Below are 67,885 nucleotides of genomic sequence, written 5' to 3' on the forward strand. Positions count from 1 at the left end.
AAGACCCCTATCCTATAGCTTTTGACCTTCTGAATCTAATGATAGGATCAATAATTCTTTCATTAAGGATTCCAATTTTGCAAAAATCATTTTCGGATCTTACCCAATATTTGGGGTTTTCTCTCAATTTCAAAGAAATTTTTCACACAAATCACATTTTCAAAGGGAATCCATGTTGGGAAAATGATTTTTGGCATCAATTTCATAAAAAAAATGTTGATTGCTACCTCAATTCGGCCTTTCTTTGGGCGAACCGGGTCGGGCGGGTTTGACCCGGCGACCTGGCACTGTTCATTGTCTCCCCCAAAGCTCCACGGGCGCAAGTTAGAGGGCGGAAGGCAGTTTTTTCGAACGGCTATCTTCAACGAACAGGAACCTTCGCGAAGCTTCTGGAGAGGAGACGGTTAGAGGGAAATGAAGATTTAACAAAAAAAGACTGGTGCTCGCAAAAAAAGGGGGGAGGGGGTGCGAGAGAGAACGAACGGGAGAAAGAGAGAGAGAGACGCCATTAGAGAGGGGAGCACCGAGAGCTTAAGGCTTGGTCGCCGGCCAAATCAAGTGATGCCTTTCCTCGCCGATAGCATCATTCGAGTCCTCTCGGTCTCGTGAAGATTTTGAAGCTTCTTGCCGTCGCCATCAAGCTCGAAACAGGTGAGCGAGTTCACCATTTCCAGATTCAACCCCTCGCAACTTAGACTTAATCTATCATTGTTCTCATAAGTACTTGAGTTAGAAATGCTCGTAAGCTCCTCCCGATCTCCGCTTGCTGTTTTATTTGTGATTTTTGTGCATGAAATCCCTTTGTGTCGACCTCATAACCCCGCCGCCTATCCGAGCTTGCGAACTCGCTTGCTTCGAAATTGAAGCCGCTCGACCTTCGGGTAAGTATCCTACACTTCATTGGATGATGCTAGATGGTTTAGTTTGAAGTTTCAACACAATAAATCGTGCTTATTTGATTTGTTTGAAGTTCGCGGGACATGGACGTCCGGTCGCCTTTGGTTCGCATGGTTTTAGAATGAATATAGACGCCGGACCGACATATGTTGTTTCGGAGGTCGTAAGGAGTCGATTGAGAGGAAAATCGCGAAGTTCGGGGAAGGTTGGCACGTTGGAATGGAGTTCCGGCGAGGCGCCGGCGCCGATCATCTTCTCAGACGAAGACGTTGACCGGTCAACGCAAGTTGACTCGGTCAACGTCTATGTGGCGCCGACGTGGCGCACACGTGGCAGCCATGTCGGCAGATTTTGTTATAAAAAAAAAAAAATCCGACGGCTCAAGGGATGCCACGTGTCGAGATCCTGTTTTTTTTGGGAAAATAAAATCATTTTCCGAAATTATTCTCTTTTCGAAAAATAAAAATCCGAATTTTGTGATCGCGCGGCCCAGGTTTAGCCGCATGTCACCATCCCGATCGTTGGATCAAATTTTCGAATTTTCGAATAATAAATAAAATCATTTTCAGAAAAATAAAAAAAATGATTAGATCAAACGGCTAAGGTTCAATCGATTCCTTTGATCTGAGCCGTCGATCGTGGTCTCGCATCGAACGGTCACGATTGGTCGTATCATTCGATCTAAGCCGTCAATCTTAGTAATCGAGGTAAACGGCTGAGATTAACTCCACTTCAATCCGAATCGTTGATTTCGGCCGCGCGATCCGACTATCGTCCTCGCGCCACGTGGCACAATCTTGACCGTCAATAGCTATTAGGCGGGAATTTTGAAATCTTGGGCGCCAATATGCGGGACGACGCCGTTTCGGTGTGTGCCGGTCCGGGCGTGGGTCCGGACCGGGTTGACCCGGTCCAATTAATAATAATATAATAAAAAAATCGAAAAAAAATTAGGAAAAATTGTAGAAAATTCCCAAAAATTCCAAAAATTCTCAAAAATTGAGGAATGGTCACAATCAACTGGTCAATCCTATTTTTGAGATCCCTTCTCCCGATCTTTCCAAAAAATGACAATTTTTCCCTTTAGGGGTAATTTGTCTCCTAAAAATTCCTGTGAATCTCCAAAAAATGTCAAAAATTAGGAAATGGGTCATTTTGAATGGCCAATCCTATTTTTTGACATTTCTCGAACAAGAGTCCCCGATTTTGCCCTTTTTGGCAAATTGTCCCCAAATTTTCTCAAAATTACGATTTTTTCCCCTCATGGGCGAATCGCTTCCAAATCACTCCCGATCTTCCCCAATGCTCCGAATACCCTTTTTCTAAGCCAATAGGGCTATATTAGGAATTCCATGCCGATTTGGTGTGCTTTATATGCATGTTATGGATTTTTTGATTTGCGCATTACTTTAATTGATTGTGATTGTTAGGATAGTCACTCCCATCTGCATGAACTCCTAGATTAGGATCCGTATCCCACTCTTCCGCATGAAATCCCGAAGTTAGAAAAATCTATTCAACTTAGGTACCGAAAGGGCGTCAATTAAGATAATTGACGTAACTAAGTCCCCGAACCCACTTCTCCGGTTCTCTGAGAATCGAATAGAAACTCCCAACTATTCGATAAGGTTTCCAATCGTACCTTCCACGAAACGATTGGTGGCGACTCCAAGGCATGCACACGTAGCACATGCCACTAGACCGCACCGAAAGGTCGATCACGTTATCCTCCGTTGCGATTTGGGTAATGGGCCTTGGGAGGGGCCCGCGTTCGAAGGTCCACACGCAACCGGGCCGGAAGGGCGACCCATTAGCCCTCTGCTCCGAGAGAGAGTCGCGACAGACCGGCGACTCCACTGGGGACTGGTTACGAAGCCATTAGAGGACTTAAGCCGATTAAGAAGTTGATTGATTTTTCTAACATATTTTATGCGGATGCTCGGGAAGGTGAGGTACGTACGCTAACCCATGTGTTAGATGTTTTTGCGGATGGGAGAAATAAGGGGTGGAGTGATTGTTAACATTTTTTCTTGCGGGTTGGAGTAATGAATGTATGTTTGTGGATGTGATTATAGAAGCGGTGTTTTGATATAAACTGTTGTGCATGAAATTGCATTTTGGCGATCACGACACATTGCACACATTGGCGGTCAAACCCCGATCGCAACCACCCATAGGTTACCTTAGATAGGGAAAGGGTGTGAAAGGATCTTGTGTTCGATGGCACTTGAGACTTTCGTATTCGTTCCCGCTCATGATCTTGATTGGCAAGTTCCAACCCTCTCGGGTAGGTACCCTCGAGGGCGAATCTGCCATATTTGGATCGTGGGAGCCTTTAGCCATAGGTTCCATACCTGATTTTCTGATTTTTAGAGTATACCCTTCACTTGTCTCATGCGCATGTCCGTGAATGGTTGGTATACCTAAAACCAAAAAAAAAAAATCGGCGAGTTCGGTTGGTAAGATCTTTCTATCCCTCAAACTTGCTACGGTTTATATCATGTTTTTTGAAATATTCAACTCATTGCACATTTTAAATGTGATCATTACATCCATTGCATTTGAATAGTTACGGTGATTGGATTAAATGCCATTTGGAGGGTAGATATAGATGTTTTCTCTCAGTATGCTGGATGCGAAGGCAAAGATAGCACTGTTCCTTCACGAGTATAAGGTGGTAAAAAATAGGAGTCCCCCATGGAGGTCATTGAAGTTTCGTCCGATGAAGATGGCGATTTGGAATGGCCGATCCCAAAGTTAACTCTTGAAGACCAGAACTGGGGGCATCTCTAAGTGTTTATGGTCACATTCCTTTGATTTGCTTTACGTTCCTAGTTTGCTTGTATAAGATTTATTTTTTTTTAGATCCCTTCTATCTCATCCCTTAGGCTGATTGTATTAGGAATCTGTTTTGGTTGTACACATTTGGTTGAAACTTTGATGTATTTCTTTTGATTTATCATTGGAATGTGATAATGGCATTTCTTTCAATCATTCGAACATTTCCAATCAATTATATAATTCCCTTTGGAGGAAATTGGAATTAGAACCCTTGTTTGACCTTTTGGCTATATAGGGAAGTCTAATCCCAATTTCGCTAGAAGGAACTATAAAATTGAATTGGTTCATGCATGTTGCATATCATTTTCATTATTTGTAATTCACGATAATTGAACAAGATTTTTCATGTTTTCCAAATTTAATGAAAGATATATATTTAAATCACTCTCGTTCTTAGCAAACGGCTTTAATTTGGATATCATATCTTCAATTGAATTTAAACACATTAAAATTGTGTTTTACACTTTTTGAACATTCCATTGATTTTTCTTGGAACCGATCAAAAGCAATTATCGTGGATTACATTCCTTTCAATGGTATGCTTTTCTTCTGAAAAATATTGATAAGAGCTTGTCACACAAGGCTAAAAGCTTGTGTAAAGATTCATATCTTTATTAATTACAAGCAAAGTATAAAATTGAAGGGATTTATGCTTTCTTTTCTATTTCACTTTTCTAATGCCGTTCTCTCATTTAATCGGGTAACAAGAAATTGGAACGAGATCTCTTGTGAAAGTACACTTTCAAGTGAGATGGATAACCAAAATGTCCCCGCTCGACTCGCCTACGTCGAATTTCAACTCTTTCAAGTACATTCCGCGCTAGGAGAGTTGTCTCAACAGACAAGGACCCCCGCTATTCCACAAGCCGTGGATAATGTGCCGCCTCCCGATCTTCAAATAGATGTTGAAAAGCAAAACAATTGGCTTATTGACTTAGAAAGACGATTTGAAGAGATGATCACTACATTTGCAGACTTCAAAGCCTCCATAACTCCATTGCTTCCAAATAAAGTCGCACCTACTCCCGAAGATCTTCAGAACCGGATTAATGAGTTGCGTGGGATATTGATACGCCTTATGGACCGCGTCAATCAAATTGCTATGGAATCATCATCCCGTTCTGTGTTTGAAACTGCTATAGGTGATCTTGGAAGCAAAGGAAAACGACCATACGAAGAGCCCATATACGAAGTCGAGCAATCTCCCCGCTCGAAAAAACAAACCCAAGGATACGTTGAGGGAACCAATTCTATTGTTACCCAACCACTTCGGGGTCCCCAAAAGAGGCATTGCAAGCCGGATCTGCCTCATCAGAGTTGCGAATACCAGAAACCTTACATTGAATCGGTTCCAAAGCCAACTAAAGCTGCTCGGATTGCACCGAAGTCTGTTGGGCCAAAGAAAAAATCCAAACAGTTTACTCCACTTCCACAACTTCTGTCGAAGCTTCTCCCGATGCTTTTAGAAAAGCGATTGATCGTTAAAGAAGTGCCAAGATATAATGCTCCGAAGCTCAAAGGTTATGATGAGAATAAATCATGCGCCTATCACATGGGGGAAAAGGGACATAGCACGGACGATTGTGCCATACTCAAGATCAAAGTTCAGAAACTTATTGACAATGGCCTTCTGGATTTTAAGGAAACAGAATCGAACATACAGCAGAATACTTCATCTAAATATCAAGGAGTAGACCTCGTATATGTTGAAGAAGAGGAAGATAGACTTGATTTCTCGGTTGGCATCCCCAAAATTGCAAGGTATTCTAACCGAAACGTCATCATATCCCGAAAGAGTTGGCGGGAGAAGTGATTCATTGATATGGGAAAGATACCGCATCGGTACGCGAAGAAGCTAGGCCATCCGAAGCTGCCATGGACTTTTCAGAATAAAGCGGTTTATGCCGGTTGTTTGCTTTGTGATTGTTTTCATTTTGTCATTTAAATTCATTCCGTAAGAAAGACTCTTTGACACCTTGGATCTTGAGCCGTTGGTCCGAGGTGATCTGTCTTGTAAATCGGCCTTATCATTTGAATTTCAATAAATGCATGTGCACGTTTTATTAAGGACATGCGGGAATATTCCAAACCAGCCTGATGATGATAATTGTCTTCGATTTTCGAAGACTTGAGGCCTGGGTTCATTGTCCTTGACGAAGAGGCTGAAATGAATTTCGAAGTAGCAAAAGCATCAGTACACGTGAACTTACGATTACTTCTATGAAGAGATAGAGATTATAATTGTATATGGAAGACATTAACCATTAATCAAGTAAGTTGCAAAAGTACAGAAACGCTAATCAGCTTGCTCTTTCCAAATGAAAAGACGTTGCATATATGTAAACCTTTCTGCATTTCACTACCTCTGTCGTACCTGATGCAATCCTTCCGGAAGGTCTCACTTCAATTATCCTATTCCTGTTCAAAAGATCACATAGAACAGCAAAAAGAAGGTTATGTGGACAGAAGTTATGCTTTGTATCGCAATTGGATAGTCATGAAAAGCATTTTTACACAAAATAAAGTTACATTCTACGGTAACCAAACACTTCCGTAGGAGATGAAGTAGAGCCACATGGACACTGCATCTCCGCTACGAACATAAGGAAAAGGGCATTTACTCTTTAAATACTCTAAGCATCCAAAGAAAAGCAATTTCTAATGTTCCTGATTTAAATGCGGGCAAACATGTAAAACCATAAACAGAAAAAACTTGCAGTGGTATGCCGATGAATTAGTCCTGTAAGGTTAGTCAAAATTAATAAGGAAAGAATCGTATGAACTTGGTTTCAATGTTCTAAAAGCAAACACTAGGAACGAAGCAATGAAGATCATTCACATTGGCAAACAAAACCTCGAGACAAGCAAACCAAATAGAGAAAAACGACAGTGAACTTAGAGAAATGAAAACAGCTTACATACACGATCACGATAGGCTTGACGGCACCAACAATTGACTCGACAAGTCCAGCAGATCCTCCGCGAACCTACAACGAGGAGGTCAAAGAACGATGAGCAACACGATCACCGATTGCTACGAGCCTTCACTGAATCGACCTTGAATTTGATTCTCACAGCAATCGGGCAGAGAGAGAAAGAGAGAGTAGAACGTTCTGAGGTACCTGCATGTTGACGGAGCCATTGACGGCGAGGCGAACGCCGCGGTGAGAAATGGAGGAAGCGGACTTCACGACGATCTTGCCGTCGAGAGGTTCCTGGTGATTCCATCAATGTCCGATCGTGATTCCGATGGAGAATCAAAGTGCGCGCAGAGAGAGAGAGAGAGAGAGAGAGAGAGAGAGAGAGAGGTGTACGGAAGGGCAATAGATGCGGCTCGGTCGAGAAAGCTTGATCTCGAGCGTTGCAGATGACATTGCGAGCTCCGGCGTTGCAGCAAGAAATGGCAGTCCCGCGTCAATGGTGGCAGACTCGGGGACCGGCGTTGATGAGAAGCAAAACGACGGCGTTTCCACGCAATCAAAATTAAGGAACCGGCCTTGACCGGTTCTTCCCGGTTTTGCATTGTGAACCAGTGAGAACCGGCTCGGACTAGTTTTTAGCCCTTCTTATTGTACTTTGATTAAATGTAGATAGATACGTTGCAAATGAGTTTCGAACTTGAGAAGCTTGGGATATTCATCAATGCGTTAATCATTATGGGAGTGTTTTTCAAAAATAATATAGATATTACTTGAAATAACCCTCTAGTTTAGAGTCAACTCTAAAATTAAAATGGTTCGATTTCGGATTGATCACTAATTTCCAAATCGGGAACCGACTCTAATAAGATATGTTCCAAATTCTTCATTGGAAATCTTCCCATTTTAGAACCAACCACCCTCACTTTTGGCATTGTTATAAAACTCTCACACCTTCTATAAAATGATCGATTTTAACTTTAATTTATACCATTCATAACTGAAAGATCTAACCCAATCCCACTAAGATGCTAGCAGCTCGAAAGTCTCCCTAGATAAAATATGTCACAATTAGATAACTCAGCATAAACTGTTCGGAAGTTTACTCACAATACGAATAAAACTCGGACATCATGAAAAATATTAGATTAATCACTTTAGCGGTAAATTATGGACCTGTTAGAGCACTGAACATCAAGTACAGATCATATGATCAAAATATGTTATAACGTGCGTATGCTGAACAAAATCTGTTATTTCAATTGACGAAATTATTTCGACCAAAAAAATTGGCGAAATTATGCTATTTCGGTCGGCATTCTTATTCGTCTCGATCTGGTTGGGCCGTCAATGCCATAGCCGGATCCGGTCCGTCAAATTTCACGACGAAACCCGGTTTCCGACGCGGCAAAACCTCATTGGCCAGAACCCAGGAACTGACGTGGCCTCACTGGAACACATACGCACAAACGCGCTCCCCCAAATTCCCATTTAACCCCTGTCTTCACCGTCGACCACCAACCCCCTCCCAAAAATTTCGCCACCGCACCACCTCCTCCGCCACCCTCCTGCTCACTGATCCGGACCACCATGCGCGATCCGGGTCGCAACCTCCTCGTCTTTCTCCTCCTCCTCTCTCTCTACCCGCTAGCCCTCACCGCCCGCCCCTTCTTCCTCATACTCTCCCAGGATGACCTAAAGGACGTCTCCGCCGCCTCCCCAGACGAGCTCCTCGACTCCGCCGACTGGGACGAGTTCGGCGACTCCGAGTCCCGCTCCGAGGAGGAGTTGGATCCCGGCTCCTGGCGCCCGATCTTCGAGTCCGACGAGCCCCTCACCGTCGGATCCGACCCGGAGGAGCTCTATTACTCTGGCGTGTCGAAGATGATGGCCGCCGCCAGCTCCGGCGAGGGGCGGCTGATGGAGGAGGCCGTGTCGGAGTTCGAGGCCAGCGCCGCCGCGGGCTATGCGCACGCGCAGTCGGCGCTAGGGTTTCTGTACGGCACGGGGCAGATGAGGGATAGGAGCAAGGGCAAGGCGTTTCTGTGCCACCATTTCGCTGCTGTTGGAGGGAATATGCAGTCTAAGATGGCGCTTGCTTACACTTATATGCGTCAAGATGTGAGTATTAAGCTCCATTGTTTGAATTATATGTCATCGTAGTTTTTCAAAAATTTTCCGTGTCGGACACGTGTTGGACTCGGACACGTGTCCGACACGCTGGGACACCGCCGGACTCTTCTCAGACACGCGGTCAACGCGTGTCCGAGTCCGGACTCGCAGTCAAACACACGGACACGCGAGGGACTCGCGTGTCCGACGTTAAAATAGTCAAAATACTACCCAATTTTGACCTAATTTCTAATTGCCCCCTCTCAGTCGCCCGACTCACCCCTCTCTCTCTCTCTCCCTCTCACGATTGTGGCGTGTACACTGGCCTCTGCCTCTCGCGACTCGCCACCGTCGCCGGCTTGCATCGCCGGCTTTTGCTTGCGCCGGCCTCTCCCTCTCCCTCTTGCGACTGTCGACTAGCTTTTGCTCACATCTCAGCTCGCTGCCTTGATCGCCGGCCTCTGTTCGCGCGTCTGCTCTCGCCGTGCCGCGTCAAGGCATCACTCCTCTGCTCGCGCCTCTGCTCGAGACGGGTTTTGGATCTCCTCTGTTCTCCCTCCTCTGCTCGCACCATTGCCCGAGACGGGGTTTTGGATTTCCTCTGCTCGCACCATCATCTTGGCCTGCGAATCGCGTACACTCATGTCTCTCCCCCACTTAATTTTACTGTTCTATGTTTTTTTTATTCCACCGTTTCTTGAATTGCTGTCAAAGACCCAAGCTGGTTGCTGGTCATAATCTACGTTAATTAGATACTTCAGTCATAACCTACGTTAATTTTACTGGAGGACATTTTGTATTTGCTGGTTATGTTTGATATCTATTTTGGGGGCCTCTTTGTATGTTGATAGAAAACTGTCTCCGAGGTTTGATAGTAAACAGCTTCATCCTTTTGAAGACCCAAGCCTGTGCTGGATCCATTAAATCGGTCTGTTAAATTGTTGTTCGAGCCATTTATAAGAACCTTCAATGGTCTGGGTGGGCAACAACTCTTAGAGATCTCAAAACCATATTGAGTTTGTTCAAAATGAAAGAAAAACTAAAAAGCTTAGGTTTTTCAATGGTGATGTATCGACATGAGTGTATTGAAACACTTTTGATATGCAACACTTTTTTGTATGTTCAACTGGTGTCTTTGTCTTCTACTCTTCTGTGCATATCTCTAGTTTCGGCATCATGATATATTATTGTTGAAATTATAAAAATAATAATTTATCATATATATATATAAATATACATATAATATACAACGTGTTCTAACGTGTCGGAATTTTCTATTTTTTGGGAATTCACGTGTCGGCGTGTCGTGTCGTGTCCCGTGTCCGTGTAACATAGGTTAGAACTGGTCTGGTTCCCGGTTTCACGTAGTTGGACCCAGCAATATCCGGTTCGACTCCCGGTTCCGCATTGAAGCCGGCAATAACCGGTCCGACTCCCGGTTCCTTGCGCGGAACCGGCCCTTCGTCACTCATCAGTCACCTTCTTTCGTTTGTCTCCGAGCATCGGTCTCAACCCTCCATCAATCGCTCCCTCTCGCGCTCTCACAATCTCACTGTCTCTCACCCTCCGGTTCGCTCTCGCGCTCTCACAGTGCCACTTCCTGCAGGTGAAATCGAAGCCCATACAACTGGAGAACTCAACTCGACAAAGAGAAGATGAAGGCTTGTTGAAGATTTCGAAGGGGGGAGAAATTGAAATTGGGGTTCGCCTTTTGGGGGGGGATTGGAGTTTCGGTTTCGATTTTCTGTTATTCTCCGACGGGACGTTGAGCGAAGTTTTGAGGGGGGTCAAGTGATTTGTCCGAGAATTTGGACTTGCACTGAACTGTAATTGCTCAACTGATTTGTGTGCGCTCGCCGTCGTCTTCCACCGCCTCAACGGGCAGCTTTGACGCTCCGTTGCCTTCGATAGTTCGTTTGATGCGATTCAGGTTCGCTTTCGGTTGAATCTCGGATATTCTTCTCTCTTTTTATTTGTTTGTTTATTATTATCTGGGGGAAGAAGCATGATAATGAGTTATTTTCTTCTACTGTCCTTAAATTTTTTTTTTTTTTAACCTTTGTTGCTGTGTGATGTAATTGATCTTTGTACATGTTTTTGATACTTTTGATTTACTTTAGTTTGGTTTGACGATGATTCGGTCACATTTTCGAAAAACTCCCAACCAATCCAAACAGCCATGCATGAACACTTAGTGAAAAGAACCTTAAGTGTCTGAACTTCTTGATTAGTGTCTGAACTTGGAATCTCTGGTTTGTAGGCCACGTTCTACTTGCCTCCTAGCGAGCCCCTTTACTTACTTCTAGAATAAAATCTTATGTCATTATGAATGATTTTCCTAATGTTGCACGTGGGATAAGGATTTGGGAGAACCCGCGCCGAGCAAGATTGAGAAAACCTTCGACGAGGGATGACACACGTTCCCACTCGACAATCTGCTAAACCAGTTTTTCTGACCTCGCTTCTAGACGGTCCCTTAGTTTTGAAAAGCTCTTCCCAACTCTGATTCTAATGACAAACATGCAGTGTACACATGAAATAGATGTCTTGCAGAGTGTGTTCAACAATTGGGAATAATGTAGTTCTTTGTTTGCATTGTTGCAGGCTGCCCAAGACAGCATTATGAGTGGAGAAGCAGCACAGAAATCTGGAGTTCCTCAAATTATCAAATCAGACATGGCTTTGAAGCTGGTAATGGGCTTTTGATATATCACGGTTGATGAAACTCGAGTGTTGTTAATTATATATTAGATCATGGCGAGTCTTGATTTACTGTATAGTTGAATTCCTAATTTCCTACGGTGATTAGTTCATGAAATATTTGGTGATTGCTAGAGGGGTTCTTCAGTACTAAAGCTATTATGGAGTCATCAAAACGTGGTCACTTCATTTTGTACAACTTAGACCGGAGAAGATAATGTGTTATACCTCTTTCATTGCAATGGGCCATTACGATTTTGTGAGCAATCATTGATGCATCAATGGGAAGGTCTCGTGATTATTATTGAATAACTCTGGTTTTGTTTTGATTGTTGGTCGTCTCTTTTTACTTTTGAGTCATTCTAAAGCTCATGTTTGTTTTTTCGGCCTCTGATGGAAACACGCTTATGTTTAGGCTGAACAATGGGTCAATAATATGACTAAAATTGCCGAGGAAGAGCACACAGAGGCAGAATCCGAGGGTCGGCCATCTAGGTCGGTATAGGCTATCTTCTTAATATTTCCATGTAATATTTCCCTTCATGTAGTATTGTTAACTCAAATTCTAATCTCTCTATAGACTCGGTCTTGGTGCAAAGTTTTCACGTCAAGTGAGACCTGGACCTTCAAATGACCCTGTGGAAAGGAAAATGTATGCCAACTTGCAGTCTGCAAAAAGAAAAGCTGCCAAAGATGCTGAGGAGTCCGGCCTAACTGCAAGAGATCCAGGTGGTGATAGTGATGTCGATGACGAGTTAGAAAGCAGAGCAAGCGCTTTTGCAAAGAAGAGAGTAATTACTCCACCCGTCTATTTAACAGTGAAGAAGAAACGGAGATAACCACTTGAAAGGTTTATTTTTCTGGTCGTCGAAAGGAAAACCTAGACTGTTGAATAGGGTTAGTTCTTCCAGAAGATTATTCTCCTTGTTTGCTGAGCTGGCAATACAGTAGGCATTCTTCATTCCCCTACTCGATAAGAGAGGTCCACTTATTCAGTGACTTTTTCAATGTGCTAGCCAAGTGAGGCTTGATACGGTGGCTAATCTCTTATGTTGCTAGTTGATTTTCTTATTGCGTATCTCGTGTCATGTTGAATAATTTGTTGCTTTTTTTCTAAGCAAAAAGAAGATAGTATTATCCAGAATAAGATTGAAACAAGTGTTCAAAGCTAGGAACAAGCTATTAGCAGCATGCCTGGGGAAACAAGAAGGCCGAATGAGGCGCTTTGGAGCCTGAAGTACCTGGGCCAACTCCAGCCAAAATACCTGATTCTACAGCAGGTGGTTCCTATCCAGACTCTCCCTCTTCTCCAAGGTCGTGGAATATTGCAAGGCAAATTTGGCTCATCAGTACAACATGACTATGCCTCTTTAGGGAAGCTCTTGGTGAGCTTCAGAGCTGAGTGTTTGAGATAGCTCTTGCGCAGAAGCGCCTTTTAGCTTCTACTCTTGCTGGAGCTTTCAATCTTGGCAAGTCATCACGAAGACATTAGTTGTATCCGGAAGCTTATTATTTCGATACGATTGCACGTGTGTTCAAGGTGTTTGCATCATGTGGGTTCAATTAGTGCGGCAACTAAAGTTGTCCAAACAGAAGTTACACATGGTCGATCGGCCTCTCTGCTCCAGTTTATTGGCAAATACTTTGCAGTTTCCCCTACCTTGATCCCAGCCTACACATGCAGGAGGTTTCTCAAAATATTTGTGTGATATACAACAAATGTCAGCTGCAGACACTAAAGATAGAATGAGGAACGACATGGAACAAAAATGGAAGATGAAAGCTCAAAAGTTTGTTCTAGTTTCCAATGGTTATTCAAGTGATACTGGATTTAGCACTATCCGGCTAGGAAGCCATGCAAATGATCATTTCAGTAAATTTTCATCAGATTGAACCCAAATAATTTGTGGGTATGAATATGTTTCAGGTGAGGTCGCCTTGCTCTGTGATATCAAGTTTACATGGGAGCATGGTTGCTCCTCAAATGATTTTTTTTCCTCAGCTCTTAGCTTCCCCAATGATTTTAGTCACTCTTGTGTATGGTTGCTCCTCCATGCAGGAAACTGACTAAATTAGCTCCTTTTATCCCAAGGGACTCCGATAGCTATAGCTAAGTCATTTTCAAAAAATTGGAAACTTTACCACAAGTTGACTCAAATACAAGAGAAGGGTCTATAACAGGACTACTACTATTCTTCACATCTCCAGCTGAAATTGGTTTCCACTCTCATCAACGAGCTTGATCCTCACCAGGGTATCGTTGTCTGACAGCTAGACTAATGCCAAATGCTCTATTATAACCTAGAAATTAGGGGTGAGCAAGATAGTTTGGCTTTTGGGGGCGCTAATCCAGTTCAATAAAGTTGGATCCGGTGATTTCGATCCGGTTCCCTCTTTTATTTCTTAAATATAAAATTAATTTTAATCAATCTATTGAAATTAAAGTCCGTGTTGCTCATCTCTACTTATAATCCATTGGTTCCATTCGACTGGTCCGATTCCGATGGGAACTGATTACTCCTACTCAAAATGACCTCATTCTACATTTATGTTCCATCAGCAAGGTCTCGGTGCAATCAAAATCCCAAATTGAATGTGAATCCTCATACGTAAAAATCCATGTTTTGAAGCATCTTTCGAAAGAACAATGGACCTGATTGAAGTTCTATAAGAACAATAACCGCGATGATAGAGAATTATCACAAGCATGAAGCAGTTGACATATGCTTAAACCACAGCTATTATAGCACTTTACCACGTCAATTTAGTTGGATCAACGAAATCAAAAAGGAGAAATAAGACATGCGCTGCCGAGATTAAAGCTCAAGAGTCAAGAACACACTTCCGGAGTTTGTAGTGCTTCTACAACCGCATACATCTTTAAAGCCTGAAAGAAGACTTTGCACTTGGGTTTTGATTTTACAATACAGCACCTCAAGATATGAAACGACTGATAAATAGGTGCCGCTCGACGAATCAGGTTCGCAAGGTGATTAGTATTAGATTAGTGTCTCGACTTTGAGTCGTTCCATGCATTATAAACGCATCAAAAGAACTACATATCAATGTTTGCGAGGCGGTAGTATGTTCATAATCTTCTGATAATGAATTAAGTGATCAAAAAAAGAAATAGAGTCATAATTTAGATACAAACTTTGGTATTTATTTTATCAGCGACCTTCTTCATCATATTCTCCAGGGAAGCTACATAATGCTCTAACTCTTCCACTCCCATGCCATCATCAACATCCCCGTCCCACCACATGCCGCCGAAAAGATTCCCGGCAGCTCTTCTCCCTCCGGCTTCGACCGCGTCTCCCTTCACCTCTTTGAGCTTCGACGCCGCGTCTTGGTACTGCTTCTTGCGCTTGTCAATGGCTTGGGTCGCAGCTGAAGTCGCCGCCTCGCTTGCTCGGGCACCACCTCCACCGGAGATGTAACGGTCGATGACGGCATCGGCGGAGGGGTGGCCAAAGACAAAGGGATTGCCGTGGGGCGAGTAGGCGATGATCGCAACCTCAGCACCGCACAGGACGGCAAGCTCGCTCGCCTTCCAGAACATGCCCCGGTGACGCTTGGAGAACGTCACCTCGCGCGCGGCTTTGTCCTCGATGATCTTGCATTCAGTTCGACGGCGACCGAGGGTTTGCCTCTTCGTCTCCGCCATGGCCTCCAGTCTCTGACTACTCTCTCACGAGGACGACAGCTCGGTTTTGCTTCTGAGATTTTTGGAGGTGAGAAGTGTTATTGAGATTGCAGCAGCTGACAAAAGATAGGAGAAAGCTCGGGGAGTATTTATAGCAAGGTTTTATCCTAACAAGTGTCCGAAATATTTCCTGAAAAGTTTCAATTTCCCGAATTATACTCGCACCTATACCTAAGATTCTAACGTTTCCTTATTTGTCCGAACGCTTATGATTTATTGCTTCTTTGGAATATATTCTTATTCTAGAACATCTATTTAGATGTGTTTCGAGATACTTGTTAAGTAGTTAAAGCAAATAAAGCTTTTTAGTTTCAATATGTTATTTTAAGAAAATTGAATTATTCGTTTATTAACTATGTTCAATTAAGTGTTTGAAAATAATGATTAACAACATATTTATCGGATAATTAAGTAGTCATGAAGACAATATTCAATGATTGGAAGAGATTTTCTGTGAATTTCAAGTAAATATTAAAATCTCCGAGGATACAGTGGATAAAATGATAATATAAAACTCCTGACGTAACAGTTATTAAAATTTCTGCATGCGCCTATGTAAGTAACTTTTTTTTATCTGGGTCGAGTCTTTCGGTCCTTGACTTGTAATTTCATATTCAATTCCATCCTCCAAACCCCTTTCCGTTTTTGTTCTTTTCTGGAGTAGTTGGATGCTCTTGGTCCAAAAAATAAAATAAAAATAAATAAAGATGCACGTGAATGATTTTTTCCGAAGTAACGGCACTTGAGTAATCAATTAAAAATTTAGAGATAAGTGTACTCAAAATTTTAGAATTTGTCGTGAAAGTACAGTTGAATCATAAAACTTGTAAATAATGTAATCGGATTCTAAAACTTATCAAATTGCTACGTTCGAGTCCTTTCGTTAACTTCGTTCAACTTAACTAAAATAAAATAGTGACGTGGCTTGTTTTTCTATTGTTTTCTTCGTCTTGCATGGGTAAAACGATGTCGTTTTGGCCTAAATAAAAAATTTTAATACGTTTTATTTAAATTAAACTAAATATAAGCTAAAATTTCAAAATTAAAATAGAAAAAAACAGAAAGAGGGGATGAGAAATTAGAGCCCTTGCCACTGCCGCTGCCCCACCATTGCTGGGAAGGGCCGGCGAGGGTGGGGATGGCCAGCAAGGGTCGTTGGGCCTTGGCCGGTGGCCGATGACCCTCGCCGACGGCAATCAAGGCCCTCCCTCTCTTTTGGTGCGCTTTGTGTAATATGCAGATGACATTTGGCCTTGCAATGCCATGTGGTCTGTTGACCATTTGATTGGTCAAACATTTAACAAAAAAAAAGGAAAATAGTCACCGCCTCAAATAATAGTGCTCGGTCGAGATTATAAAAAGGAGAAAGTGCTTCATTCACTCATGAAAACAGGAAGAGGAAGACGCAAAGAGAAGAAGAAGAAAGATAGAAATAAATTCGTTTTGGTCAAAAATCAAGCCAAATCAATTGCGTTTTTCAGCATCTAATAAGTATTCGACTCCTTGTTCGTACAATCAGAATAGTTTTCCTAGCTACGGTAGCAGTTTTACTTGATTGTGAAACCAATTTTCACTAAATTGATAGGATTCGAGTTTGTGGGCCTCAATTAGCTTTCGAGATTTGAATTAGGCTATATCGGGTGAGTGATGCTTATCTCTTCTATGAATTTATAAAGTCATCTCTTGAAGGCGGTACGGATTTGATATATATTATGAATGCTAAAGGCATATTAGTTGCATAAAAAAAAAAATATGGATCGGGCATTTACTGCGTTTTGATACTTACGAACCACTTGAGAAATGTATTACGAAATGAATTATGAAATACATGTTTCGATTTGTGAACCTAGTTTATCCAAAATGGTTGTGAAATACATTTTGGTTTATGAAATGGATTCTAGATTGGTTTGTGGATTATTAGTAAATGTCGGTTTGATGCTCATTATGGCCATGAACCCAGTTAAGGGTTTTTGGGTATGCATTCCAGTTTCAGGATATTTTTCGGGGCCGAACCACCGGCTGATAATAAGTGGAGACCTTACCAAGAGGGCGAATCTTGGTTGCCTTGTCACTAGGCGTTCGTGGTTTCATATGAGCAAGAGATTGGTAAATGAAATGGATCATTGACATTTGATTTGATGGAGATTGATCAATTAAATTTTTTTTTTGTGATATTTGGTGACTAATGAAATGTTTCTAGTATATATATTTATATATCGTTAAGCTAAAGTGATATTATTCATTTTTATGTGAATTAGAGTTTTCATATTATTATATGTGCATAGTGAGTGCTCGAACTTCTTAGAAGAGATATGTACTACTCACCGAGCTGTGGTTGCTCATTCCATTCATTTTACATGTTTTCAAGCTCTTCGGTTAACGGCAAGTAGAACGAGAGCGCAAACGTCAGGGGCTTTTGGGAGTCAGATTTTGGGTATGATCTAAGGGAAATTGTAAACATTTATGTTGTTAGTTGTCGAGTTTAGCTGAGTAGTGAGATGTAAATATCTTTGAGAATTGTAGAAATTCTGATGGAGGAGCCAACTTTATATTTAGTCATATATAGTTTATGTTGGTTTCTATCTGAAGCTGCATCCTTTAGGTATGAGGACGGCCTCATGGGCGCACACCGTAAGTCTCATGCACCAACAACTATCTTGGCTCATTTCCTTAGCCTATTAGGCTCTGAAATCTTTGGTCACGGGGCTCCGTGTGGGTAGACTTAGCTAATACAATTCGTATCGTGTTGAGCTAATTAGTCGCGATAGTTGAATCCTTATTGATATCGTGGGTGTTTTACCTGCAACTTTGTAGCCGTACCAGTAATTCTTAAAACCTTCCTATTTGGTACCAAGCATTTTTTTGTACGGTCACCTGATTAAATTTTATGGTCAACATGGTAGCGGCTTGACTCCTTCTGATTTCCGACGTCATCACACGACATTATTTGTTCATGCAAAACACATTCTTCAATTTATAACGTGACCACTAATTTTTCGTTTACTTGTTATTCATAGGTGGCTAGTGATTCTTGTATACATCAATTTATTTTAGCAACCTTTTCCATAAAAAATGATGTGTTCGGTAATTTTCCATTTTTAGTGGCATTTATACCAATTTCGTATATATTGAGGTAATTTTTTTTTTTATCTATTCTATTTTTGTAACTTTTTTTGGTAAAATAAGAAATTGGTTATAGCTAATTTTTTACGTGAATGAGATTTTGTGAGCATGGTCCGAGACATGGAAAGGTTTGATCTCAAACGTCACTATCAATATTTTTAAAAGGTTATCTTATTAAATAACGCCGTGATTTAATATTTAATTCTCTATAACGACGATTTATGACGTCATCTTTTGCAGTTGATCGAATCTGGTTCCTCCTCTTTCGAGCACCTTGAAAATCCCATTTGTGTCTCCCACTCGGACCCTCCACTGCCATACCAGCTCTCTCTCTCTCTCGTCCCAGAAGAAGAAAAGGAAGAATCTTTATGGCGGATCAGGCCAAGCAAGCAGAGCTGTTCGAGCTCGACAATGGGACCATGCAGGTGAAGATCACAAATCTCGGTTGCACCATCACCTCGCTTTGTGTTCCGGGCAAAGATGGTTCGTCGCCGGTGATCGTTTCTGTTCGCGATCGAAGTCGATTTTTCTCCTAGTCTGAAATCGTTGCTGACGACTCGATTGTGTCTGTTTTTTTGGTTATTTGTAGGGAAATTGGCTGATGTGGTTCTGGGTTTTGACTCCGTCGAACCGTATCTGGTGAGAAAGTTCGCGACTTTTTGCTCGCATAATCATAATTTTCACTCTTGTGCTTACGGAGATGCTTCGGTGATTATGCATTTTTCGTCTTCTTCTCTTCCATGACTCTTAATCTGCTGTAAATTTCCGAACCAGTATAGCAAGTGAGTTGTTATCAGTAATTTTGGTGGTAATTGAACTTCGAAAGATTTGGTTGACAGACCCTTTCGTGGATTGATTTGTGTTTTTGTGTGTGCGCGCAGAAAGGCGCTGCGCCGTACTTCGGCTGCATTGTGGGGCGGGTTGCGAACAGGATAAAGGAGGGCAAGTTCACTCTCGATGGCGTTGAATACTCTTTGCCTATCAACAAGCCCCCAAACAGTCTTCATGGTATGAATTGTTAGTAATCGGTAGTTTCAATGTCAATGTTGCTCGAGCTAACGAGATCATACTAAATGACACGTCGTGTGAATTAGTTGTCTTTGCTATCGTCAGTCTTGTGTATGTGTTTGACTGTCCGTCTGCTGCGGAAGTGCCTTCTATATGTTCTCCCTTTGGCATCTGCCGACTATCTGTTTCATCTAGATAGGTGGTGTCCGGAATTGAATTGTGTGAGAGGGTTGCCGAACGTGATTTTATCGCACTTTGACCTTGCTGCACATCCCGCCTCTGTGGAAGCTTGAGGATTTGTAGCACTGCAGTTTAAATTTTATGCTTGGCTTATCAAGTATTGAGGGAATTTCAAGTCCTTTTCCCCTGAATTGGAAATTACACTGAGCAAAGTGTTCTTGTATTATGGTTTAATCACCTCAGCTGTGGTTGTATTGGAACTCACGTGAACTGCTTCTGACAAAAGGAGGGAAGCAAGTTTTTACTTTTTTCCAACCATCAGACACAGAGTGCGCACACAAGCACATTAAGCAGAAGAAACATTTCGAGGAAAATAAATACTGCTCAACAATCATGAGATCCACGAAGAATTTTGCCATTTCCAGTTAGTGTTGGTGATAAGAGGTTCACTCTCTTAGAACAAAAAGTATGCATATGTCGAGCAACCTAATTCTTCAATATGTCAATCTGATAATGGCCTTCTGAATTTTTTGTGTTAGGTGGGCACAAGGGTTTTGATAAGGTGATATGGGAGGTAGCTGATCATAAGAAGGGCAAAAATCCTTCCCTTACCTTCAAATATCACAGTCGTGATGGGGAAGAAGGTCTCTCTCTCTCTCTCTCTCTCACGCGCACACGCGGCACGCATGCTGATCAACACACCCATGCGTTTGCACCAACACTGCTTTTGATGCCATGGGTTGCATGGTCATATGATTATAGGTTATCCGGGAGATGTTGCTGTGACTGCTACTTACACCCTCACATCTAATACAACCATGAGGCTCGACATGGAAGCTGTGCCTAATAAGGCCACTCCAATCAGCTTGGCTCAGCATACCTACTGGAATTTAGCTGGTCACAATTCCGGAAACATACTCAACCACTCCATCCAGATTTGGGCTAATCACATCACTCCCGTGGATCATAACACAGTCCCAACAGGTGAAATCATGCCCATCAAAGGAACGGCTTTTGATTTCACGACGGAGAAGAAGATCGGCGTTTCGATCCATGAGGTGCCTGGTTTGGGGTACGACCACAACTATGTGCTGGACTGTGGGGAAGAAAAGTCGGGCCTAAAACACGCTGCCAAACTGAAGGACCCTTCAAGTTCTAGGGTTCTTGACTTATGGACCAATGCTCCGGGAATGCAGTTTTACACTGCAAATTACGTCAATGGAGTAGTCGGTAAAGGCGGGGCAGAGTATGGGAAGCACTCTGGGGCCTGTCTGGAGACACAAGGATTTCCAAATGCCATCAACCAACCAAACTTTCCATCTGTTGTTGTTCAACCTGGTGAGAAGTACAAGCATTCCATGCTTTTTGAGTTTTCAGTGGAGTGAAACATTGGGAAGGTTTGCGTGTTGATAAGGTGAGTTCTGAGCTTGTGTGCCTTTACCTGAGATAAGTGTTTTGATGGAAATGTAGTACCTTCCTGGAAGTAATAAGAATGGCCAAATGCTTTCATTTACATTATTGGCCGCATTCTTATGGAACACTCTGATTTTTTTAGCACTTGTCCATTTTCTTTTCCGTTTTCCTTTTTAGCGGTTTTTAATGATATCACAGGGAATACAGCATTGATTTGGACACAATGGTTTTTCTTGCTGTTAATACGTTGGAACACCTCCACCTTGGAAAGGATATATATGTCGACGTGTCTTCTATATTTATACATGTAAATGCATTTATCTTGGAACGTGCTAGCTAATCTGAGTATAAACGGTAAATGGTCTCTACTATTCTTTAGCAAATGGAAGAGCAGTCATCGACCTACAGTAAACATTCCAAAAGACCAAACAGTAAAAGTTCAACACTGTGAAGTACGTACAAACACTAGAGTCTGAGTAGTTTCCTCCAATTATCCAAGAGGATATAACAGCACGAACTTCGAGATTCTGTTTACATCTGGCAACTAAAAAACCTTTCGACAGTGCAGACATCGCCATCAAGATTATGAGCAGATTACACCAGCCGTCGTATATGACAGCAATCTGAATCAACGGTGAACAACCGCCCAAATGATCACTGATACGAGAAACTTCTCTGAAGAAAGTACAGGCATTAAAGTTTGAGTTGTTGGCTCCACGCTGATTCTCATCTGGTGCGAACCAGTTCAAGTGGTAGTGTTTCCATTGCCATCTAAGATAGGTAAAAGGGAGCATTTTTCAAGATAGGAGCTCAAGATAAAGCACATAAAACTAAAACAATCCTTTTTCATACCCACAGCCTAGGAGTTCTGGGATCAGACTTGGCCTGCATCTTCGATAGCTCTGATTGAAAGCTAATAACTATGGCAACTTTGAACTCGATTGAAAATGGTCTGTTTGGAAGATGCAATTTAATGGAAAGTCAATAGCAGTAGTAGCTTCCACTGGTCCATAGTAGTTGAAAGAGAAGGAAAGAACAAACGACAACTGCAGATGAATTTTCCAAAGCTGCATGTGAAATGGAAAACAGAAGCCTGACATTCATCTATGGTCACAGGTGAAACTATAGTAATCAATATTGTCTTCAACCACAGGGCATTTCAAAAGGTTGTGCAGTGGTCTCTCAGGAATTTCATTTCAAGCCTAAGGTCCAAGCATTCTCTGTTTGTGTGCTTATGTTGGGGGCCAAGGGGCTAATGCTCAAGTGAAGCTCAATAAAGTCACTCAATCTACTTAAAGCTAAAGGTTGCCGCATATTTCCAGAATTAACCGAAAGGACTGACTGTAGATATAGATCTTTATGTACAAATTTAAAGTCTCCAGTGCTTGCTCTGGATATCTGAAAAGAAAATTGAAATTGAACCTAATAAGTGTTGAAAGCAAGATTAACCTGTTCGGTTCACTATGATGCTAATGCTCAATAGTTGTGGAGCTCTCCAATCAATTAGATTAATTGTGTACAGACTGAAGGGACCTAAGAATACACAATCACTGTTAAGCTGTGGGGTTTCACTACACATGCTTATGCAGAAAAAGAAGGAGACACAATAGTGGTGGCAATGTGGATACGGCAACTCACCCAGCCAAGGTCGTTGGACAAGTTAAAAGGCGAGGAAGAATAACGTAGATGGGCAACATCAAATGCCGAGACACATCTCCATCTGCTATCTAGTACATGTAGAAGGACAATGTTAAGGAAGATTTTGATCCAGACATATACATCTATTTAGTCAAAATTTTACACACCTGTGTTGTTTGTACCAAGGACGTTTCAGTCACAATTCTATCTCCAAAAAGAACCGACTCAATTCGAAGTATGTGTATATCAATAGAGTGAATTGGAACTGCAGATGTTTCCACGATAAGCTCTCCACTAATTGGATCTGACAGAGCACACTGAATGGACAACTTTCCAGTCACTCGAAAACCACCTGTACATCATCATCTTCCACGTAAGATGTTGGATCAGGCAACTGTATATTTGCTTAGATATAACAGCAAAACCAATAAGGATTTTACAAACGATCGTAGCACAACTTGCCCATCCTGTCACTTTTCATCCAAGAGTGCTTGAGGAAATAAATGAGCATAGTACAATGTTCTATCTCACCATTGACTATAGTTTAGAATTATGCTAAAAGACACTGAAAGATAGATACATATAGAAGTTTGCCTGATTTCAACTCAGGAAGCAATGGATGTCTTTGGGTATCCTGAGTAATGTAAAAGATAACCATCTCAGGAGAAGCTGGTTGATCAAGAAGCTCGGCTGAAAAAATTAACAGAGGAAGCGGTGGATTAGATCCTACCCACAAGTTATCATTGCCAAAACTGATTTAGAATCAATGAGGAAGCATGTCATACCCTTATCAGTTTCTAAAATGAACTCCATTGTGGTATACAAGGATTTGTGCAGATACCCTCTTGTTACATCTGCAGTTAGCAAGTACTGTAACAGATTTAATGAATATCAACCATGAAAGTAGTCCCTAAATTCAGGCAGAAATGAAAACATTTCCAGAAGGGGAAATGAGAAATCGAATAACTAAATGGTCCAGAAGAAGGGAGCCAAGTGCAAGCGTGCAATTTGGTTGCCTATCCTTTACCATTTTTCACCATGCGCCAACTGGCCTTTAGAACTCATTCATGAAAAGACATGATGCATATATAAGATTACCTTATCATGTCTACCAAATTTAAAAGCTCGTACAATTACTACGACAAATGAGGAAAGAGAAGGACACATACAGCATATGATCAAACTCATCAGTCACCTTCATAGAATAAATATCAAATTTTCTTTTTGATCCTATGATCCTTTACCCATGCTCATACATCAAGCATCTAATCTTATTATCTGCTATCCAATCCCAACTACTACGATATATGGTAATTACCACGAAGAGCCCCCATCTAATGTCAGGTTAGCGCAGAGAATTACTTATTTCGACAGATGTGTTGTGCCGTGATGGTGATTCAGGCCAAGACGAACACGGAACAATAATGATCCAGAGCTTCATTCCCTAACAAGTTGCTTAAATCTAAAGATCATGAAGATATTTTCCGACCAGCAAAACTTGCATGGATTTTATGCTTGTACCCAAATTAGGATCAAAACAACATCTTATATAGTTCGTATTATTCTTCACAAGCAAACAAACTTGGAAATAACCTATCAATAAACAGTAGACAAGACAAAGAACTTCATAAATTCATCATGTCTATGTATGAAAGACATAAAAACGGAAGTCTTTCTTTCAAGAAAGTTAGCAATTCAATGACGAAAATTAGACAAATACAATGAAATTTTGATAGAGAGATCTCTTTCGGAAAAATAACTAATTCAGCATTTTCTAGCCTTTTGTAGAACGTGAAAAAAAATTCATGTCCACAAAGGCTCCAACCAGGATTACATCCCTTGCTTTTGGGTAGCAGCATATAATTCTAAATAATGTATCTATCTACAATAAGATACAACAGTTACACAATGCAAAAGTCATACAGAAGCCGTCTTTAAATGTCATATGGGAATCTGCAAATGATATCTGTTCCATGTTTTATCAAATATGATCAGGTACATGATCAAATTATTCACCTGGATATTGATATCAGCTCCATGAAAGGTCTCATAAAATCTATCATGATTGTCATTTCCCGATTGTTTCAGAGTTACAGAAAATGGTATCTGCGATGAACAACACACAAATAAGTTGAAGGCTTTCAAGAATTTCATTTCATAAGTCAAATCTGATAAGGGTAAAAATGAGGGCGACTATATGGGCCAATAATCAAAGCACATAAGCAAAAACTGGGCTATTTGTACTCTGCTAATATATTAGCACAAGACATCAACAAAATAGGAAAATCTACTCTGATTAATATATCAGCAGTAGCAAACTCCAAAAAACCATGTTGTGTTGCTCTCAAAGACTCGTATCCAATATAGAAAATAGAGTGAAGTATAGAAAAAAGCTTTGCATGTTATACTAACAAATATTTAACAACATTGTCCTTAACGAAGAGGCTGAAATGAATTTCAAAGTAGCAAAAGCATCAATACACGTGAACTTACGATTACTTCTATGAAGAGATAGAGATTATAATTGTATTTGGAAGACATTAACCATTAATCAAGTAAGTTGCAAAAGTACAGAAATGCTAATCAGCTCGCTCTTTCCAAATGAAAAGACGTTGCATATATGTAAACCTTTCTGCATATCACTACCTCTGTTGTACCTGATGCAATCCTTCCGGAAGGTCTCACTTCAATTATCCTATTCCTGTTCAAAAGATCGCATAGAACAGCAAAAAGAAGGTTATGTGGACAGAATTTATGCTTTGTATCGCAATTGGATAGTCATGAAAAGCATTTTTACACAAAATAAAGTTACATTCTATGGTGATCAAACACTTCCGTAGGAGATGAAGTAGAGCCACATGGACTCTGCATCTCCGCTACGAACATAAGAAAAAGGGGATTTACTCTTTAAATACTCCAAGCATCCAAAGAAAAGCAATTTCTAATGCTCCTGATTTAAATGCGGGCAAACATGTAAAACCATAAACAGAAAAAACTTGCAGTGGTATGCCGATGAATTAATCCTGTAAGGTTAGTCAAAATCAGTAAGGCAAGAATCGTATGAACTTGGTTTCAATGTTCTAAAAGCAAACACTAGGAACGAAGCAATAAAGATCATTCACATTGGCAAACAAAACCTCGAGACAAGCAAACCAAATAGAGAAAAACGACAGTGAACTTAGAGAAATGAAAACAGCTTACATACACGATCACGATAGGCTTGACGGCACCAACAATTGACTCGATAAGTCCAGCAGATCCTCCGCGAACCTACAACGAGGAGGTCAAAGAACGATGAGCAACACGATCACCGATTGCTACGAGTCTTCACTGAATCGACCTTGAATTTGATTCTCACAGCAATAGGGCAGAGAGAGAGAGAGAGGAGAACGTTCTGAGGTACCTGCATATTGACGGAGCCATTGACGGCGAGGCGAACGCCGCGGTGAGAAATGGAGGAAGCGGACTTCACGACGATCTTGCCGTCGAGAGGTTCCTGGCGATTCCATCAATGTCCGATCGTGATTCCGATGGAGAATCAAAGTGCGCGCATAGAGAGAGAGAGAGAGAGAGAGAGAGAGAGAGAGAGAGAGGTGTACGGAAGGGCAATAGATGCGGCTCGGTCGAGAAAGCTTGATCTCGAGCGTTGCAGACGACATTGCGAGCTCCGGCGATGCAGCAAGAAATGGCAGTCCCCCGTCAATGGTGGCGGACTCGGGGACCGGCGTTGATGGGAAGCAAAACGACGGCGTTTCCACACGATCAAAATTAAGGAACCGGCCTTGACCGGTTCAGTTCCCGGTTTTGCATTGTGAACCAGTGAGAACCTATGTTACACGGACACGGGACACGACACGCCGACACGTGAATTCTCAAAAAGTAGAAAATTCCGACACGCTGGGAGACGTTTTATATTATATGTATATTTTGATATATACACGATAAATTATTGTTTTTATAATTTCAACAATAATACATCGTGATGTCGAAACTATTATTAATCTCCTCCTTAGAAAGATCTCACAAAATATATCGGGTGTAGGCAAAACAAAATCATATCTTGCGATAAAAAAATATATCATGTCAATAATTCAATTACATTTCATTTCAATAATCCATAAAACTTGGAGGGACAAAAAAAAAAAAATTCACGTAAGACAAAGACACAAGTCGAACATACAATACGGTTTTGAGATCTTTAAGAGTTGTATGTCATATTATCAAGTGATATGTCCAAGCCGATTATGATCGCCTTATTCAATCAATAAAGACAAAAGGCTAAAAGTGGGAACAAGACGGGAGCTGGGAGCAAAATTAAGTGGGGGAGACAGATGGGCGTACGCGATTCGCAAGCCAAGATGAAAGGCGGGTGAAATTGAGGAGATCCAAAACCCTTGTCTTAAGCGGTGGCGCGAACAGAGGAGATCCAAAACCCCCCTCTCGAGCGGAGGCGTGAGCAGAGGAGGGGAGCAGAGGAGGGATGCCTTGAGGCGGCGCGGCAAGAGAAGAGGTGCGAGCCGAGGCGCGAGCAGAAGGCACGAGCCGAGGTACGATTGAGGCGGCGAGCCGAGGCGTGAGCAGAAGCTAGTCGACGGTCGCGAGAGGGAGAGGCCGACGCGAGTAGAAGTCGGCGACGGCGGCAAGTCACGAGAGGCTAGTCGACAATCGCGAGAGGGAGAGGGAGAGGGAGAGGTGAGACCGGCGACCGAGATGGATGAGTGAGAAATTAGGTCAAAATTGGGCGTTTTGCCTATTTTAACGTCGGACACGCGAGTCCCTCGCGTGTTCGTGGAGTTGACCGCGAGTCCCGACTCGGACACGCGTTGACCGCGTGTCCGAGAAGAGTCCGGCGGCGTCCCGGCGTGTCGGACACGTGTCCAAGTCCGACACGTGTCCGACACGGAAAATATTTGCAAAACAACGAGTCCGTGTAACGTAGGTGAGAACCGCCTCGGACTAGTTTTTAGCCCTTCTTATTATACTTTGATTAAATGTAGATAGATACGTTGCAAATGAGTTTTGAACTTGAGAAGCTTGGGACATTCATCAATGCGTTAATCATTATGGGAGTGTTTTTAAAAAATAATAGAGACATTACTTGAAATAATCCTCTAGTTTAGAGTCAATTCTAAAATTAAAATGGTTCGATTTCGGATCGATTACTAATTTCCAAATCAAGAACCAACTCTAATAGGATATGTTCCAAATTCTTCATTGGAGATCTACCCATTTTAGATTCAACCACCCTCACTTTTGGCATTGTCATAAAATTCTCACACCTTCTATAAAATGATCAATTTTAACCTTAATTTATATAATTCATAACTGAAAGATCTAACCCAATCCCATTAAGATGTTAGCAGCTCGAAAGTCTTTCTAGATAAGATATGTCGCAGTTAGATAACTCGGTATAAACCATTCAGAGGTTTACTCACAATACAGATAGAACTCATACTTCATGAAAGATACTAAGTTAATCACTTTAGCGGTAAATTCTGGACCTGTTAGAGCACTGAACACCAAGTATATGATCAAAATATGTTATAACGTGCGTATGCTGAACAAAATCTGTTATTTCAATTGACGAAATTATTTCGACCAAAAAATTGACGAAATTATACAATTTCGGTCGGCATTCTTACTCGTCTCGATCTGGTTGGGCCGTCAATGCAATAGCCGGATCTGGTCCGTCAAATTTCACGACGAAACCCGGTTGCCGACGCGGCAAAACCTCATTGGCCAGAACCCAGAAACTGACGTGGCCTCACTGGAACACATACGCACAAACGCGCTCCCCCAAATTCCCATTTAACCCCTGTCTTCACCGTCGACCACCACCCCCCTCCCAAAAATTCCGCCACCGCACCTCCTCCTCGGCCACCCTCCAGCATACTCATCCGGACCACCATGCGCGATCCGGGTCGCAACCTCCTCGTCTTTCTCCTCCTCCTCTCTCTCTACCCGCTAGCCCTCACCGCCCGCCCCTTCTTCCTCATACTCTCCCAGGACGACCTAAAGGACGTCTCCGCCGCCTCCCCAGACGAGCTCCTCGACTCCGCCGACTGGGACGAGTTCGGCGACTCCGAGTCCCGCTCCGAGGAGGAGTTGGATCCCGGCTCCTGGCGCCCGATCTTCGAGTCCGACGAGCCCCTCACCGTCGGATCCGACCCGGAGGAGCTCTATTACTCTGGCGTGTCGAAGATGATGGCCGCCGCCAGCTCCGGCGAGGGGCGGCTGATGGAGGAGGCCGTATCGGAGTTCGAGGCCAGCGCCGCCGCGGGCTATGCGCACGCGCAGTCGGCGCTAGGGTTTCTGTACGGCACGGGGCAGATGAGGGATAGGAGCATGGGCAAGGCGTTTCTGTACCACCATTTCGCTGCCGTTGGAGGGAATATGCAGTCTAAGATGGCGCTTGCTTACACTTATATGCGTCAAGATGTGAGTATTAAGCTCCATTGTTTGAATTATATGTCATCATCACCTATAAGCAGATGGTCCATCTTTAATATCAATTCAACAAATACTGCCGTTTGCATTAGCTGTAGATGGTGTTATTAATTTGACGTTAAAGCTTTTGGTGTCTTCATTTCAAAGAGTAGATTACAAGTTGAATTTGTTGTTTGGATGCGAGGCTGATGTGGGTTGCTCGTAACATCTTAAGAGTTAGCTTAGTAGACCCTGTGAAAGTGGCTTTCGATGGACAGGAAGTTCGTAAGCTTTCCCTTGCAATTCTCACTACGATCACGTTTCTGTTATTTAGTAATTCTGGACTTATATGTGGGAAAATGAATTTGTTTATCCATGTGTTGTGGGAAGAATTTGGACACTGAAGAAAGTAGTAGAATTTGTTTTAAGATGGTCGTTTAAGTCGATGAGCTGATCCTCATTCTGATGGCTTTACAGATGTATGAAAAAGCAGTCAAGCTGTATGCCGAGTTAGCAGAGGTAGCTGTAAATAGCTTTTTAATCACGAAGGAGTCTCCTGTTATAGAACCAATTAGAATTCACAATGGAGCTGAGGAGAATAAAGAAGCTCTGAGAAAGTCTCGAGGTGAGGACGATGAGGACTTCCAGATATTGGAGTACCAGGCACAGAAGGGGAATGCAATTGCAATGTACAAAGTGGGGTTGTTCTATTATTTTGGCCTGAGAGGATTGAGGCGAGACCATAAGAAAGCATTGTCATGGTTTCAAAAGGCTGTGGAGAAGGGCGAGCCAAGGTCAATGGAACTTCTTGGGGAGATATATGCTAGGGGAGCTGGAGTTGAGAGGAACTATACAAAGGCTTTTGAGTGGCTAAAGCTTGCCTCCAGACAGCAGCTTTACTCGGCTTATAATGGAATGGGTTATCTATATGTCAAAGGTTACGGAGTGGAAAAGAAGAACTACACTAAGGTAAATTGGATTGATTGTTTCATAAGTGGATTTGTGTTAATACTTCCATTATATGTGAAAATTGGATCTCGGTTACCCTTGGCAAAGATGTTACTATTTGGGAACATTACTGTTACTATTTGGAAACATTAGTGTTACTGCCTCGTCTCATATCCCATGACTGCTTTGACTCTTGTTTCCTCAACACATTCAATGTACTCAAGTTCTTCTCATTAACTCATTAGTTTCTCTCTCTTGGATTACAATGTTGTTTGTTAATTGGAAAATTTTCTATGTTATGACTAAATGTTCTTGGAAAAGACAATTGCATGAATTGCCGACTCAAGGCCTCTAAGCTTTGACTACGAACTTCCCATATGCCCGTTTTATGTTTCCTTTAAATTTGTCTTTCCTCCTACAGTTGGTCTCTGATTCTTGACTTAGCTACATTAGGATAATTGTAGCAGGTGGTGCCAAGCAAATTTTTGTATGTCATCACTAGAATAAGTACTTTGGGAGTTACTATTTATTCGTTGATCACAACATTTCGTGATTGTTTTCTTCTTAATTCATGAAATCCTCATTCCTGTGACTTGATAATCTTTTTCCTAGGCTTGTTCATTTGGTGCATTTGATTCGATTTGGCAAATGAGACATGGGTTCATAAAGAATCAACTTCTGAGCACTAGGTTTTCCTGTGTACATTCACAGTCCTTATTTGTGATGGCTGTGATGAGATCAATTACATATTATTTGCTCCTGACTTATAGTAATTCATTGCAGGCAAAGGAGTACTTTGAGAGGGCTGCTGAAAACAAGGAGGCTGGCGGGCACTATAACCTGGGGGTAATGTATCTTAAAGGCATTGGGGTAAGAAGGGATGTGAAGCTAGCGTGTGAATACTTCATAGTGGCTGCCAATGCAGGCCAACCCAAGGCATTCTACCAGCTAGCAAAAATGTTCCATACAGGTGTAGGGCTCAAGAAAAATCTTGCCCAGGTAGAACCTAAATACTTTGATTTGTGTGTTAGCAACTGTCTATCCTTGCATCATGCATCTATATATATGTAATATACTTTGAAATTTGTGGATATGCATGCATGTGTATCCTATCTTCACTTTTTGCTTAGTAATACGTAAAGATTGCAATGCCATACTTATCCTGTTTTCATATGTAAGGTCATATATCGAGCTGAATATTTGTAAGCTGAATTATATTTTCAGGCTACTACATTGTATAAGCTAGTTGCAGAGAGGGGACCGTGGGGCTCTTTGTCAAGATGGGCCCTTGAATCATATTTAAAAGGCGATGTGGGCAAGGCATTCCTCTTGTACTCGAGGATGGCTGAGTTGGGCTATGAGGTGGCACAAAGTAATGCTGCATGGATTCTTGACAAGTATGGTGAGCGCAGCATGTGCATGGGGGAAGCAGGATTTTGCTCAGATGCAGAACGACACCAACGATCACATTATTTATGGTGGCAAGCTTCTGAGCAAGGCAACGAGCATGCTGCTTTGCTGATCGGAGATGCATACTATTATGGACGGGTATGTATTTCCAATAGATTGACTATAGGAAAGGATAAAAGATAAGTTTGTCTTTAGTGGACTCCTAACCTCTGGATGGAGTAGTTCAGGTCTACGGACCTGGATCTCACTTGAGTTGCCTTGGCTCTAATTGATCCTAATTGTTTTTGTCCTCTCTTAGGGTACCGAAAGAGATTATGAACGTGCAGCAGAGGCTTACATGCATGCGAAATCCCAATCTAATGCACAAGCCATGTTCAATCTTGGTTACATGCATGAACATGGCCAAGGTCTTCCTTTCGATCTTCATTTAGCAAAACGCTATTATGATCAAGCCCTTGAGAATGATCCTGCTGCAAAACTGCCTGTTTCGCTGGCCCTCACAAGCTTATATATACGGAAGAACTACGCAGACAGCTTCCTTGTAATCTCTCTCTCTCTCTCTCTCTCTCTCTGCATTGTTTTTTTTAATTCAGAAAATATGTGTAGGCAAGAGTTATACTGCTTCAAGGAGGATTTCTTGCACCTGTTGGCAAATAGCCATCTTTGGCCCATAATTTTTGGGTTCCATATTAATGGATGGATGTGAAGAATTGCATCTACGCACGTTCATTCTTTATTTTCTGGTTTCCTTCCTATTTTTTCTAGTGCCACTAAATAAGCAAGTCTTGACCCTGGATTCCATGGGAAAGTACCGAAGAGACTTAAATCACTCTGGATTCCGCGGGAAAGTACCGAAGAGACTTAAATCACCTCGTTGATTAACTCTGAAAAATAGTTTGGTATGAGGATCATACCTGTTGAGCTAGTATGTGCTGATAGTTGATTAGGGAGACACAGCTAGCTGATTAATTAATGTTTCTCTTGTTCCTAGGTCTGAGTCTGAATGATTAATATGGTGATTGGCTTCCTTTTCAGGTCAATTTGATTGATTCACTGCCTGAGGCTTATCCGAAGGTGGAAGCGTGGGTAGAAAACGTGATTTTGGAAGAAGGAAATGCCACGATACTCACGCTATTCGTCTGTCTACTTACCGTCTTGTATCTCCGTGAGCGGCAGCGCAGGCATGCCGCGGCAGTCATTGGTGAGGTTGGAGGGCAACGGCAGCCAATTGAGCCTGGTGTTCCTGGACTCAATTGATCGCCGTTGTGACGTCCATTTCCTGTGTCCATGAGGTTCAACGTTAACTCTCGAGGGGGCAGCATGTGGGGTTTTTCATGATGTTTGTACAGCTGATTGTTTTCCTTTTTGTTCATTTAATGGTTGTCAATTTTTGTTTACTGAACATTGTTACGTAGAGAGAGAGAGAGAGAGAGTACATAGGAAGAGAAAACATAAGAAACAAGAGTTTGTCTTTTCTTCTTCATAATTAACACAATTGTATTTTTAAGGTGTCTACTTACAATACAATGCCAATTTCAGCAGTACAAGATAGGAAAGGTCTTTTCAGTTTCTGCCCTTTTTCAGGGTAATGACGAGAGCACGTAGTTTTCCGTTCAACTTTGTACTTAGAAACTTAAAACTGCTGATTTTATTACTTCTAACTATGTACTTATCTTTTTCAAAATTATGAATTTTCTCGACTTTTTGAGCCTTTCAACTCTCGGGAGAGCCCTCACTTTTGCACCGTCTGAGTGCGCCCGATAAATTCGATGACTATTATGCCAGTGTCGTAGGATTTTCACTCAATTTGTTGGCAAAAGCACAGGCACAAAACGGTTGAGATGCGTTAAGATATCGCGCTTATGGTTATTACCATTGCCTCAACAGGGAAGCCTCGACTAAGACCTCAAAATTGCGCTTGTCAAAATGAGCTCCAAGTTCGTGAAGGATCGAGTTGAAAGTAATCCCAACAGGGAGAAAGAAAGGGGAAGAAAACCACAAAAAAAGAGAGTAGAATACGGACATACACCGATAACAGGCATAAGTGGTTCGGATATTTACATCTCTACTTCCTAACTGTACTATTATTGAATAAGATCGAGCCTTTAACCTGCCACCTTGGTGTCGAAAATTCGAAACCGACGGCTTCCCCAAACATCACTTTCATTAAGGTAGTAAGATTTGATACAACAAAAGACCCAGGGTGGGTCTCTGTCGGTATACTCAGTTCCCTTGCTGTCGTCATCTTCACTTAATCCGAGCAACTTGTTCATCCTCCTGTTCAAATCAGAAGCAGAAGGATGGCCATCGAAAAACTTTTCCTACAAAGGAACGACAAGAAAATGGTTTCAAGTTCCATACACCTAGAGTTTTAACCCATCTAGAACAAGATCAGGCATAGCCTAATTAAGAATATGCCGGGTCATTGGGCAAAGAAGAAAATTCCATAACAGCAAAAGACCAAGGTTATAAGCAATTCTAGAACACTAGTCTATCGACATATGCCTACTTCACCTTCTTTATGAAAATATTTTAGTTTACCAAGTAGGATTTTTCTCTTATTTAGTGAAAATACTAAACATTTAAAATACTCTTGCTTTGTAAAAGTGCTATTGGGGTCAGACTTATAGACCTTGCCTGCAAAAGCAGAAAAGGCCAAAAAGAAGGTAGCAGGAAATGTCTGAAAACTCACCAGCAGCATTAACCTATACAAAAATGCAATCCTGGGAGTGAAAATCTCTTGTACTCTCCCTAAGTTAACTTTTTCCTTTTTCCAGTCAAGCTCTCTGCATAGAGAGGGGCCTCGACTGATTAAAGACAACGAGGCCTATTTGTGAAGATAAAACCCTTAATTTTCTTCTCGGGCTAGTTGGTAAACCTTTCACTTACTATTGCTAATAGAAAGTGATAATCAACATAGACGGCTACCAAGGAAATTCTGTTTCACTTCTTTATCATACCCCATCTTCAGCATACAGAAATGCATGCACTCGAGCAGTTGGATCTTCGATAGTCAGCCTAACCCTATATGTCCCAACAGGAGAGAGGAAGTTCTCAGCTTCGCATGGAAATGCTGCCACAACTCGTATCACACACTTAAACTTGGCAGTAACCTGGAAAGTACAAATTTCTGCTTAGGAAGAAGTAAACAGCTTTCTTAGTATGAGTTAACATTTTCCAAAATAACAATAAGTCTCAAGCAGCTCTTCAAAGTGAGGAATCATTTCCAAGTCCCACAAAAAAACCTCATCTAAAGATGTGCGCAAACTAACATGCAACTTGATCTAAATCTTTTTGCTCATCTACACTTAGGTGTACTAGATAATCAGCAATTGGGGCTCCAAGCACAAGGAATTTTTTTTCCCCAATCGATCTGTAGTGCGTACGTGTGCTGAGAAATTTCTTTCTATTTTTTTTTTTTGTGGGGGCAAAGTGCTGAGAAATTGAAGTGTTTCCATAAGAAACAACTAAATCAGAATATCACAACACAGGAAAAGTGCTGCATTGACATCTAGAAAACTATTTAGCAAGATTACACTAGGTAGCACTATGAAAGGATATAATTAATCAATGGTTGAGGGCATGCATAGAAGTAACCATCTCATTATGTAGAATATGATCAGTGATAAAAAGGGAAAAATCAATAGACTATAAATCATTGACACTTCTTCAATTCAACAACCAATTTCTAACTCAGGAGATTGACTCGTCCTAACAGCATTTCAGTGACTAAAGCAGCTAGGTGTCACCTCAAAGTGACTTAAAAGATTCCAGGCAGCTTTCAAAGAATTATATATTCAATATGCAACATTATTCTTCACAAGAGGATTGAACTTATAGAACTGCATAATTTACCTCAGGATAGGTGAGAACATCCCTTAATGTAACAGGCAGCACATGATCATGCTCAACCTCTGATAGAGTTAAAATTCATCAAGATTATGGGTGAACAGTCCTCATAATTACAGAAGCTGTAAAGCGAAAAATTGAAATTCCTGATTCTGATGTACATTGGGAACTTATGTTGATGAACCAAACAAACAGATGCATCCTGGATTAATTTAAACTAAATGAGTTATACCCAAATTAACTAATATGACCATTCTGCAATTCTCTATGGCGACAATACCGCCATTTACTCAAGTGAAAAGATATTTTTGCTTAGGGAAAAGATAAGGTCCTGTTTGGTTTGACTTTAAGTCATTAATTTTGGGGTCATTAAGTGCTAAAATACATGCATCTCTAGGAATTTTAGGTGTTTAACAATTTAGATATGATCTCTAAAAATAAAATGGTGAAAGTTAAAAGCAAAAGCCTCACCAAACACCCACACATCTCTTTTTTTGTCCAGGCCACAAGGGACAAGACAAATTGATTGATGATTATATAATTGCAGACATGTAGAAAACGGTGTAGCAGAATTCCTATCCGAGTGCTGAAGCAGCAGCAGTACTCCAGCAGAGGACTAGACAGTACATCATGAGAGAACAATCTTTCTATGGATGTCAAATAGTGCATGCCTGCAATCCTAAAACAGGGCCGTAGTAACAGTTGACCACATAAAAAGAGATCAAACCTGTAACTGTCGATGGTGCAGGAAAGCAAGACCACGGCATGCGACCCCATTTCTCTGACAATCGTTCTTCATAACACCTGAATTATCCAAGGTAATTGAGGAATTAACCAAAAATCTGCCAAAAGGAAACCTTTAAATTGCCATTTGCTGTGTTGACCTTTGGCAACCCAACACGTAGCGGTCCTCCTTAGGCACATAACGAAGTTTTGTGAAGGGCATCAAGACACCGCGCCAAAGCCCTGCATGGACTTCACAGACGATATTGAGAAAGTTTAACCAAGTGCCAGTCTTCAAGAAACCAAGACCAAGATTTTTGTTGCCTTCACCCAACACCACCGTCAGGACACTCCCAACAGAGGGAAAGGTACAGAGTATGTCTCTAGGCAGTGGCTCTTTTCCCAAATGTAATGGGAGTGGATTGTCCATCTCATCAGTCATCCTGTGTTTTGCAAAGGATGTAAATAACTCTGGTCCAATAGCACAAAAATAATAAATATCTTGTGAGTGATTCCAACATCATTTGATGGCATTAAATCCGCTAATTTGCCCAATTATGTGCAAAGTGAATGCCTTGAAACTAGACCACCGAGACTGGCATACTCTCTTTCTTTATCAGTAATTACGAGCATATTAATTAAAGGAACTGTTCAAACACATCAAGAAATATACATGACGAGCATTTAGTTGATATTTTTTTTCTGGCCAGAAGGTTAAAAAAAATGTTGGCATTTCATCTGTTTGTATAGAAAACTAAACCGAACTGCACATTTACATTTCCACCTCAGAGCTATCGTTATTCAATTCAGCCTCATTGCCAATAACCAAAACTTTAATTTGTTTATTTAATGGCTAAATTTCATGACAATCTGGTCTCTCAAAATACAATGAATGCATAGTAAAGGACTATAAGACCAATAATACAGACAGGAAGGGAACAAAATCCAACATTACAGCTTACAGTTCATCTTCAACAAATGGCAGAAAGACCACAACAGTCTACAAGGGAATAGCACCCTACTATGGATGATCTTCCTCGGGGCACTTAAATGTCTTTCAACCCCCCACAACTATGAAGTTCAAGGTGTTTTACAAGTTTTGAAACTTCAACTTTCATCAACGAAAAGAAAAAAATGAAAAAAGTTGACTCACTTCGTCTGAATTTTTTTACTGGGGGCATCAGTTCCATCCCAAACAAAGATAATCCACTCCTTTTCTGCAACCTCACGTGTGTGAAGAATCTGAAGAAGGTACAGATAAATAGAATGACAGCATTGAAATCACAATATAATGACAAGTCCCTCAAAATTTCCCAAGAAGCTATGACAGTGGCACAAACTTACTGTAACTGACATCCTACACATATTAAATGCTGATAATGACAATGAGATGAGGACACGTTGATTACCTTGCAAATTAGACTCAGGCGTTGACCTTCCTTGATCTCTCTCAAGAATTGGAAATCATTTGGATCTATGAAGCACATGTAGAGTTTGAATAAATCACTTAGAATAACCAGCAAAACCAAGTTTGACAACGCCACAAGTACAGGGTACTATTAGAATGCCCACCAAACAAAAATAATGGATACTTCTACAAACACCAACAACGACTGAGCCTTACCATACTAAAAGGGCTAGGTATATGAATCCTTTTACACTGCAAGTGATTTTGTATCAGATATGTCATAAGATCTAACTTTTTTTAATTTTTATAATTATTTGTCGCCTCTTCTACCTGCTTCACATCTATAACATGACCATCGAGTGTGAAATGCAATGGAAAGTGTTCATATAGTTCTCCAAGAACAAGGATTGAGTAAAAATGGTTAGCATCTGTATTTGCTCTTGAGTAGAACCCACTTAGAATACTCTCTAAATGCTTTCAGCAATACAAAAACGCTTTGTTCTATGGGACCAATACTTGACTACAGGACTTCCAATGCATCCATAGAGTGGAACACTGTGCATCAAGGTGGGGAAGAGCAGTCATGATGTAGAGCTTCTTACATGCAGAATTCTGTTGTCAACAAGTGAAGAATCTTGTACCCATATTTCTCGATTTCTTAAAATATGCCAAATGATGTACTACAGCCAACTTGACAATATCTTCCATCCCAATTTCGAAAGACCATATTTTAAACCATTCACACCAACACATGAAACCTGCACATCAACTTCAGGAAAGTTGCCAAATTCTACTCTCCATGCTGGTCTGAATATGTATAGAAACAAAGTTGAAACGTGAATTATTCTCACCTTCTCTCTGTCCTTGAGAAGAATTTCTCCTCGTATTCAGCATACCAAAGAGAAAACAATCATCATGAACACAAAAGAACAAACTAAGATACATAGCCTTAAGGGATATTACCTGTATTGAGCTGAAAACCAGTAAACCACTTTCTAAGGTCTGCTATGAACTTCTTATCCAGTTCTCTAGTTCGAAATCTTGCAGAAACTTGATAAGGAGTGAAGTCTCCACCACTTACGCCCTCATATAAAGCAAATGAAGAGAATTTCTTATTAAAGAAAGCATATACTTCGCGTTCATGTGTTTTCATCTGCGGAAATGAAAGGAAAGGATCATGCTCTTATAAATGGTATAAAGAATTTCGGCAAAACTGCTTTAACTCAACCTGAAAGACTGTGTATGTCATGGATGAGGAGCTCAAAACATTGTCCCAGACTCGCAGAAGCAAGCTACTTCTAGACTAGATATTTAAGTTAACTACCTAATTATTTCAAGTACATTACATAGCATTTGAAGCAAGTGACAGATGGAAATACCACAACATGAGAGAGCAGGATTATATCTCCTGGTGAGGCACCCATGGGAAGCTTCTCTACACTTTCAGCAAAGAAGTTGACTGAAATTCCAGGATCCGAATAGGATTCATCCGCTATTTTTAGCGAGATAAAGAAATCTGCAAATGAATATGAACATGTCCGATAAACAGACCTGGAAAAATATAGAAACTTCCAAAGTAAAAATAGAAGAAAGTTTTGATGGATAACATGATTACAGGGATCAAGGTGCCTGGAAAAGAAACTAACAATACTAAGCAAGACCTTCATTTTGTGTAATGTACAGTTCTTAAAGAGTCCCAGTGCCACCATAGACTCATCACTGTTGAATGCTGCGCACCATTCGAATACGAGGCTGAACATCACGCCCCCGAGCCCATCGTAATTTGAAGAAAAAGAACGTTGGGTGCGTGCAACCCGTCATCACACGGAACTAGACATACTTACCTTGTTTCCATCCAGAAGCACACAAGTTAATTACTTTGACACATCTTCAAGTACAATCTTTCCAAAATGTTAAAAAAAAAGAGCGAGAAAGGAAGCCCAATTCCATATGAACTTGAATCAAAGTCATAACTATCAAAATAACTGAGCTTAAATCAACTGCCCCTCCTTCCCTAAAACAGAACAAAACAAAGATAGAGCAGACTCATTCCTGGCGCAGCAGGTAAGGTTTACAGCATTACCATGGCAGCTCAGATTCAGGTATAATGCACAAAAATGGAAGAAGAAGAGGCTATATGGAAGGTGAGAGAAGGAGAAAACAGCAAATTCAGAGAAAGAACTGGCTCAGCCGACAACCTTATGTGAGATTTATCATCAACCTACTACCGACCTCACGGTAGCAGCCGTAAGTCCGGCCTTTTTTGTCATCATTGCCAGAAAGAAAGAAAAAAACAGGCAAACCTTCTCTCTCTCTCTCTCTCTCTAGAAACTGCGAAACGAGATGAGCAGGAAAGGGAGAGAGGTTACCGGTTCCTTTGCTTTTCTTGGGGAGGCCGAGCTCGAGAACGACGCCGACCAAGTTCACTCTTTGATTGAGGCAGGAGATGGCGTCCCTCAGCTTCAGGAACTTGTAATCGTCTCTCTCCTCCATCTCTCTCTCTCTCTCTCTCTCTCTCTCTCTCTCTCTCCTGCAACTCCGCTGGGCTAAAACCCTAAATTTGGGGTTTGGCGCACAAAGTTCATCTTTTGAATTTGGTGGGGCGGATGCTTTGCCGAACGGAGGTGGAGGAGGCTGCTTTTTATTTAGGTTAATACGACCAAAAATCGAAACTGATATTGTGATTTATCTTAAATTATTTTTTAACCATAAAAAATTTTGAACTGATATATGTTTGGAAAATTTATCGTAAACTAATATATCTATGATAAAATTACTTTCCGTTAATTTTCGCTAAATTTTTTTGCCAAATTAATAATTTGGATGACACATGACAATTGTCAAATGTACATGTTTGAAGTTTTTACTCTCTATTTATCACTAGAGTATCAGTTTAGGGTTTTTTGTAATATTAATATAATTTTCGTGATATTAATCATTTTATTTAAAGCGCATTTGCTGTAGATAGCTTATAAAAATTACCGAATGGAAAAATATTTTTGAGTCAAATTATTATCAATAATATAATTGTTTTTATTAATTACTTTAAGGGATATCTAAGACTGTCCTTGACCCGTTGGTCCTATCACTAGATACAAATAATGACTTTAAAAATTAAATGAAACTCTTTTTTTATTTATTTATTTGATATGCTTGAATAGCTCACTGGTCTCATAGGACTCTAAACAAGACCTTCTCAAACATTCATTTGAAGGTGTGAAAATGGCATTTTGCGTTGGTGCGACAAGTTCGCGCAGTAAATCGGCTCCCTCACTATGTTCTCGCATGTTTACCGGTGACTCTTATCTTCTAACGGATGGGTATTCACATTTGAGTCTTGATCAGAACAGTGCTTAATATACTAATTTCATAGACTATTCTGACAGAGCTACCATTACTCATTAGCTAATACGGGCCTGCCAAAATGATCAGTCTACACGCCTCCGAACATCAGGCCGAAAAACGCAGTAGCTACCACCAACCTCTTTTACCAGAACGTAATGCTTGGCAGGCCATACATCGTATGAGATCCCATTTCTCAGCTTATAATCATATCCTCTTCTTCCATTTTACTCGCAAAACTTGGGAAATTTATAAATTTACAGAACAGAATGGAATTGCAAACTTATGCTCTTTCTCCATGCCGAATAAACGGACTGTAAGCAAATGGAAGTAGCTTGCTCGAGATCACGCCATGGAATTTTTCTGGCTGCCTTATTGAGACTTCGCTTAACGAGGGCTCCTCCATATTTGCTCGTCGTACTCTGTCCTCGTTTCTTGGGGCCGCTCGTGGTTGCACTTTAGGCACGACGTGTTCCTTCTGTAATTCAAGTAGTCACACCTGCATAAAGCCATGGGCAATTTAGAAAAGGTCATTGTGCAGCCACTAGGACAGGAAGGGGTGTGATACAAGTGGGGAGAGACACTCACGAAGGACATTCCCATTCTCCATAATTTAACTTTCTTTTGGGACGAGGCCCCTGACAGCGCAAGCATTTCCTTTTGCTAGCAAAGTTCATGAAACGGCACCTACAAACAGAGGTAGCATAAAAATTTACGTTCAGATAATAGCTAGAAAAAGGTCCAGACAATCTCTTAATCCCAGACGCGAGAAAGTTTTAAAGAGGGGCACATGATCTGAAGAACTCACTGTGGGCAATTCCAGTCCCCCTTCTTCATTTCCACCTCATCGACACCGACCTTCTCTGGACCCTGAGTTTTGCACTTTAGGCAATTTACATTTCTAGAAAAATTGACATAATTACATCTGCAAAAAAAAAAAAAAATGTGAATGGGTGTCACTCCAGCATATGCATGCAGATGAATCTGAATTACTCACATTTCATTTGCTTAAGCAACCGATGCATCCGAGATCTCATTATCATATAGATGCATTTTGCATAAAACATTTAGGGCAGCAGGGAGAACTAATTCTACACCTACACTTCAGCCATTATTGCTCATTTGCATAGTACGAAAAGCATCCTGAGGAACGTATAAATGAAGCATCAAGATCAAACGATAATTTCAAGAATAGAAAAGGCCGTTACATTTTATGCATAAGGCTGTAGGCAAGTCATTTAAACCCTTACATCTTCAAAATGGAACAAACTAAAAGAAGCTCAATCATGCCACTGGGGTATTCTGAAATTTGCTGCTTTTATATCAGCATTACTTTTCTAGAATGATGATTCTCTTTCCAGAAACACACTGCAAATCGAGGAAGAATTTTTCATAACCTTCGCATTGACCCACTGAGACTTTAAATACATTTTAGGAAATTAAACTCTAACTGGACTTGACATCAACAGCTCTTCACAGCAAGACAAGGAATATCATCATAAACAGAAGGTGGTCTCCGGCTAATATCCTACAGCAGCATGGGATGCCCACATGATTTCCAATGCAATGATGCTTGCTTAGTCGAGAAAATTCCTCTAAAAATCTCAACAATAGTAGGAAACTAAGCAACAATTTTCAGGACATATAACTTATCTTCCACAGAATATGCACACAATACTTAGAATATCTTAAACAGTAAGTGGCCTCATCCAAGATTGCTCACTCATCTACATAAGGTTTAACCGAGAAGCAGAATCCAAGATCACAATCTAACAATACTAACAAAAAGAGTTTATTCATTCCCAACTTGTGCTGACCCATTAAAGATTTTTTCAGTCACTAAACTCATACACGGAAGTTCATTCATGTCCCAACTTATGCTTTCCCAGTTAAACATCTTTTAGTCGCTAAAATCATAAACCCTTCGCCTGTAATGCTTTTACTTCACAGGAAGCATAAAGCACTACAGTGCCCCTATTCTCACGGTAGAGCAACCATGCACATCAATCAAAATCTCTAAGTCAGTGTTAGAAAATAAAAGTAAAGTGATGGGGTATTCACTCACAAGCAAAGAATCTGTCAATAAAAGGAAAGCTCAAATGACAGATACAAACCATGTAAATCAACTAGACCATGTCATAAATCAGATATCATTTTGATTAATACAAAAGATAATAGGCCACATTCAACAAAATACACAGCAGAACAAACAGAAGGACTTACTCTGGGCAGATCCAGTCTCCTTGCTTAATCTCGACATTACTCAAGGCAACTTGTTTGGGGCCATCTTCCTTACATTTTAGGCATCGAATATTTTTAGCAAAGTTCAAGAAATTGCATCTGCCACAAAATGAATGCATAAGTTCCTCAAGAGGAAAAAAACATAAGCAAGCAGTAGATTGAACAGAAAAGGAGGTAATAATGTACCAAGATCTTATCATCTCATCTAACTGAAAAAATTGCTGAAGCTAACACTGTAAGGAAGAATTCTCAAATGATCTCCCTTGATGAGTAGAAGAACAAAAGATGCAGACACCAGATTTGGAAATAAAATGGAAAAGCGGAAGATTGCTGCAGGACTGTCTCAACTGGACATTAAAGTTAGCTTCAGGCTAAATCCACAAGTCAAAAGTCAAAAACCTAATCACAAGCAATGGCTGGCCACAATACTTCCCATTGGAAGTTGCCGATCCCCCAACACACACACACACACACACACACACCAAAAAAAAGGAGTGGAAATGTATGATTCTTATAGAAGAAATTATGCTTATAAATCAAGAGCAAATCCGATTACTAGCCACCCGAATTTTTTTATCCTCACAGAATTCATGACACAAATTCCTCAATATCTGGACAGTGTAAAACTGAAATTATTCACAGCAATCACTTGTGGTGATGCTAATAGTTGATGGAGCAGGGTAGTTTCTTGACAACCAAGCTTGCTCAGCCAAAGATTCATGAAGGACTCTAGAAATATATGGTTCCACGAGTAGATTGGCAAATGTCGGAAAGTAAATCATAAGCTCATATCAAATGAAAACATTTCAATATGATGACATGAGAGTTTTAGGTTTAGCCAGGAAAACTTAAACAAGAGGGAAAGATATGTGCATCATGACCAAGCAAAGAGAAAGATATTAGATCATAGGTTAGAAGTTAAATATTGAACAAGAAGGTTATCTAGCAGCGACTTAACATAAAAAAGGAAGAGCTTTTTTTCCGCTCATGCATAGGCTCACCTAGCAGACTAATTTGCAAGCGCTCAAACTTCAAGAAACGTAGTCCACGTTATATCACAACTTTCAAAGGCATGGAAGCAGTGGTCTCTCGGCTTACTTATCAAAAGAAAGAGAAAACCTAGCCGTAGACCAAGGAAAATATCAAGAAGGCTCTCAACAGTATCAGAAGCAATGGGTTCAGGACTTTCCCCACAGACACTCAAAACACTGCTTAAATTTAGATGCACTGAGACACACAAATAAAGGAATCTGATAATAAATTCTAAAAGTACTTATTGAGATCTCTCCATACAAGCACAAAATATACCTAAAGCAAATACACTGTACTAATCTCAATCTTCTAAACAGACTTACTTGGGACACATCCAGTCACCCCTCTTCATTTCCACATCTTGCGACAAATTATCATTAAAAAAACCAATTGATCGCTTTTCTGCAGGCCGAGCTTTTGTAGCAGGTTTTGGGAGTTCTGGATCAGGGGGTGTCTCACTCAGTTCAACTAACTGAGCAAGCAATTCCCTGGCAGATGATTCAACGAGGTCTCTCCCAGGAGGTTTCTGACCACCTGAAAAAACAAGTGGATCTGTTGCATAGAATAACAATATCCGGACAATATCTACTGTGCGAGCAGCAGCTTCAGATTCCTTGAGTATCACGTAAGCTTTGTCACAAGAGCCTCGCAGATTGCACGCACTGCAGACCTGCGTCAAATCATCTCGGTTAGAATTAAGTAGCTTCCCACATGTAGGCAAAAGAAAAATAAATAGAAATGCAACTAAACTAAGAGCAGGACTTGAGATCGAAAAATAATATCTACATACATCCCCTTCATCGAGTCGCACATAGACTCTCAGCCTTTTCCCCGAGTTGACAGCCTTGCGGAGAAGATTGGGGCATCCATGCTCCACCACTGTTTGAATGTGTTGTAAAGACAGCGATCTGCACAAATAAGGATAAGATCAAGACTCAAAATTATGATAATTGTATTTCAAGGACAGTTTCAACATAACTGTTAAATGCTATGAGCGGCGGCTGATCTCAGCCCGACAACTCCTAAAATCGCTCATTCTTGATATGATTCTAACCATATCTTGGTCATACTTCTATCCCAAACAATCAACAGCATCATGTGTGAAGTTTGTGAGCCTGCTACTAATGATTCAAAACAATCACTCTTCTTGTAGACCTGGTTGCACAGCAATTGAGCATAGTACTAAAGAATTAAAGACTCTGCTCTGCACCAAGTTCGAATCTATAGACTACTCGCTCATCTCCTTATTAAAGTTAATTCCAAACCTTTAGAATTAGGCAAGTCAAAGCCTGTATGTGAGGGCGCGTGTGTTAGAGCGATTGAACATCAGAAAAAGTCATCATCTATCAGCTTAAGCATTCATATGCAATCATTGGTGCCAAAATATAACACACGCTCAATTCTTGAACCTCGTTGAAAATGAGAGCCGATCACCCATATCCGAATACAGTAATCTGATCAGACACGCTACTAAAAGACCTCAAGAAGGAAAGTAGCAACCCCACTTTACCAAAAGAACCAATGAAAACCCCCCAAAAACGTAACGAGCGAAGAGCAGATGGCCACAGTCCAGGGTCTCCTTACTTGAAAATGTCATATCTGTCCCGCGCGAAGCTGAGGCAAGGATCCTTCAACAACCCTAATTGCTTGTAAAGCTCGCCGTCTCCTTCGATGACATCGCCGAACTCTTTTCCAACTGAAACCTCTTCGCTCCCTGCGGGCGGAGGTGACCGCTCGGCGAGGTAACCTTCGATGACATCGCCTAGCTCTTTTCCTACTGAAACCTCTTCGCTCCCTTCGCGCGGAGGTGACCGCCCGGCGAGGTAACCTTTGGCCTTGAGGCGGTCGACGAAGCTCACCCACTCGGGCCAGGGGTGGTGGAGGAGGAGTGGCGCCTGCGGGGCCTCGGAGGCGATGGCTTCGCCGGCGGCGGAGGCGGAACAGTAGCCGCGGAAGCGGAGGGAGTGGCGAGGGAGGGGAGCGTGGGCGCGGAAGAGGGCGGTCCCGAAGAGGAAGAGCTTGGAGGCAGACATTGTTGCGGGCGCTGATGATAGCGAGGAGGACTTCAGAGTGTGTCCATGGATTGAGCTGAGCGGTGGCTTGAGAGGGTTTTTGGTAAGAGGAGGGAGGGTTTATGCCAACGGGCTACAGCAATTATAAGAAAAAATAATTTCCCCTCTTTAAGGTTTTTTTTTATCTTAAAATGGATGTGCCTAAGTTTAATTTTAATGTCGGGCATTTAATTCAAATGTTGTGCGGCCCTATCCCTGTTTTATCGAAGAAAGATAAATACAAAGACTCGACATCCATGTTTCTGGTGGTTATAAAATTTGGATGATCACCGTCGGAATGGTTGTCTAAGATCGATTCTTCCTCTCTCTTCCTCTTCAAGATTTATTTTAGATCGAAGGCTACACACCCACGTTTGTGTTCCACTCCTCAAGCGACCATGATCATTGTATAGCGGACAATCACGATGATGGTAATAGACATCCACATTGACCATTACAATCACATTGATTCTAAATAGCTCATTTTAAATTTTGTTGTAAGTCAAATCCCAACCCGAATTCATCGAAAACTTCTTGATCGGCGCACGACCGCGCCATATTGATCGTCACAATACCATTACAATTACCAACATGTGACCGAAAAGTTTTCATTTTTACACAATTTTTTCAAATCATAACCTTGCAGAACACTATAAATATTGAACATCATAGAAATGTAGTATATTATTATTTGTTTTTTATTTTGACAAAAATCAAACCGAAGTTTCTCAAATACCTTTTCATCTGGTAAAACCCCAGATCGTCATAAACCCCCTCAAGTTCTCCCTTCTCCTTTTCCATTTTCTCCATTCAACGAGCGAAGCTTGTGGAAGAGCGCGATCCGTCGGGTCACCGCGCTCCGCCACAATGAGAAGGGCTTCGTCCACCCTCGCCCCCTCTTTCCTCTCGCGCGCCCTCGCCTCCTCCGTCTCCGTCCCCTACCACCACCGCCCCCTCCTTCAGGCGGCTCTCTACGGCAGCGGCGGCGGCGGCGGAGCCTATTCCCGGCGCGCCGACCGCCGCTGGTTCGCTCGCCTGCTCGATTCGCCCCGGGCTGCCTCTCTCGGCATTGCCGGCGCTCTGTTTGCGACCTCCGCCGCGTCGGCTGCTCTGTCCGGCGAGGTCCTCGCGAAGGAGCCGCCGTCGCCCGAGGTGGTCCCGAAGGAGGTCGTGCTCTACCAATACGAAGCTTGCCCCTTCTGCAACAAAGTTAAAGGTGAGGTACTCTGCGTTGGCTTGTTTGTTCGTCTGTCTGGTGTTTGGTCTGACGACGCGATCTCTGTCTATGTCGTTTTGAGTGATTTGGTGCAGTTGCGTGCTTTTGTTGTATTTTTTGTCAAAGCTTCGATTGAGCTCAATCCTTTGAGAGAGAGAGAAATTTTTTCGCATCTTGGCAAGATGCATCTGGAATTAGTCAACTGCTCAAGGAAGTGGGCGAATTATATAATTCAGTTAGAAAGATGAAAAAGTTTGATGCTGGAATATTGTTTGGAAATTTCTCGTTATATGTTTGGTCAGATTTGATCTGCTAAAGGAGCTGCTGCATAATTTGCCTGTTGGTAGTTGATGGTGAATGGGAAAGGATCGGTTCTGTTCTTATGCAGCCTCTTACTATTCTTCTTTTACACTTGGGAAGCTTGGAAAAATGGAGACACGAGCCTTTCGTCTCTTAGGGCCAAATAATATGAAATTCTGGATCTTGTTTGAATTAATGGCTTCTGGCTACATAGATGGCACTTTTAAATCCTCTATAGGGTCACGAATTAGTGTCTCACCTGTCATAGCTTAACTGCGATCATTGTGTGTTGTGAGATGGAATAGAAAAAGTATTGATCTAGTTCATTTCTTGGTGAGTGACCTGTTACAATTATTTCGTCTTGTGACTACCTATTGAATCGAAGCAGGATGGTCTCACAGGCAATGTTGTCCTCTTCTTCCATTTTTCTGTTCTTTTTCATTTCATACTTAGTTCAAGTTTTCTGTCAATCTCAGCATTTTTGGACTATTATGACATCCCCTACAAAGTTGTTGAAGTCAACCCACTTAGTAAGAAAGAGATAAAGTGGTCAGATTACAAGAAGGTTCCTATATTGATGGTGGATGGCGAGCAGCTAGTTGACTCATCAGGTTCTGTTTTCCCCTTCTGTTGCTACAACCTGCATTCCTGAATTTGTCTACCTTTAAATGCACAGTGAGAAAACTATGGAAACCTATGTTCATTGTAGGACATTTTCTATGTTATTCGGCCCATAAGCCCCTTGTTACTTTTGAGTATGATCATAACTTATGTGGAAATTTTGAATCCTGCAGATATCATTGACAAGCTAGATCGAAAAATTCTTCCTGAAAAGTCGGCCAAACCAGCCACAAAAGATGATGATAATGAAGAGAATAAGTGGCGGAGGTAGTCTCCTTTACTATATTATGACATGATGTGTTATTGTCGACGGTACAACTACACTTATACAGTCTGCCATGTCAATTGTAGACCATAAAGAATTATGTACTTGTTAATCGGATGTGGGAAATCTCAGATCTTTTGCATGCCATCCCAATCGTGTGCATTGGTTATTTACTTAGTATCAGCCAGATCAAATGGGGCTTCATCTGTGTACTTTAAAACTGTAGTATAAGTCTAGAAGCTTCCGATATTATTCTTAGAGTTGATGATTGTGCTCATTTTGTTCTAACTTCAGATGGGTTGACAATCACTTGGTGCATGTCTTATCACCGAACATCTATAGGAATACGTCCGAGGCTCTTGAGTCATTTGATTATATCACAAGCAATGGTAAGACATGCTTATGATTTAGATGTGAAGTTACAACTGATATTTCGATTTACCTTCCCCGCCAAGATGATTAATAAGTTTGGCAGCAAAAGAAGATGATTGATAAGTTGTATGCTTTGCTCATCTGGTAGGATAGGAGGATATATTTTTTATTGCTTCACTAGGAGGGCAACAAATGCTTCTTGATCTTGTCTCTGTAACGGCTCATGTGTACGACCCGGGAGAGTGTTTAGCAGGCAAGACGACAGATGACAGTAATTGCTGGATAAGTAGAGCGAGTCCTCAACTGTCGTATGCAAGTTTCTATATGATCGATGCCTAAGAGATTGCACCTTATATGTGGAGATTAATGACAGGGCCAATCACATGATTTTTCTTTGGCATGCGATTTCTCATTGATATTTTTGTTATTGCTGTTATAGATACAATTGAAATAGAATCTGTGGAGTAAAAGCCATGCCGATTTGGTCACTATCAAAATATGCCATTTGTTTTGCTGGATGAGTGCATTATATAGCTTGCCTCTTGATAATATTTCCTTTAAGTTGGTTTTATTGAAGGAATTGCATCTAGGGTTCTTGTCCATGATTAATGTTGTTCCGGTGAACTAACTCCTAATGATGTAGATAGGTGGGAAATGCCTAATTTGGAAATGAGATGTAAGTGTCATTAAATGATTGCAAAACTAATGCAATGGTAGCTGCCTTTCGGATCGGCTTGACGGGTTTGTTTTACTCAAATATAGCCATATGGTACTTGGCTCAAATATATAAAAAGCAGATGTGATTTTGTAATTCCCATTGTAATGTGATCGTAAATACGTAAAGTGAAGCCTAGAGCTTGGATTGGCTTAAATTGTTGATTTATTATGTCTTAGAGATATACTAACATATTGTAATGGAGTGATATATGTTATCTGCTCTGGCCTGCTGAGGTGATGTCACCTTTGTTTACTTTTGTTTCACATAATCATGCTGCATAACAGGAATTTTTTTTTTTTTTTTTTTTTTTTGAGGGAGTGTGAGGGCAAAAGGACTTAGTTATGTTGATTTGCTGATAAGGTGATTGCTATCTTTCAAATCCAATTGATTGTTTTGGTGTTTGTAATGTCGAATGCTCAAAGTTCATTATTTTCAAACATGTACAATGTGGGTGTTTAGTGTCATCCATCTATTTGCAGTATTGTGGTCGATCATGTTTTTCAGTTTGTTGTAAGAATCTTACTGTATATCTGGCTGTATTGGTGTCTAGATTTACACATTCTGTGATTCCAGGTAATTTCAGCTTCACTGAGAAAATTACGGTAAAATATGCTGGAGCTGCTGCGATGTACTTTGTATCCAAGAAGCTGAAGAAGAAGTACAATATTACTGATGAACGTGCTGCCCTCTATGATGCTGCGGAGACGTGGGTTGATGCCTTAAACGGCAGGGAGTTCTTGGGTATGCACTCTACCTATGGAATAGTTGCTTGAAACACGCTTCTTTTAGTAATTAGATCAGTCTTTTACTTATTTGCTGACCTCTGTTGATTAGATTGTGTACTACATACTTTCGGTGCATGTAGTGTAGTCATTTTGCATTCTGCAAGACTATTTTTAGGTAACTTACCCTCCCCTATAAAATGGGGATTTTTGTGAAAGGAGGCAGATGCTGTGATTGTACATTTCTGGATCACCTTTGTCCCACTCCTCCTTGGATGGGCCGCTGGCTTTCACACTGATTGCTTTACTTGCATCACTGGTTTTATTTGTTCTGCGCCTCTCATAGGTAACCAACTCTAATGGATGAACTGAATGTTCATCATCTACTGGGAGATAAGCTTTTGGGCCTAGGTAGTCTAAATTCTAAAATCTCCCATTTTCCCATCATGTTATTAGTACTCTATATTGTGATGAAATTTAGTTTTAAAGAGAAAAAACATAAAATTGGACTGAGAAAAAGGATGAAATGGTAAGAGCAATTATTAAACTACCCTCTTTATCCTGAAAAGTGCACTCGGTGAAATTCTGTAATTGTTCCTTCAATGCAAGAATCAATTTCATCATCTTTCAAATTTTTATATAAATTTTGGGTAAAAATGTTCTATTAAGTTATTGAAAGAATAGTAAAATGTTTATTTAGTGTTTGCTTTCTAGAATATAATTCATATAGTGGTTATAAAAAAAAGAAAAAGAAAACCATGCCAAGTATTTTATTTGTCCATCCAGTGAAAGTTATTAACTTTATTATTGATTTTCTTCAACGTTTCATAAAATGAAATTATCACACACGGGTGTAGCACATGCATACAAACTAGTTTTTCTTTAAGCTGGGGTGGCTTCCAAGAAATGAATATGATAAGGGTCAAAATTATACATTTGCTAAGCAAGAAGTGTTAATAGATCAATTTCTTTGGGGAAGATGGCTTCCAAGAAATGAATAAGGGTCAAAATTATACATTTGCTAAGCCAGAAATGTTAATGGATCAATTTCTATAGGGAAGATTTTTATTGTGTCATTTACTTTGGGCCTGTAGAGATGATGGACAAAGGTTCGGCCTTCTGATCTCCACTGTGAGCTATCAGGATATAAGACAATTTGGTGTATAAATGATGTCTCCGACATACATTAAAAAGTTGGGATGGGATGTAGGCAATAAAATATATGCTCTCTTATTCTTGAAAGTTTTGGGAAATTCCTTCTTCAAGAGATATTGGAAATGGTCGTTAATTATCGATTCTCAAAGTGTGAACTTATGGCATGATGCTTTGTGTTGCTGTCCTTTTCAAGCACATTAGAATGATAATGCTTGAGGTGCAAACCTTTTATGCGACTCATATAAAGCTTTTATCGATATCGCTGTTAGTTGACAGCTGGAGAAAAGTTTTAAATGCGCAAAAGATTGTCTGTGATCACACACCTTGTTCATAATAGTATCCCCACCTTTGTGGTCAAGACGTCTAATCATCATAATATCTGCTGTTTCAGGGGGCTCAAAGCCTAATTTGGCTGATCTTGCTGTCTTTGGTGTATTGAGACCGATCCGTTATTTGAGATCTGGTAGGGATATGGTGGAGCACACTCGTATTGGTGAATGGTACTCAAGAATGGAGAGTGCTGTGGGAGAGTCCTCGAGGATTAAGGCTTGAACTGGGATCCTGTTAGATTCAGGAACACACTTTCTGGTTTTTAAACTAATGCTCGCTAATTGATTCTGTATCCAAGGATGGCCAGATGTAGAAAGAGACGAGTCCATAATATTCTTGATTTTTTTTCCTCCAAGATTTATAATATTTGGTGGTGATATATGTCTTACCAAAAGTTTTGGGATTCTTTAATCATTGTTTCACTTTGTAATAAATGTCCCAACCGATATGAAGTAAAAGGTGGTGTTCTATACACATGATTATTCAGTACTGCTGTGACGATGGCCGTTTCTTGTGTATAAGCAGTTCATCTGGTGTGGCTGTTATTCTGCCGGGATCCAGAAACTTCCTCTATTTATGTTTTGAAAAATGAGAAGTACGTCTCCTTTGTTCTGTTCTTGGAAAATCCGCTAATTGTAACTCCCGCATTTCGTTCCGGCACATGGGTCGGGTGTTTGTAGCATGGACGGTGCGAGACATGAATGGAGAGGACCGGGGACTCTTCAATTGATAATTCTTTTACTTGCTCATACGATGGATCATTCTTTAGATAAGATGACAAATCATGTTTAGATGTGAATGCAATTTTAAGTTTGTCCTCTTGGTTGGTGATATTTCTGGCCGAGCGTCGTTAATTATTGACAAGGTTACCATTTGGACAAGCGAGTTCAAATTCCTGCGAAGGCAGTCCCTTTTTGTAACTGGACATTGGCCGAGTTGGCGCCGTAGCTCGGCATTTGGGATGAGGGTTTGCAATGCCTGGGGTTTGAATTGCACTCAGAAAACGAGAATTGCCTTTCCTGGTGAAATCTCGTGGAACGGGAGAAATCCCGATTCGAAAGACAAAGGTCCTGGGAGGGTGCTTATGTAGTATCCTTCTTGACGAGGATATTATATGCTCTGCATCAGTTCAATTTCATCAGATGCTTAAGAGACTTCTACGCAGGAATGTCTTAGATCTGCACCTATGTAACCCAAGCTCATGCGTACGAGAAACTAGAGTGTCGACTTCGAACTGTCGTGTAAAAATCAGAGACTCAAAATTGACTCCCTAATAAACTTTAGCAGCAACCCCTCGAGGCCTAACAACCTCCCATTGCCAAAAGGCAAACATTTTCCCATTTCCTATCCTTAGCTTTTATAAAGAGAGAGCTCTCTCTGTTCCTCCGAGAAGACTTTCCACCTACAGTCAAAATCTCCATTTACTTTTCGAGTGAAAGAAGAATCAGAAACCATAAGCGATGGCGCATTCTCTGAAGGCTATTGCCTTCCTATCATCGGTAGTCTGCCTTCTTTTGACGTCCTCCAATTCGCTCGTGGCGACGCCCCGTTTCTTCATCGAGGGACAGGTCTCCCGTGATACGCGTGGGACGCAATTCGTGACTAAGGAAAGTACATTTCCACTAGGCGCTTTTTATCGAGTCCTCGGGCATTGGTTTCCCGAAAAAGGGAAACAAAGGCTTGCACATATGAAGGAGAAGAGGACGCGAGTAGCGCAATCATCAGCGTCGCGTCTAACAATGGCATGACCTTGCCGGTCCACCAGGCTAATCCACTCGGGTTCATGAAGAAGGTGCCTCCTTCCTTAGTGCCCCAAGGTTCTCGGCAGTGCCTCGCCGGATCTAGTTTGAACATGGGTGGCCAGCCTCCATCCCTCGACCGCTAATCACATGCCACCAGAGAAATTTTATAATTTCTATTTCGGGGAACAGAAATTTTATATCATCATCGAATCAAACGTGTCTCCCTGCTCAAAAACTTGTCTAGATAATACAATATCTATTTCTGGCAAGAAAATATTCTCAGAAACAGAACAGTCATTATTCTTGCCCTAAACTGCCCATGAATTCGACGCCTCGTCCATCCAACTCTGGAGGAGAGGGAGTGCAGATTTGGGCCTCTCCAGCCTCTTGGTCTGTTGAACTACCAAACTAGAATCCAAGAAGGCCATTCATTGGCGGCTGCTAATCAGTGTGTTCTCTTCACCTCGCTGATTTCTACTAAATGCTGCCCTAAAATATGAAGGATAAGAGGATGCGAGTAGTTGAATGTCCATTTCTAAGGTAAAATTGTCCATAAAGTCCTAAACCTATCGCATTTTTGTCAATTTTAGTCCTAAAACTTTTAATTTTGCCAATGAGTCCTAAACATTTTCACGTTTTTTCAAGCGAGTCTATTCGATCAATTTTGATAGGATTTATCCGACGTTGACACCGATCATCCTACGTGGCACCACCGACACTAACATAGGCAAATTTTAACAATATTTTAAGATTTTTTTGAATTTTTATTTATTTATTCTATCTTCCTTCTTTATTTATTTTTTTCTATTTTAGTTTGCCCTTTCCTCCTCCGTCACTCACCGCCAAGCCTCGTCCATGGCCGGTGGAGATCGTAGCCCTCGGGCGAGGGGCGCTTGGGCCTAGACTAGCAAGGGAAGCCCTTCGCCGGATTGGCGAGTTCGGCCCTTGCTCGAGGCCAACGACCTCCACCGGCCATCGACGAGGCCTAGCGGTCTTCAATGGAGGGAAAAAAAGAATAAATGAGAAAAAGTAAAGAAGGAAAACAGAAAATAACAAAACATTAAAAAAATGTTAAAGTACTATTAAAAATTATTCACGTCAGAACCGTCCATGCCATGTAGAACGGTCGGCGTCTATGTCAGCAATTTGTGGTAAAAAACGATTGGAAGGACTCAATTGGCAAAGCATGAAAAGATTTAGGACCCAATTGACAAAATTAAAAAAATTATAATAGAATTGACAAAAGTGTAACAGGCTTAGGACTTTTTGGACAATTTTCCTTCCATTTCTATAATCATGTGACCGTTCAGAAAATGCATAGTACCAGGAAAAACTTGAGATGCAGGTAAACGATGCTGTCTTTAGAGGGCTCAACTATTGCCCGAAGAGAAATCCAGTATCTAAGTAGCCAAACAAAGTACAAATCATGCGTACCTTTCATTTTATCAGCTAAGTCTAAGCCCATGGAGCCACATAACATGCATATATCGATTACAATCATATTGGGTTGATATTCCTACAATTTAATTTCCTAAGTTACAGATTTAACTAAATTTGGTTAAGAATACGCGAAACCTGAAAACTTAAAATTTTTATCTATGTAAGAAACTCATAACAAAATTTAGATTAATATAAGTAAGAGAATCTATTGATAAATTAATATCGTTGTTGTTCGCTTGTTTTGTGATAAGGAAAATCTTTCACCGAAATTCGTTCTTCGATTAAAAGGTTCTATGGCTCAGTTATCGAGGAGGGTTCTGGTGAAAAGTGTGTCGCTAGGGATGGATGGAATGTAAATGGATCGAATATGGATTGTGAGATCAACAAAGGGTCAAACTTCTATAGTTTATAGTACTCCTAAGAAAGCAGTAACTGAAAGGGAAACAAACTCGACTATTAGGAACGAAAAAGTGCAGGAAATGTAAAGTGCATAGAAAACTTGAACTACAATGAAGACAAGTGTGTTTTTTTTGTTGTGTCAATCTGTCCCTCCCCTTCATCTTCACTGCATATTTGCAATCTCTTGCATCTTGTAATTGCTCAATCAGTTATTATCATGTTTTTCGAATCTTGAATTTTAGTGCCTTCAATAGCTTCCCTTTTGCCCACGATCTCCATTGCTTGTCCGCCCACAATAACTAAATGTGAGCAGCCGGCATTGCAAGCAAATAGAGAGCCCCTGCCCGTTTGAGTCGTTGCGAGCCGGAAAGCGTACCGGCAGTTTGATTTACGAAAGGGTGTCCAACCGAAAAAAAAAAATCGAAAATTGCAAAAAAGAGGTCTCTTTGCTTCCGGACCACCTTTTCCAGCCAGATAGCACGCCACGAAAGGATTGGTCGGAAAAAGAGGGCATCCACCGGTAAATTTCACAACGCTGGTCTTATTGCATTTTTTTTTTTTTTTTTTGGGCGAGTTGGATGGGGCTTTTGAAACCAGATTTCCACACTTCACCAAGAGCCGATTCCCAAAAAAGAACCACCCAATGATGATTCCATGGACCGGACCAGGCCATCGTTGTTATGCTAAGAGATGCTGCACAAAACCACCGGTGGACTAAAGATGCTGCAGCCCTAAGCGAAATCTGGGCATTAAAAGTTCACAATAACTACTCCATCCCAAGTTCACATGCATCAAAAGTTCCACAAGATCTAACGTATACAAAAGGCAATCGATTCAGCAAAATCTGGGCAACAATCAATTGAACAAAAAACCCAAAAAACGTAACTGCCGAAACTGAAGCTGCGATACTGTCTCACACCAATTCAGCGAAATCTGGGCAGAAACTGGAAGCTTGCATGACTTTCTCATACCAATTCGGCGAAATCTAGGAAGAAACAGTACTGGCGAGGGAATGAGGACTTGCAGGAGAGGGCGGCGAGAGAGTGCTCAGCTGACTCGCTGAGAGGCGAGGCCACCGCGGACCAAGAGGAGAGAGAGAGCTCAGCTGGTGCGAGAAGTAGAATCGAGAGACAGAGTGACCGTGGACGAGAGCGAGAGACGGAGAGAGTTGAGAGGGTTGAGGAGGTGGACTGAGGTGAGTGAGCACCGCGGCCGCTACGGTTTCTTTCTTTTTCTTGGGAAGAGCTGCATGATGAGGAGTGAGGTGAGTGAGAATGGGGGTATATTATACCGGCTTAATGACTCTTATAGTCCCTAAATTTTGATCAATGTGGTCTTTATATTTTAGTTCAATGTGCAATGTGGTCCCTAAATTGTTAATTTGACCAATATGATCTCTGAACCTTTGGAATATGTTCAGCTTAGTCTCTTAATTATAAGAAGATGTTCAATGTAATCCTTCTATTAATTCAAGTTCGGGGACGATTTTGAACATTTTTTTTATAGTTGAGCGACTAAGTTGAACATGTTCTAAAAATTCGGGGACCATATTAAACAAATTGAAAGTCCAGAGACCACATTGCATATAGGACAAAAGTTCGGATACCATATCGATCAAATTAACAATTTATGGATCACACTGCACATTAAACCGGAGTTTAGGGATCATTTTTGTCATTTTCCATATATATAGCACACGTATATCACCCCGGGATGCCCCACGGATCATGTTGGGGACATGACTTTTATGGCCCTAAAAGTCTAGCCCTAGCGAGGCACAATTGCGCCAGAGTCTTCAAGCAAAATCCCAAGGAACATCAGTTGTTCCCTCATTCATCTCTTGCAAATGAGAATCTAAAACTATATTTGCCCCTTTCTATAAGATAATTAGACGTCCGACTTTAGAAGTGAAGGAAGAACGGAAGGTAAGAGAATCCTAATATTGTCCTTTTCCCTATCCGGCGATAGTAATTCACGATAGCCCGTTAATGTTGCAATACCTCAAATTCTGATGGCGAAAGACTTGAAAACATTCATTTTTTCGAGCATTCTCTCATATTGTAGAATATAAATGCTTTTTGCCTATGAAGCACTGTGTGCTTAAATGTTCAATTTTCTCCTTGATCTTCTAAAATCTGTAGTGCATAGTTAGAAGCACGAATCAATCAAAGCAAATTAAGGTAACAATCACATTTCCCAAGCTGTTTTCACACTGCATATTATCATCACATTAAGCAAAGACCAGTGTCGACCTCATTCAATAGAGTAAGTGTTATGATTTTTCTCACTTACTTCTCCAATGCTCTTTGGTAGTGACTCCACAAAGCATTGCCTAAGTAAAGACATATTCATTAGATATGAACGTTGTACGGAAGCAAAGTTGACATTACCAATTGCGAGTATAACTGTTAAAGTTTACCTATCCTTCTCGTGTTCCGACTCCATTTCATCAACCATGGACCTAAGCTGAGTCAACAGACTGTCCAGCCAAGGACAAAAAAAGAAAGAAAGTAACCGATAAGAAGCGAAAGTGAAAGCACGACAAATTGGCTCTGGGAAGCTGCCAGACAAATGAGTTCAATAAACCGATGCAAAAAAGTTTTTATCATTGAAATAGAGCATGAATTGACTTAAAAAACTTTGTCTAAGTTGAAAAATGGTAGTGAATAGTTAGTATAGTAATGAATATTATTGCTATCTGCGCGCTTATTATCGAATATTCAACTTATGGGACCCAATTCAAAGTACATGCATTCGTCGACTAACATAATGAATCGACACCCATTCCAACTTTACCAGTCGCTAAATAATGACAATACCGATCAACTTTGATCCACTAGTAAATCGACGCGAAAGTTGCTAAGCTACTAATCAATTAGACATTGGTAAATTCCAATGTAGTTAGTAACTGTGACCGCTAATTATGGAAATTTCATATCTACGGTATTAGTAAATTGTGATAAACACCGTTTGAATTCAAATCGCAACTGGTCAAGTTAGTTTCATTGATGAAAGAAGCCCTGGGACAAGCAAATCTAACCTAGTAGATCCAGAGATTAGATGCACCAATAGCCAGCATATGTTTAAGCAAGTGAAAATTTCCTCCGGTCCGGTCCTCCCACCCTGGAATCGGGAACCGGACTGGATGGTGCTCCCGGACGGTTCAATCATTCACCAGCCACATTTTTCTTGTAATTTGTCATGACATATTCACCGGACCACTTCTCGTTAATTGCATCACCTTGTCGCTAAACTTGGAAATCATACTAAGCATCCGAGAGTTTTAGGTTTAGGTAATATTTAGAAAATATATATTATTCGGTCCGCTCCGAGCGGTCTGGTTGGATTAGTTCCAAAATTTTATGGAGCCGGACCGGAGCCCTTGAGAACCGGATCGAACCTGCCGGTCCAGGCGGGAGGTACTTTAGGCAACAGAAATGATACTAAAGTTATCCAGTTAACCTGGATAGGTTTAGGCAATTGTGTGAAGGGGTGGAAGAACTGGGGCTGTTCACCAATCTCAACCTGATCAGCGAAACAAAACCTATCAACTTATTCGACAAAAACCATCTAGACAAAAAATCAGGACAAAGATTTCAAGAGTAAAAACAAGTCGAATCACCTCGATATAGTCTCATCGTTCTTCTTGCGGTGCTCCTCGTATTTCTCTCCAATGGACTATAAATTTTGGAGTTGTCTGCACATTCCATGATTTTCATCTCAGATTTCTGATATAAAGTGCAAAATCATAAATTGGTTCAGAACTGACTCATCAATCAACTTGGCAATATCCGAATCGGATTCCGAATCCGAATCCGAATCCAAATCGGATTCGTATGTCTTCCTCTTCATCTTGGGGGAGAGCTTGGGCTCGGCTTCGGCTTGCTCCTTGTAGACGGACTCTTCTTCTTCTTCAGGAACCATCGACATTGAAGAAGAAGAAGAAGAAGAAGAAGAAGAAGAAGAAGAAGAAGAAGAAGAAGAAGGAGCTGTTGTCTGCTCTACTCGCGGGTTGTGGATGGTGAACAGTGGGGAGGTTGCTTTTTTTAAGTGTAATTGCGCGCATTTAACAGTGAAATTAAAATTAATAAGAAATATGCGGAAAAGAAAATTGTGTAATTTCCTTATATTTTTGTGTTTTATGATGAAGTATATGAGCCTAAAACGATTTGTTAGATGGCTATTATAAGGCGACAAAATAATCAATTAAAAATATGCACAATCAAAGAGATATATGGAGAATCTCTTAGTTATGCACATAATCTCGAGAGATATAAAAACAAATTAAGAGAAATATCATAATTATCAGGAAAAAAATATATTCAGAAATTATTTGCATCATTTTGTCTTTTATTAGTTTTATTTCCTTTATGGTCTCGATAATTAGTGCGCAGAATTTTAGGCGAAAATTTGTTCTTTTGTAGATTTATTTCTTATGTGTTAAACAGACTTATAGCCCCTTAGATTTGCGTGCCCATTCACCATTGAATTGTTCTTCCACTTTTCCTTAGTTGAAAAAATACTGGGTAGACTGAGAAATATTTTTTCCCAAATTCATGACTTATGTCAAGTATAATCACAATATGAACTACTTAATTTTTTTTTTACCTGATCTACGTAATTGACATGCCAAAAGATTGTTTAAAAATAGAGTTAATATCACAAAAAAATTTCAAACCGGTACACCCATGTCATGTTTACTTTTAATTAATTTTTGTGTCATGACAACTCTCAGACTAATACATCATTGCCACATTTAACCCAAATGAAAAATCTCAAACTAGTACAAATGTGCCACGTTTACTCTAGATATACTCGAGCTACATTTACCCAAAAGAAAAAAAAAACTCAGATTTAACATAATTTACCATTAATGTAGTACATGTATACTAGATTGGGGTAAATATAGCATATATGTACTAGTTTAGAGATCTTTATGACTCAAAAATTAGTTTTGGTTAAATGTGACATGAATGTATCAGTTTGGAAATTTTTGTAATATAAAAATCACTATAGGATAAATGCGGCGCATGTGTATTAGTTTGGGGATATTTAGTGATATTAGCCAAAAAAAAAAAGTGTAAATGTTTAACATATGTGACTTCCCTAGTGCGCACCGGGGTGACCCTGTCATTGCCACGTGGCAGTCATAGGTCGCAGCAACAGCCTCTTCATTTGTTTAAGAGACATTTTCTACTTTGCATTTATTTACCAAAATTTGATCACTTTTTTTTTTTTTGGTCGAATATCACATTTTAATTGATAGAACTCTTTTCTTGTGATGTCTGATCGATTTTCACTTCTTGAGGGCATTACTGAACTTTCTAAGGTGCAATTTGATCTTCGAAAAAGTGTCAATACCGCAAATATTTTGGGTTGAGCCTAACGACGGTACTGTAATGAAAAGTTAGGATATATGTACAGTAGAAAATCGATGTTTCTGATTTTTACAGTGTTAGAAAGCTTATGATGTAATTTTTAAGGTGGAATTAATCCATCGGACTAAATCATAAAATTCCCTACACCACATGATAGGGCAGCCGGGATTAAAAGATTAGTTTAATTTTTCTAGGGTTTAAAAAAACCCTTCCTTCAACCTGCTTCTCTCTTTTCGTGCTCCATTTTTTCGTGTCTTTTTTTAGCTTTTTCTTTAATTTCTTGTTTATAATATTTGGCCTATTTCTTGATGTCGCGCTGGTTAAGTCCCACATTTCCTCAAATTATATAAAAAATTTCATGTCAACATTTTTCATCATTCAAATTGGATGAACCTAATAGAAAAACTTGATTCCCCTAACTGGAAAAATTTTAGGATATGATTGCGAATAATGAAAGTTTTAGAACTTGATTGCACTTTCACAATAAAATGTGGGACTTTTGAGGTAATAATCCCAATAATTTCAATAAGGCGACCCATCAATCAGTCTATTAAAAGTGCAAAAACCAATCAACCTGCTCAACGAACGACTTCACCATTATTTTCTCAGAGGTTAAACAAACGAGCATTTTAGCTTTTGAAATTACTGCATGCCTTATTTTTCTCGTCGAATGCATGCCAATAGAGATGAAAATTAAACGCAGAGTCAATTGATTCTTATATATTCTGAACGGTCCGAAAGCTACAAGTACCAAACTCTTTATTCTAGCCGCTGTCCCTTCGTACAAGTGAAGGGATCAATCACCGTTGCTATGCTTGGAGTTCCCTAAATATCAATCACAGTCGTATCGGGCTAATATTCTTACCATTTTAATTTCCTAATTTGTAGATTTAACAAAACTCAATTAAGAATACACGAAACATAGAAACTTGAAAATTTTTAATCTATGTAAAAATTAGGAATAATAGTTAGATTAATATATGTACGAGCATCCGAGACAAATTAATATCGTTACAAAATATTTTTACGAAAATTTTATTTTTAAAAAAGAATATGAATCTGATATAACTCTAATATTTTTACTATCATAGGGATCGTAAGTTAAAACATACTTAAAAAGAACTATTTGTCTGTTGGTTTATGAAGTGGAATGAAATAAAAAAAGATATTCTAAAATCTGAGTAATCGTGTAATTATGAAAAATTATGAATGGTACAAGGACTAATTTGACTTTGAAATGGAAAGTTGAAAACTTAGATTGAACAAATCGAAAGTTTGGGGATTAGACTAAACATATAGGAATAGTTCAAAGACCGCATAGAATGAGCTAAAATTTTAAGAATGACATTGCATATTTGGCCAAAATGTATGGACTATTTGTGTCATATTCCCTACTTTTTGTGCTCACTACCTCTCAAAAATATTCTTTAGGGTTGGTAAAAAAAGGTTTTTGCATGTTAACACAACCAATCATCTCCAAGAATTCCACGTCCATAACCAAGTAGCTTCCGCAAGAGTATCTGCCAAACAACAACATGAAGCCACCATTAAAATCTTAGGCTGCATTTGGTCGTTCCGATTTCTAGCCAAAATAGGATATGATAGGATATGAAAGCCAAGGATTTTGCCATATCTTATCCACTGTTTAGTGAATCGCAGTAGTAAAGCCGTATATATTCATATCATATTCAGTTAATTGTTTGGTATTTATGACTGAAAATGTACAAACAGAGACTATTAAAATCTCTCATAATTTATTGTCAAATCTATCAAAAGAGCGAAAATATAATTTTTCACATGACTATGAAAAGTTTTGCCTCTCTGGCTGCTTTCGTTAAATTTTCACATGAACCACGAAGCTACGGAGGAGAAAGAGTGTTTCTAAGTTAAATTGATTATCCAACAATCACAAAGATTTTCTCATAAACTTTTCATATGAGGACTCTTTATTAATTGGAATTGCTTGGGTAGAAGCAGCACTTGCTTCTGTTGGAAGTACTTGTGTTTGAGTCATCAAATGTTTCTGTAATTTTTCATTTGATTACTTAGAGAAATCTAGCCAGTAGGTTGTTAGTGTGAGAGAGTGGACTAGGCTTAACAAAAGCCGAATGACTATAACCTCTTGTGCATTGTCTTCTACTTTCTACTCGCCTCTATTTATTTTCTGATAGAAGTACTGCATGGTTCTATTAACTATATCCGCTCCTATCAAACTTGATCATTTTATTTTCGCATTATTTTATCAAGTTTGATCATAATCACCTATTAACCATCTCTAGTCGACAGTTCTAGCCAAACAACACCATGCGCATGCTTGAGACAATGAGCTTTTTTACCCATTTCGGAGTTTGGAAAGATTATTTGCACCCAGATCCGAATCTCTTGGAACCTTGTGTCACTATCCTGAGGTTTTCAATGTACCAAGGATTGCAGATGATCTAGAAGACTGAGTTAGTATCCTTAGAGTTTCTTGTGCACTCTAGAATATTCCTTGGGACGGGCAATAAGGGAAATGCACCCTATTCTGGAGAATTTTATTAGGTAATGCAGATAGTTGGTAGATGGGGAAAAGGAACATCCATCATTTGATTGAAAGGAGATGTACGGTTCTGATTAAGGGAATAGTTGTATATATAGGATCCCCTCCCCCCATTTGTATCATGGAAAATGCAAGATCATACAAAGGTTCCCAAAAACAAGCTAAACTCAGGGCATTTGCAACCCGATCACATTTTACGCTGAACGAGCAAGGTTCCCTAAAAATAACAACTAATCGGCTTCTAATCAGCTTTAATCTCTCAGCAGGGACCAATGATGCTGTGATTGTGAGATCCTGATGCCTTTCATCTTCTGACACTGCCCCATCAAAGTTAACCAAATCCTCACATCGTCAGAACCGGCATTTCAAACAAAACAAACAATAGCCACATGTAGGGTCTGAGCTATTTGAGCTTGGACGGAGCAAGGAGAGCAGGGCTTAAAATACGGCTTGGAATTGACCATTCTAAAGATCTGGCGGAGTTAGTATAATTTTGGAGTGCTTTTACCTATTGAACTCAGCATTTAGATTCTTCATTCCTAATTGACTAAAACTATGAAAAATTGACAAGTTCCTCTTGTGAAAGAGAGCCAAAATAAAGAAGAGGGTTGGCAATGCCAACGTCCATATCATAAATTCCACCTTACATAAAATAGCAAATACTCTGGGACTGACCAATCATTTAAACGATTCGATGAATGGCACAAGCATTTTCTTGTCCAAGTCCAAGATGATTAGATATTGATTGGCTTAATGTAAGATTTGAATCAACAGAGTAAATTGCAAATAAACAAATAGAAGTAAATTCTAAGAATTATATCTTCTAAAGTTTTCTTTGTTTCAGCAGGAATGTAATGTGTAATCATTGGCTTTTTCACTTTTGGGTTGATTTTAAGTTTTTCCTGGAAAGGGGAAAAAAATGGTCCCTTAACATGTATAAAAAATAAAGAATGGATACTTTTCTACCATTTCCAAAACTTAAACCGATCGGAATAATAGCTTTATTTCACCTTGTACTATTATCCACACCAAACTCGACAGTGATGAGCGTAGTTCGATCTAGTTTTAGGTCATTTCTCATAAATTTTTTGCCCCTAATAGGGATGCATCTTATGCGTCTATAGTTGAAGGACGTAGTAGAGGCACTCTCATATGAGATTCTTGACGAGATGTATTTTGATCTTTATATTAATTCTCACCATTTATTCAATCTTATTCTTGATTATTTAGCATATTGAATTCCCCTCACTAAGGGTTAATTATCTGGTTAGGATTCTATTTCTAAGTTAAATTGATTGTACAACAATCACAAAGATTTTCTGATAAACTTTTCATATCAATAAGCTATCGGTATTTTTATGATAAGCTATCGAATTATTTGAGAATTATTATTCTCTAATTAAGTAAATTAATTTTTGGCAATTAGACATTCTATTTATTAATGTGTTCTTATATACTATTTAATATTAAATTATGATGTCGATAATGGGAATAGTCATATAAATTGGCTTATGTAATGAATTGATTGGCAACTTTCAAGGATGGTTATTAAATTGTGTGTATGTGATCACGTGCAATTTATTTACCGCATATTTGATCACATACAATTTATTTATTGCATATTTGGCATGAGAGTTGCATTAATCTGAGAATACCCGAATAAGTCGGAAGACCCCCGTATGAAGACGGACGTGCCCTCGATCGACCGTAATTGATCGAAAGGATAAATACCCGAATGAGTCGAAAGACCCCTGTAGAAAAACGGGCGTGCCCTCGATCGGCTATAATTAATCGAATGGATAAACACTCGGTATAGCCGGAAGACCCCCGTAGAAAGACGAACATGTCCTCGATCGGCTATAATTGATCGAATGAACAGATACCCGGTAGAGCCAGAGACCTCCATATGAATACGGACGTGCCATGAGTGGCCATAATGATGAAAGTATGCTTGAGCGCACAGTGCACGAGAAAGTCGACATATGTTATGATCATGGATTTATTTATTGCATTATATTGCATACAGTGGGTTGTAACATGTAAGGCACGTGCCAAGGCAAGTAAGGTTGCTTATGATTGTGTGATAGCATAATTGTGTGTGTGTGTGTGTGTGTGCGCGCGCGTGTGTATGTATACTGTATTGCATTGCAAGTTCTAAATGCATCCGAGCTGAGTTGACCTCCTAATCGAGGCTTGCGCCGTTAACTTGGTAATATTTTATATCTCACCCGTTGTTATTAACCAATTTTCAGGCCCTTAGCTTGGGAGAGCAATTCCGGCATTGAGAAAGACATAGATCTCTTTTGGAGTAGCTAATAATAGTATTAACCCCTAACCCTAATCCGGTACTTCGAAGGGTTGTAGGAAGTAGCCCCGAAGTGGAGCTTATATGTATAAACGTACTTCATAGGGTTAGCGAATAACTATTAATAAAATATACTTTTGATTATACGAATTGGTGGGATGTCCTGCTATATATCCCTATTGTTATGTTTGTCTTGGGAAGTGAATCACTTCCGTGTGCGTTTAATTGAAACAGAAAATTATAAATGGATCGGTGACGCGTCTTGGGACGTCACAACTTAACGACCGAGAAGGGATGTTGGCGTGCACGATAGGTGCGGGGCGTGACAGATCATTGGTTAGACCCGCTTGCCCAGCCGGACCAAGATCCGATCAAACCAATCGAACCAGCCGGACTAGCATTTCAGGCCGGTCAAATTCCCGCGCATGTGCTGCACTCATCATGCCTTCAGGCTGTGCATGCGAGCGTGTAAGAGCTTTGATTGGAGTGTGCTTGATACCAACGTGTTCGTTTTTTCATGCTCTACATTGTGGTATGTTGATATGACATGTTTGATGCTTTTAAAGATGTAAAAAAGCTTATGGAGTCCTATATACATGTATCCTTTAGGTATTCTTGCATTTTCTCCCATGTATTTCTATATGGTTTTAGAAATGCAAATGTTAACTCATATGTATATAATCACATGCAGACTATATGGAGCATTTTTTTGTTGATAGCATGTATAAGGTTTAAGTGCTTGCAATTTCAGTTCTAAGCAAAGTCAATCAATGGCGGGAGATCATTTTCAATTTACATCTTGTATTCCGCATTTGATTACTAAATGTTTTCTTTAAAAATTCATTTTCATAGAAAATATCTTCCTTTATCATGAAGTTTTCAGTGGGTCTGTCTGTTTCAATGAAATGTTTTCCGAGAATCAGTTTTTTGGACTTTCACTCATTTGGTTTGCCCAAAATGATTTAATCAACGAAAAATGTTTCTTCATCAATGAAAAACTCATGCATAAAATTGGGAAAGTAAATTCCTAAATTCTAAAGAGGTGAAAATAGTTTCTCGAATTGCTCATCTCGATTTTTTTAATATTTTATTTTTTTCTTTTTATTTTATGTGTATTATGTTTTATGTTTTCTTTCTTCTTTTTCCTTTTCTTTTTTTCTTCCTATGCTAGCCGTCGCCATAAATGTGGGCCGGGGAGCTCGAGCTAACCCATGGCCACCACCAGCCGGTTGCGATAAAAGGAGGAAGAAAAATAAAAGGAAAGAAAAAATTAAAATTCAAAGTTAAAAATTCAAAGTTTTTTAGCATGAAATTGAAATCATTTTCCAAGTGAAATCCAAATACTAGAAAAACTTCGGTCACATATCATCAAACATAGAAAAACTAGTCATTTTCCTTTTTCATGGAGTTTTCCACCAACTAAACGCACCACAGACTTCAGTAATTACTTAGACCTCATCATCCAACAAGCACCAAAGCGATGATAAAAAGATTTTATGTTCTTAAAGAACTTGAAAGTAGTATCAACAAACTGTTACCACCTGTTCTGACATAGCAGTTCAAGAAACTTTACATAATAGAACCATCGGGCATGAAGTCTAATCCTTTGTAGTAGGGAAAAGTACACTAGAAGTGTCATAACTTTTGTACGGCGTTCACTTGAGTGCCATAACGTTCAAAACATCCACTTAAGTGCCATAACTTTCAAAAATCGTCCACTTGAGTGTCATGTTGACGTGAACTGCGGAAAAGCTGACGTGGCATGCCGGAAAAGTTACCGTAGCACGCCGGAAAGCTGACGTGGCATGCTGGAAAAGTTATTGTAGCACTCAAATGAACGATTTTTTAAAGTTATGACACTTGAGTGAATGTTTTGAAAGTTATGGCACTCAAGTGAACGCCGTACACAAATTATGGCACTTCTAGTAGACTTTTCCCTCCGTAATATAAGCAAAGACCAAATAGCAAATTACAAGATTTATTACAAACGTCTAGACTTTCTTCTGCTAATACAGAAATAAGCTAGCAAAATTTGCACTGTGGTCAGCGCACTGAAAAGGGAAAAGGTGCTCAGGATTATGCTCTGAGTTCCCTTTTGATGAAGTGGGGCAAATACGATAGGCATGGATATCTTGAATCCCAGTATAGTGGTAGTCATATCTATCTTGCTCACATCAATTAGCGCACCAGGTCGGAATCGGCACATTGACGATATTTCCTTAGAGCTCGAAATCTTGCCACATAGAAAAGACTACTAACGTGACAGGTCGGAAATGACGATCACAATGATGGTAGTCGATATCAATATCGACCGTCACGATGACTTTGATTTTAAGTAATTGATTTGGAATTTTTTGGAGGTCTTGTCCCATCCCAAATTCACCGAAAGCTTTCATAAATTTGCGCATGACCGTAAT

At 40.3% G+C, this 67,885-nt stretch overlaps 9 protein-coding genes and 1 non-coding gene across 16 annotated transcripts; 4 read left to right on the forward strand and 6 right to left on the reverse strand.

Moving 5' to 3' along the window:
* Positions 1-6,038: 6,038 nt before the first annotated feature.
* Positions 6,039-7,183, reverse strand: LOC115741370 (vacuolar protein sorting-associated protein 26C-like). The gene is made up of 4 exons (XM_030675247.2): positions 7,053-7,183; positions 6,861-6,953; positions 6,661-6,725; positions 6,039-6,156 (listed from the first exon to the last, which is right to left on the reverse strand). Exons 1-4 carry the CDS (start codon positions 7,110-7,112, stop codon positions 6,039-6,041), a joined length of 336 nt encoding a protein of 111 aa, XP_030531107.1. The 5' UTR covers positions 7,113-7,183.
* A 3,381-nt stretch (positions 7,184-10,564) lies between these two features.
* Positions 10,565-12,595, forward strand: LOC115729218. Its single transcript, XM_048281420.1, has 4 exons — positions 10,565-10,698; positions 11,373-11,459; positions 11,884-11,963; positions 12,049-12,595. The coding sequence occupies exons 2-4, from the start codon at positions 11,391-11,393 to the stop codon at positions 12,305-12,307; spliced, it is 408 nt and encodes a 135-aa protein (XP_048137377.1). The 5' UTR covers positions 10,565-10,698; positions 11,373-11,390; the 3' UTR covers positions 12,308-12,595.
* A 2,015-nt stretch (positions 12,596-14,610) lies between these two features.
* Positions 14,611-15,135, reverse strand: LOC115729216 (agamous-like MADS-box protein AGL61). The gene has a single exon (XM_030659692.1). The coding sequence runs from the start codon at positions 15,133-15,135 to the stop codon at positions 14,611-14,613; it is 525 nt and encodes a 174-aa protein (XP_030515552.1).
* Positions 15,136-18,588: 3,453 nt separating this feature from the next.
* Positions 18,589-20,998, forward strand: LOC115729213 (galactose mutarotase). The gene is made up of 5 exons (XM_030659690.2): positions 18,589-18,780; positions 18,887-18,936; positions 19,179-19,305; positions 20,025-20,129; positions 20,248-20,998. Exons 1-5 carry the CDS (start codon positions 18,666-18,668, stop codon positions 20,868-20,870), a joined length of 1,020 nt encoding a protein of 339 aa, XP_030515550.1. The 5' UTR covers positions 18,589-18,665; the 3' UTR covers positions 20,871-20,998.
* A 244-nt stretch (positions 20,999-21,242) lies between these two features.
* Positions 21,243-26,294, reverse strand: LOC115729215 (vacuolar protein sorting-associated protein 26C). Of its 2 annotated transcripts, XR_004013919.2 has the most exons (12): positions 26,136-26,294; positions 25,940-26,032; positions 25,742-25,806; positions 25,183-25,237; positions 24,553-24,642; positions 23,322-23,406; positions 23,131-23,226; positions 22,704-22,888; positions 22,537-22,625; positions 22,348-22,431; positions 21,751-21,850; positions 21,652-21,669 (listed from the first exon to the last, which is right to left on the reverse strand). XR_004013919.2 is itself a non-coding variant. In XM_030659691.2 (11 exons), exons 1-11 carry the CDS (start codon positions 26,193-26,195, stop codon positions 21,625-21,627), a joined length of 963 nt encoding a protein of 320 aa, XP_030515551.1. In that variant the 5' UTR covers positions 26,196-26,291; the 3' UTR covers positions 21,243-21,624. The 2 variants fall into 2 exon arrangements, 1 of the variants encoding a protein (XP_030515551.1); XM_030659691.2 differs by lacking the exon at positions 22,348-22,431 and having other exon boundaries at positions 21,243-21,669; positions 26,136-26,291.
* Positions 26,295-28,339: 2,045 nt separating this feature from the next.
* On the forward strand, positions 28,340-32,903 carry LOC115742181 (ERAD-associated E3 ubiquitin-protein ligase component HRD3A). The gene is made up of 6 exons (XM_030676318.2): positions 28,340-28,974; positions 29,440-29,931; positions 30,694-30,909; positions 31,135-31,458; positions 31,619-31,861; positions 32,356-32,903. Exons 1-6 carry the CDS (start codon positions 28,444-28,446, stop codon positions 32,575-32,577), a joined length of 2,028 nt encoding a protein of 675 aa, XP_030532178.1. The 5' UTR covers positions 28,340-28,443; the 3' UTR covers positions 32,578-32,903.
* A 373-nt stretch (positions 32,904-33,276) lies between these two features.
* Positions 33,277-39,897, reverse strand: LOC115729210 (protection of telomeres protein 1b-like). Of its 5 annotated transcripts, none has more exons than XM_048280996.1 (10): positions 39,670-39,686; positions 38,721-38,816; positions 38,264-38,453; positions 37,302-37,366; positions 37,046-37,134; positions 36,054-36,335; positions 35,897-35,973; positions 35,176-35,234; positions 34,281-34,433; positions 33,277-33,641 (listed from the first exon to the last, which is right to left on the reverse strand). In XM_048280996.1, the coding sequence occupies exons 3-10, from the start codon at positions 38,451-38,453 to the stop codon at positions 33,426-33,428; spliced, it is 1,131 nt and encodes a 376-aa protein (XP_048136953.1). In that variant the 5' UTR covers positions 38,721-38,816; positions 39,670-39,686; the 3' UTR covers positions 33,277-33,425. The 5 variants fall into 5 exon arrangements, 4 of the variants coding, with proteins under 4 accessions (XP_048136953.1, XP_048136955.1, XP_030515546.1 ...); XM_030659686.2 differs by having other exon boundaries at positions 33,329-33,641; positions 38,680-38,816; positions 39,670-39,897; XM_030659687.2 differs by having other exon boundaries at positions 33,507-33,641; positions 34,249-34,433; positions 38,680-38,816; positions 39,670-39,897.
* Positions 39,482-39,578, reverse strand: LOC115746264. The gene has a single exon (XR_004016014.1). It is a non-coding gene; the product is annotated as a small nucleolar RNA snoR113 (small nucleolar RNA).
* A 749-nt stretch (positions 39,898-40,646) lies between the features above and the next one.
* On the reverse strand, positions 40,647-46,052 carry LOC115742205 (zinc finger protein VAR3, chloroplastic). Of its 2 annotated transcripts, XM_030676356.2 has the most exons (8): positions 45,663-46,052; positions 45,500-45,581; positions 44,706-44,823; positions 44,239-44,585; positions 42,866-42,982; positions 41,451-41,567; positions 41,231-41,329; positions 40,647-41,141 (listed from the first exon to the last, which is right to left on the reverse strand). In XM_030676356.2, the coding sequence occupies exons 1-8, from the start codon at positions 45,946-45,948 to the stop codon at positions 41,030-41,032; spliced, it is 1,278 nt and encodes a 425-aa protein (XP_030532216.1). In that variant the 5' UTR covers positions 45,949-46,052; the 3' UTR covers positions 40,647-41,029. The 2 variants fall into 2 exon arrangements, with proteins under 2 accessions (XP_030532216.1, XP_030532203.1); XM_030676343.2 differs by having other exon boundaries at positions 45,500-46,052.
* A 688-nt stretch (positions 46,053-46,740) lies between these two features.
* On the forward strand, positions 46,741-52,158 carry LOC115729217 (prostaglandin E synthase 2-like). The gene is made up of 6 exons (XM_030659693.2): positions 46,741-47,182; positions 47,959-48,093; positions 48,277-48,370; positions 48,663-48,757; positions 50,032-50,199; positions 51,727-52,158. Exons 1-6 carry the CDS (start codon positions 46,834-46,836, stop codon positions 51,885-51,887), a joined length of 1,002 nt encoding a protein of 333 aa, XP_030515553.1. The 5' UTR covers positions 46,741-46,833; the 3' UTR covers positions 51,888-52,158.
* Positions 52,159-67,885: the final 15,727 nt, after the last annotated feature.

The sequence above is a fragment of the Rhodamnia argentea genome, chromosome 6 (genome assembly GCF_020921035.1).
Source record: "Rhodamnia argentea isolate NSW1041297 chromosome 6, ASM2092103v1, whole genome shotgun sequence".
Lineage (NCBI taxonomy): Eukaryota > Viridiplantae > Streptophyta > Magnoliopsida > Myrtales > Myrtaceae > Rhodamnia > Rhodamnia argentea.

Excerpts from the sequence above, each read along its gene's own strand:
- LOC115741370 (XM_030675247.2), bottom strand. The coding sequence starts at position 7,112 with ATGTCATCTGCAACGCTCGAGATCAAGCTTTCTCGACCGAGCCGCATC. Across the intron at positions 6,726-6,860 it reads ATGGCTCCGTCAACATGCAG|GTTCGCGGAGGATCTGCTGG; the intron begins GTACCTCAGAAC and ends TCCTCGTTGTAG. Across the intron at positions 6,157-6,660 it reads GTCAAGCCTATCGTGATCGT|GAATAGGATAATTGAAGTGA; the intron begins GTATGTAAGCTG and ends TCTTTTGAACAG.
- LOC115729218 (XM_048281420.1), top strand. The coding sequence starts at position 11,391 with ATGAGTGGAGAAGCAGCACAGAAATCTGGAGTTCCTCAAATTATCAAA. Across the intron at positions 11,460-11,883 it reads CAGACATGGCTTTGAAGCTG|GCTGAACAATGGGTCAATAA; the intron begins GTAATGGGCTTT and ends GCTTATGTTTAG. Across the intron at positions 11,964-12,048 it reads TCCGAGGGTCGGCCATCTAG|ACTCGGTCTTGGTGCAAAGT; the intron begins GTCGGTATAGGC and ends ATCTCTCTATAG.
- LOC115729216 (XM_030659692.1), bottom strand. The coding sequence starts at position 15,135 with ATGGCGGAGACGAAGAGGCAAACCCTCGGTCGCCGTCGAACTGAATGC.
- LOC115729213 (XM_030659690.2), top strand. The coding sequence starts at position 18,666 with ATGGCGGATCAGGCCAAGCAAGCAGAGCTGTTCGAGCTCGACAATGGG. Across the intron at positions 18,937-19,178 it reads ACTCCGTCGAACCGTATCTG|AAAGGCGCTGCGCCGTACTT; the intron begins GTGAGAAAGTTC and ends GTGTGCGCGCAG. Across the intron at positions 20,130-20,247 it reads CAGTCGTGATGGGGAAGAAG|GTTATCCGGGAGATGTTGCT; the intron begins GTCTCTCTCTCT and ends ATATGATTATAG.
- LOC115729215 (XM_030659691.2), bottom strand. The coding sequence starts at position 26,195 with ATGTCGTCTGCAACGCTCGAGATCAAGCTTTCTCGACCGAGCCGCATC. Across the intron at positions 26,033-26,135 it reads GCCGCATCTATTGCCCTTCC|GAACCTCTCGACGGCAAGAT; the intron begins GTACACCTCTCT and ends TGGAATCGCCAG. Across the intron at positions 24,643-25,182 it reads TTGCATCAGGTACAACAGAG|ATACCATTTTCTGTAACTCT; the intron begins GTAGTGATATGC and ends TGTTCATCGCAG.
- LOC115742181 (XM_030676318.2), top strand. The coding sequence starts at position 28,444 with ATGCGCGATCCGGGTCGCAACCTCCTCGTCTTTCTCCTCCTCCTCTCT. Across the intron at positions 30,910-31,134 it reads TCAAGAAAAATCTTGCCCAG|GCTACTACATTGTATAAGCT; the intron begins GTAGAACCTAAA and ends TTATATTTTCAG. Across the intron at positions 31,862-32,355 it reads ACTACGCAGACAGCTTCCTT|GTCAATTTGATTGATTCACT; the intron begins GTAATCTCTCTC and ends CTTCCTTTTCAG.
- LOC115729210 (XM_030659686.2), bottom strand. The coding sequence starts at position 39,793 with ATGGAGGAGAGAGACGATTACAAGTTCCTGAAGCTGAGGGACGCCATC. Across the intron at positions 38,454-38,679 it reads TCCTGCTCTCTCATGTTGTG|ATGAAAACACATGAACGCGA; the intron begins GTATTTCCATCT and ends TCATTTCCGCAG. Across the intron at positions 35,235-35,896 it reads TGCACCATCGACAGTTACAG|AGGTTGAGCATGATCATGTG; the intron begins GTTTGATCTCTT and ends TAACTCTATCAG.
- LOC115742205 (XM_030676343.2), bottom strand. The coding sequence starts at position 45,948 with ATGTCTGCCTCCAAGCTCTTCCTCTTCGGGACCGCCCTCTTCCGCGCC. Across the intron at positions 44,824-45,499 it reads GACAGATATGACATTTTCAA|ATCGCTGTCTTTACAACACA; the intron begins GTAAGGAGACCC and ends TTATTTGTGCAG. Across the intron at positions 41,142-41,230 it reads GGAGAATGGGAATGTCCTTC|GTGTGACTACTTGAATTACA; the intron begins GTGAGTGTCTCT and ends GGCTTTATGCAG.
- LOC115729217 (XM_030659693.2), top strand. The coding sequence starts at position 46,834 with ATGAGAAGGGCTTCGTCCACCCTCGCCCCCTCTTTCCTCTCGCGCGCC. Across the intron at positions 48,371-48,662 it reads GAAGAGAATAAGTGGCGGAG|ATGGGTTGACAATCACTTGG; the intron begins GTAGTCTCCTTT and ends TTCTAACTTCAG. Across the intron at positions 48,758-50,031 it reads TGATTATATCACAAGCAATG|GTAATTTCAGCTTCACTGAG; the intron begins GTAAGACATGCT and ends CTGTGATTCCAG.